Source organism: Haliaeetus leucocephalus, unplaced genomic scaffold (genome assembly GCF_000737465.1).
Source record: "Haliaeetus leucocephalus isolate CR32 unplaced genomic scaffold, Haliaeetus_leucocephalus-4.0 Scaffold160, whole genome shotgun sequence".
Classification (NCBI taxonomy): Eukaryota; Metazoa; Chordata; class Aves; order Accipitriformes; family Accipitridae; genus Haliaeetus; species Haliaeetus leucocephalus.
In genome coordinates this window covers 1908650-1980044 of record NW_010972596.1, presented here as the reverse complement: position 1 = coordinate 1980044, position 71395 = coordinate 1908650, and the positions used below count along the sequence as shown (strand labels likewise).

The window sequence follows — 71395 nt, the reverse complement described above, 5'->3', positions numbered from 1 at the left end:
GGCACAGGTCTTTAATAAATTCTTCTTCTGGATGAATATCTATTGGCTAGTGAGAGAATATAAAAACATTTTGTATTGCTTAATTTTATCTAATTAGGGATTTTTAGCCCTTCATTTTTCTGCATGCAATGCAGGAGCTCAGGAGCTTTTTCTTTTGTTGTTGGGTTTTTTTGTTGGTTTTTTTTTTTTGTAAACTTGTTGACAGACAAATATGGGACTTTTCAAGGCTATACTCAATTCTTAAGTCACTTTTTTCTTCTATTTCTCACCTGTGTGCTTTATTTCTACAGTTTCTCAGAACAGTCTCACGTAACTTAAAAAAAATATCTATCTTTGATACAGTAGCGGTACAAGCTAAGATTTTTGTGGTAGGTATTTGCATGCCAGCAAGCCTTTATTCCAAAATGTCCCTCTCTCTTTCTAGACTTAATTCAGTGCATGCTACTGCAGTTCTGGAGCCTTGCTGGCAAAAAGAATTTAACCTATATGTGTCTAATGCAGTTGAATTCAGTGAAGTACATCTAAGCACTGGCCTTCAATCCTACTCTGCAATTTGCAGAGCATAGTTATAGGAGGTTAGTAACAAAACGGTAGCAATTTACTTGGAAAAAACCCCACCACTTCAAGTATCTGCTTAAGCAGCAGGAGAAATGGGTACACATTTTAATGAGTTTATGAATTGCTTCTAAGGAACCTCTAGGTGCCCACAGAGAAATGAATCCCGAACGGTTTTGTTGCAGTGTGCTCTGCTGGGGGTTTGCATTCCAATTGAAAAGACAAGTAAAAGCTATAAATTTGAAAGCACTGTCAAATTTCTCATATTTAACACTTTAAAGATTTTCTTCAAAAGGACTTTTCTACATAATTGCGTGGTTTGTGCCATTTTATATTGTCCTGAAGGGAGGCTCTGCCTGAGTAGATCAATTTCATGTTCAAGAAATAGACACATGAAAGTATGAAATGTAGATTTCTTCAGAGCAGGAAAATAATTTTTGTCAGCATTTTTACACAGCAGCATGAATCAACCTTACAAATCTTAATGCAACTGTGGACAAAAAAAAAAGTGTTATTACGTGTAACCGTGTCAAGGTACCGCACAGAGGTCACAGCTAAGATGAGGAGTTTCTGTGTGGTTCAAGGGACGATGTAACATTTGTCCATGCCCCAAAGACTGTGAAAGTTAAATGCTCTGATATTTATCTTAAAGCAGTAGAGAGAGTTCATGGACTGAAATGGAATTAGTGTTATACTTAAGTATATTGAATGTCTTGCAGCATTCATGCTAACTAGATGAGACAGTCTACCAGACAGAGACTAATAGTAATTAATGTTAAAATTATTTCCTAAAGAAATAACCGTATGTTCCCTGTAAACAAATTCATGTGTGTAATGAAAATCATAAATTGTACTTTACATAAATTGTATCTTTAAGCCTCTGGGTGCTTTTATCTTTGATCACTTTTTCCTCATAATGGTCCCAGAGCTAGCTGATCCTGGCAACACAAGTGCTAAAAATTCCCTAAGGGCATATTTGTTTTCCTTCCTATGGCTGGCAGTCATTTTTAAAGTGAAAAGTTTGGAAGTCTGAAGAACAATGTTTCTCCCTGAAAGACAGGAAAATCAGAACTGTGTATTTGCCTCTCATGATACTCATTCTATTCCACGTCCCGATTAACTAACTATCCTGCGTAGCCCTGCTTTCTAGTTTAAAACTGTGAATGTCCTCTAAGAATGACAGTACTACGGATGTCTTCATCTGTCTCTCACCTGAGAATCCCATGTGACTTTTAACACTGGAGCTTTGGTTTTAATGTGTCTCTCTCCTTTTGCAATTAATCCTCCCCTTTTTCTTCTATCCAGCTATAATCATACCTCCTTCTTTCTCTGTCCTATCCTGTCTTGATTCTTACCCTGATAAAGCTCTGTCATGCTCTTTGGTTCTGCTCTTTGCCCTTTTACTTACCCAGGGAGCTCAGCCAGCTTCTTGCACTTCTAGCCTCTGAAAGGGTTTTTGAGGCATCTCCCTGTCCTAGCAATTCTTCTTATGGCCATTCCTGACAGACGTTCTGCATCCTCTGCTAGTTGTGTGCTGTAGCCATAATAGCTTGCCGTGGCTATGCATCCACCTGTAAAGTACGGTAGTGAGAGCTGTAGTTAGTTCAGATGTTGGGCAGCTCCTCCTTGAGGGCTGTGTCTTGCAGGCCTGTAGCACTGCTCTGCTTTACTGTGTGCAGATGATGTGCTCCACCTGTGATCCTCAGGCCAGTCGCATCTGCCATGTGAGGTTACAGAGCAGAGAGGCAGCACCTGGGCTCGTGCCATTTGGCTGGAGCTTATGATCGGAAGAAAATCATTAGAAGTCACAGCGTTAGCCCAGTGGCCCTCTCCCTGCCCCGGTGGAACCCGTCATCTCACAGTCAGATGGTCTGAGGTCTCCCATGGTGGGAGGCGGTGGTGAGGAGGTCTTGTGTTACCTGTGGTATGGTGTACAAGACTCGCCAAAACAGGGCATTGGTAGCTTGGTCAGCATTCTCGCTCCCTCTTTCTCCTCAGTAGCTACTTATGTGGTTACTAATACAGGTATGAATCTGGATAGAGAGTCAGTCTCACAGTGGGAAGGTGGGGATAAGGACCATACAGAGATGTTGCTTCACTGTACCAGCAGTGCTGTGGCATCACACCAAAGCACAGTCTTGCTGGAGAGGGCAGCATCTTCCCCAGCCTCATGTTTGGGGTTGGTGGCTTTACCAAGGAGTACTGACTGTTTTGTTCTGTGTTCACCTTTCCTCTAAGGGCAGAGCAAAACTAGTGGCTTGGGACTGATTTAGTGAAACTGGTCTATGAGAAGAAAATCCCTCTACTCGGGTAAGCACATCAGCACGCAGGTTGGTCAGTGTTGATACACATGATAAAATGGGAAGGATGAGGCAAGGGGAACCTTAGTTTTCTTGTCCAGCACCAGCTGCTAGTTCCTTCCATTGTGAGAAGTGCCTTCACATTCCCCACCTATCTTTGCAAGGAAAGTGCCTGGCCATACGTGCTTCTGAGGCTTCAAGGTTCACTCTAGTTAACGCTGGGGTTGTGCTGTCTCCTTACGGCCCTCTGGAGCTCACCATTGCCCTGCTATGGAAAGCAGGAGATTGAACTTCGCAAAGGGTCAGGAGAGTATTGGGGTACTTGAACCAGCCAGTGATAACCTGCGTATTTGACTGCATGATGGAAGTCTCAGCTGCTGTATTAATAAGATCACATGAAGATGAGGTCAAGTGAAAATGGTAGGGTTGTAATTTAGAATAGGATTCTTAAATATTTAACAAGAGTGCACAGAGCTGGAGATAATTGCTCTTTCATCCTTTTTAGACTAAAAGGAGGGAAAATATATGCATGGAAGGAGTTATTTGGTATATTGGATTTTAAGCAAATAAATGTCTGAAATCTAATGCAGTGCTTCTGTTTTACCCTTTTGAACCTGTACTGTTTTCAGCTTTATGACAGGATGTCACAGGATGAAATTCAGTTTGCTGAGGCTGAGAAAATTTGAGTAGTTTCATGCTACACATGAGAACCGAGAATAAAATACAGTGGGATTTGGAAAAGAAATATAAAAGAGGAAATCCTCTAAAATTAGGGCCAGTCTTATGAGGCATTGTAACTTTGCCAGTTTTACAACCATCAAGATAGAAAAAGGCAGAACATGCAAAACCACATACATCAAACCCTAAAACGTGTTTAAATTCTTGCTCTATTTTTTCTCCTGTGTTGTCTTATGTTCACAGGCCTGCAGGTATGAGTCCTACTGTGAAGCAGCACAAGTATAGTCTGAGTCTGCTCTCTGTCAGTGTTCTCCAGGGCACTAGTGGAAAGACAAGTCTGCTGATGCTGTTCTGATGTGCCTCACTGACTTGTGCAGTACAGTACAGAAACACGTGGAACTTCTGAGGTGCTTTGCTTAGGCCATGTGCTGCTTGAAGGCCAAGGATGTAGCACAAGCTTGGCAGAAGATTGCAGAGGGGTTGAATTATGTTCTATGCGGTGGTATTTAGAAATTTAGATATTGTTTAGTAGCTTGTTTTAGTGTAATCCTGGAATTGGGGTTTAGAAAGACGTTGGTCAGCCTTTGTTTCAGAAAGTGTTTCAAGGGTAAAATTAGATCTTTCTTATAATCAGAAAATACCTCTTGGGGTAATATATAAGTATGAGATCTGGGCAGGCTAGTTTTATCTGGTTTTATTTGTATCTCATAGAAATGCACAGTTGCAATGCCAAATTTTAGAAATGTAGTCTGCTGCGGTCATATTGTTGCTCTCTAAACTGGGCGTTTTGGCTGCTGCATTGTCTAAACCCGTCGTGTACGAGAAATGGTGAGAGGGGACTGACAAATCTGGATTCTCGTATCAGATGTCACACTGACCTTCTCCAAAACCTTGTGTGTATTAGTTGATTTGTTTGATTCTCTAGGACAGAGGTAATGCTGCTTAGCCACCTTTGAGATCCATGGATCAAAATCATATTATAATAGCTGACTAGGCTATCATCATTACACTTATGCATCCGTGGCATGGTTAAGTGTTGCAGGTGGATAACTGTAAAAGACTCAGTCATCTAGCAAGTGTTTGTATTGCACTGCAGCACTAAATCGCCTTTTCTTTTGTGCTGTCTCTCATTCCCTCTCTCTTTCACTTTGTAAAAAGAAGTAGAATGTCAGCAGTGAGGATCTTTCTGCAAATGTTCTTATCTGAAAGTGTAAAACAAATGCAAGAATGCGATGTGCGTGAAGTGATGCTGCCTCAAGTACCGTCTTACCATGATGATAAAGCTGTTACACGGAGTCTTCTGTTTTCCCTCTTCTGCTTGGCACATTTTACCTTTTCTGTGCTTGTAGGACTTAAACTCTCTAGATAATAAAAAGGGCTTCTAAAAGGCTGTTCTTGCTACTTACTTCTGTGCAACGTTTCTTGAACTTTTTGATTCTTTTTCACTTATTCCAGTATTGTGTTTATATTAGTGGCATGGGGTTAATGGCACGGTAAAGTGAAGGATCCACTGTTGGATCCCCAAGCAGACAAGAAAGTTCCCACTGCAAATAGTAGCATAAAATACTAGGAGTTTTGGTATTCTCTCCACACTCTGTCACGAAGTTTTCTTATGTAAGGCTGGCTGCTGAAAACCATCTCATTTTCATAGCTGAAAGCCAGGGCTTTTACAACAACCAAATAAGAATAATACAGCAGTAAAATTTATAAAGACAGGTTTACAGAAATAAGGAGAAAGTCATGGTTACATGTGTGTATCCTGTGGCCAGATACAATAGCTTCTCCCATTTAGTCTGTTGTCCACCTAACAGACTTTCAGATGCTTAGGGACGATGTAGTCAGGGATCCAGTTCTTGGTCAATTTTTATATCTTTGCATTTTTAGTCACTGAAGGAGAATCCAGGGAGTTTGGAGAAGGTGGTAGATTCCTCAAAATGCAAACTCAAGATTAGCCCTTAGTATAACACAGGAACTAGGGCTCTAGTGGTGCTTTTGGCAGAGAGAGATATAAAACTACACTCTGAAAACATTTTTGATATTCATGCAAGCATGAAGTGCCTATAGATAAATTGTTGGGTTTCCCAGTAAAAAGTGTTTGCACAAAATATTTTTGTAGCAGGCAGTGCAGTTCATTTTCATGTACTTTCTTGCTGAAAGGACTACTTTTGTTTGTTGGTCAGTGAAGTTGTTATTTGCTTTCCCAGGCCCTAAGGGACCAGATCCTGCCCAAACTATTTCTTCCTCTTTTGAGAACCATTCTTTCTGTTTTTTTTCTTTCCATTTGTACAGTCTGATTTCTGACTGGGTTTTGCTTTAATTTGTGAAATATCCTTCCTCTTTAGCCATCCAAATATATAAGTTGTCTTTCTTTAGTACCTGTGCCACGCTTTAAAGTTGTATTTAATAATTGCCTAATAATTAAAGTTACTTATTTATAAATTGTAAGTAAAGTATGGAAAGCATGATTAAAAACTATATGTGGTATGGATTTAAAAGGCTGTATGATTTATATTCTGTAAATATTTATAAATGGTGGCTGAAGGGAGCTGATGCTTTCAATGTTTGCCTCTTCAGTTAACAGGTTTTTCTGTGTTTATCTGTTTGTTCAGGTGTTCTCTTTTCACCAGTTTCCTCACCAAGAAATTGCCTTGCCACTTGGGTGGAGCTAAGGTGGTGCAGGTTTGTGGTTACGAAAAGGTTGCTCGTAATCATCTTAAACTTTTAAAATACTTGTGCAGTTTCCTTGGAATAATTGTTTTCATTGTGCTTTAGGTGAATTTAGTAGTAAGTTGTCATACTGATGTTGGCCCAGGCATTTTAGGTGCTTATCTAATTCCTCTTTCTATGTTTCATACTTCAATTAACATGTTCTTAACTCCACTGAGTAGATCACAGATAGGTCACTTTAGGAAATGCTGACAGATTTTTAGAGAATGATGTGGTGTGAATGTGTTTAATAGAGTATCTTCTGAAGGCATCAAATGCTTTATGTTCTTTCTCTGCTGGGTTGGTGCATGCTAAATTTTCATTAAAAAGTGATCAGAGATAGTTGTATTTAAACACAACCAGATTTTCCTTAGAGACAAGTAAAATGTATGTACGTTACAGAGTTAGAGGGGCAATTATGCCGGGAACAGAAGATTATCTTCTTCTCAAAGTACTTTAATAGGCAGATGGCAGCTATTAACTTATTATTGTGGGAGGAAGGAATCAAAGTCATAATCAAGGAGAATGATGTTTGCCATGTAATTAAACTATCTAACCAGTGCTGTACACTGTTATGTGCATATGAAGCCATGTGGTCTTGCAAGAGTAAATCCTTCATTTGTGTTGTGGGTCAGATGGTGCGGAAGCTTTGGTAGCAAAGAAGAGGTGATGGTGAAGACGGAACAATTACTTGAACAGCCTGACTAATAAAAAAAAAAAAAAGGCGGCTGCTGGATAATGTCATTCATATAAACTGAATCACAATGTGGTTTAGAGGATTTAAATAAGATCTTTCAGAGTTAAATAACAGATTTTGTCAGGAAACTGGAAGTCAAATACTACAGGTAGAGGAAAAAATATGTCTCCCCTTGTGGCTTTAAATTGCTTCAAAAAATAGAGAAGCATAGATAGTGAGCAATATAGCTGGTGTCTGCATTAAGCACAAGGAGTAAAGAAGAATATGTAAGGATAATAGTTTGTACCCATTTGAGAGATGTTCAAAGACAAGAACTAGATTTAGACCTAGATCCAGAATTAGAAAGCTGCTTGGTTGTGTCCAGGTCTGCACAGAAATGTGGAGCATGAACATGTCCTGAAAGGGGAGCAGCAGTATTCTAGTCATAGTTATGTGCTGCACATGGGAGTCAAAAACAGGGGAAGGGTAAGAGAGAATGAGATTTTTAACAAGTTGAAGAGGGATGAAGATGTGAATGGAAGTCGTTAGCAGAGATACATTGGAATACTGGTTTATTTCAGAAAAGTAGGTTGTGTTATGTGCATCCTGCAACAACATCCTCAGAAAAATCTTACGTAAGGTAGTAGAAGAGCTAAGAGAAGACAAGGACTGTCTTGTGTCCTCTTCGGAGACCCTCTTAAGGCACTGAAGTTACCATAGGCATGATGATGGGCTGGGTGATCTGTATGGAGTAGGGTGGAGGTTTGAGTGATGTTCTTGCCACTGAGTGTGATCTAATGGAACCTTTGAGGGTGTAACAACTCGTGCCACGTGCCTAAACCTCTTCCTTCTCCTACCAAACTTCCTTCTCCTGCCAGCCAGAGCAGGTGTCAGAGAAGCTGACCCTCTGTGGTTCAGGGCTTATCTTCAAGGAGGAAAAAACACACTCTGTGACGGCTGCCGTTTTGGCTGGTATATGAGGGTAAATTAGGGACCTTAAAGACTGAGACCGTACAGTGTGGCTGGAAGTGCCAGTCTCTGTCTCCTGGTCTGATAAATAGCTTCCCCTCCTGCGATACGGTCATTTGTGTAACTCGGGCCAACTGCAGCGGCATGCCTCCTGTCTTCAAACCCTACCCAACAGAAGGAAAGGCCAAGAAACCTGTTTCTATGGGAACTTCACAGATATCTAGGGCCCTAAACCCCAGATGTCTCCACCCACAGCCTCACTAAGCAAACACATTTCTTTGTAATGGCATGCTACAGACCACTGAGTGGGCAAAGCCGCGAAATTAACAGTGCCAAAAACTCTGAAGGCCTTAGCATGGAGCTTAACATTAAGAACAGAATAATAAACAACTCATTTCACAGTTCAGGGTGCTGGCAAAAAAACCTGGAGGAAGAACAAATGAAACCTTGGATTGAACGGGCCCAGCTTGATGGTGCTATTCTGATCGAGAAGTATTTTGTGTGGCCTGTGTCCAGAGAGTTAGTGTCACAGTAACTCCAAATTCCAGGTTTATTAGAGCAACCCACCGCACCAATGACTGCCTAGCTACAAGGAAGTGCATTTCCGAGAAATGAGGTGGCATAAATTAGAGCTGCTTTTCAATATATTTGGAGTATTTGTTTTAACAAATAAAAATTTGTTTTATCTTAAATGAAGGGCCTGTGCAAGGGAATACGTGGCCTTTGTTTCTGGTAAAATGGATTTGTTTTCAAATAATATTCATATAAATGAGCTTTATTTTTAGTGGCTTTAAATGGGGATGCAATTGTGTTGCAGGTGGATGACCAAGAGTAGGTCAAGTTTGTTCAGGGAAGCCTAGAGGAAGTCTACACTGTTAGATGACCCCCCCCTTAGGAAGGCAAAAGTGCACTGGTGCAAAGTAGCTAGTCTTAATTATGAAGGGGTGAAGGGGTATTGCAAACTGAAGCAGGTGGTGCTTAAAACATGGGGGGGGTGGGGGGGAGGACACAAGACATGTCTGCTCCGAAGACCATGTTGATTCACTGCTTCCTCTTGGTGGCTCTTCCATCGTCTAACATAAACACTTAAGAAAAACTCTGGGGACAGGAACTGTGCCTTTATCCCAATTTAGTGAGTGATTTATTGTTGCTAATTTATAATTATGATTCTGCCTACAACGCTTAGTCACAGATCATGGACATTTTGTGCTAAGCGGTATGCAAAAAGGCAGTCCTGGTCCTTAAAAACTGTAATCTTTACTCTCCCAATGTGAGAGATTGAGCACATATAGGGGCGGATAATTTGTCCCTTCTCTCTCAGCATTCCTAAATGTGTATTTTAGTATATATAACAATGCTGAGACATCTAATCTATTAAAGCAATGGGAATAATGAATTTGAGCTGGAAGAGAATAAAGAATCTGTCGTGTACCCAGTTACAATTGCTTCCTGTGTATTTTCCCTAGTAAGTTTATGGGATCAAAAGTGACACATCTGCCTTACATGTTGTAATAGCTGTATGGGGGTGTGGGGAAAGCAAGCAACCTGCTGGTGCTCATTTTTAAATTAGACTTATAAAGATCTTGTTAGTTATGTGTTTTGTGATGTAAAGGATACAAATTATAGCTACGTGAAGAATTTATTTTTTAATTAAAAAATATAATTTTAGCACTTCTTGCAGCACAGATACTTTGTTGGAAGTTAATTGAGGAGGCTTGTGAGTTCAATTATACTGCAGTTAAATTGCTATCTAGTGATACTTTTTTGCACCTGGCTTTAGAAAACTATGATAAACTGATCCTTTTTTAGGAGAGAAAGGTTATTAAATCCTGCCATTAAGTTTCAGTGATTTTGATTCAGTGAAGCAGATGTGTGAGCTTAATTATACAATTGAAGGGATCACAGTCACTTCTACCAGCTGAGGATGGGACCCAAGGTGCCTGTCTATTCTGAGATTAGAAAAATGTACCTTAGTGTATTTTTAGTATGAAAGGGTGGGTTTAAGAAATGTGACTGACAACTTCTACCTCTGACTGCCAGCATTTCCATGTCATAGCTCTTATCTTCCCCTACATTGCTTTTTCTTTAGTCTGATTACATATGCTTTATTCCTTCATTTGTTTTATGCAGTCCGTTAGTTTCTAGAGTACCTTATTTGTAGAGAACAAGTCTCTTTTGTGACTCAGTGTCATCCACTTTCTCATTCCCCATTATTCCATCGTGACTTCATCTCCCCCCCGCCCTGTTCTGCCTAAAGAAAGAAAAAGAGATGATAACCCTTCCACTTGTGGCATCTTTTTCTTGCCCTTGACCTCACAGAAGGTTGTGCAGAATGATCAATAGAGTGCACAGTAAGTGGTACAATACCATCATTACTTTCAGTATTGACATAATAGAAAGAAGCATCTGCTGTCTTTAAACTGTTACATTTCACAACAATTGCTTTGTATTTCCATAGCTACAGCTTAGAAAGCAATGTCACCCTTGTCTTCCCCAGGCAGGCAGGATTATTATTTTGTACAAAGAGAGCTAGCTGTTGGATAAAATGCGTAAGATCATGCCTTGCATTTCTGGACGTTTCAGATAATTATTTTGTTTGGAAGATCAGTTCTCAGGTTGAAGCTTGCTACCTACTTTTAGTAAGTGGTATATATTTTTTTACCACGATAGCTATTCTCACTTTTATCCATTGCAATTCTGTCTTTGGGATGGTTATCAAACTCCTTACCAATGTGTATGGCTTCTCCATGCAGTGGTTGAGCTGTGGAGTCTGTTTTCTGGCAGTAATTTGTGTATAGATTGTCCCTTTTCCCTGGCACAGATTGGCAGCTGTGTCAATGGCTTCTGGGGGAAAAACAACAGAGAGAGATCCTCAATGTATGATTAATTTCTTTTTACTTTACTAAAACAGAGAAAAGAATTATCACACTACGACTGGCTGTTTATCCAGGAGCTTCAAGTAAAAGTGTTCCTTTGTTTGGAAACCTGCCAGTCTATCTCATAGCTATGGATAGATTTATTAATGCCTGCTTTTGCAGGGGTGAAGAGATGGAGTGGAAAGCCTTAGTAAGGTCTGTAACGAGCTGCTCCAGGACGACTGGAGACATTTATTCTTAGATGGTAGACTCCGTCCTAGAGCTCTCGAACACCCAAAAGCTGTACTCCCTCCCTCTCCTTGACACCACCCCTAACCCAAAGCCCCGTGGAGAGAGGAAGCGAAGACACTTGCCCATCCATATCTCTCTTCCACAGAGCATACTCAGAGAAGAAGGAAGATTGAGCCCCCATGGTTGCAGGGCGTTTTGTTTAATGTTTACACTTTTGATCTACATGACCCATGCGTCTTGAGTTCTTCCCTCTCTGAACCAAGGTGAGCCCAGCTTCTGGGTTTATTTTCCAATCATAGCTTTAAAATCAACCTTCCTTCTATTCTGAGTTCTAAGTCCTCTTGGAGGGAGGCAGGCTGTATGGTAATGGTTAGGCTCAAGCAGTTCACGGTCAAGACTTGTCCACAGTTAGAGCCAAACACAGAAGGGAAGATCTTCCTTCAAGTAGTTTGTTTTCTAGGCGAATTAAATGAAAGCACATTTTCCTGTTTAGATCCTCCCATAATAACTTCAGAGTGGAAAAAATGGTACTGGAAATCCTTGCAATTTTAATAGTTTTTCTGATCAATTTAGTTATTTACTGTACATGCTTCTAGTCCCCCCTTTTCCCCCTTAATCTCTATATGTGGCATTAAGAATACACTATAAAGAAGATCAAAGACACTAATGCAATGTCTGGACAGTTCCTTTGTTCTACTTAATTTCATCCCTTTGAAGACTTAATTGCAATTTAAATTTGTAAACAAGTGTTTTCCAATTTTAAGTAAGAAACAGTTGTTCTGCATACCTTGCTGTGCTGTTAGCTACACTATAATGACATGGCAAAAGAAGCTGTAACATGTCATTTTGCTTACTAGGAGGGTTATATAATTAGAGGATGTTTTCTCACAATTTGATATGAATAGTAGATAACAAAGTAGGTATACTATTTTTGATTGGTTGGGAAACAAAAAAACAGAGCAGTAAAAGGGCTTCAATTCTTAACTGTTTTGTTAGAATAAAGGATCATCTATATATTTCCCTGAAATGAACATCAGAAAACGTACATGAGCAGAAGTTTGGTGTTCTTGCCTTTAATTTTGCTGTCATTATGGTTAATTCAACAGACATCACTGCCAATAGTGTGGGCTTTTTTTTTTTTTGTTGGTTTTGGTGTGGGGAGTTGTTGTTTTTTTTTTTTTTTTTTAACGTGGTCAACATACAAGAATTAGCCTGATATGTAATACTCTAGAACATGGGTCTGAGATGACTATGGAGAAAATCCTTAAAAAGCACTAATTAAAACACCTTCATCCAGTTAATTTTCAGATACCTGAATAAGTCTAAAAATCTGTCTTGGTTTTTATCATTGTATTGTTGGTTAATTTAAATTTCATGGAATAGTTACAGATTCTGTAGTTTCTAAGGGCCTTATTTAATTTGTCATACCTACAATTCTGGTAGCAAACATATGCACAGGTACAGATCAATGCTGAAACAGTTTCTAGTACTAATCAGATTTGACAGCTGTCGTGGTTTAAGTCCAGCCAGCAACTAGGCACCACGGAGCTGCTCGCTCACTCCCCCCCTCTCAGTGGGATGGGGAGGAGAATTGGGAAAAAAAAAAAAAAGTAAAACTCGTGGGTTGATATAAGAACAATTTAATAACTAAAGTAAAGTAAAATATAATACCACTACTAATAAGAAAATACAATAAGAATAGTAACGAAAAGGAATGTAATAAAATAATTTAAAAAAAAGAAATAAAACCCAAGAAAAGACAAGTGATGCACAGTGCAATTGCCCACCACCCTCTGACTGATGCCTGAGCAGTGATCCACGCCTCCCATCCAACTCCCCCCAGTTTATATACTGAGTGTGATATTTGATGGTATGGAATATCCCTTTGGCTAGTTCAGGTCAGCTGTCCTGGCCTTCCTCCCTCCCAACTTCTTGTGCACTTGCTTGCTGGCAGAGCATGGGAAACTGAAAAATCCTTAACTTATCCTAAGTGCTACTTAGCAACAACTAAAACATCAGTGTGTTATCAACTTTATTCCCACACTAAATCCAAAGCACACTGTACCAGCTACTAAGAAGAAAATTAACTCTATCCCAGCCAAAACCAGGACAACAGCAGGCTGCAGAATATGGATTACTAGTCTTAGCCACAACTACCATGAACTTTGGGAGAAAACTCAAAAATGCCCATGAAATGTTTCAGTATACTGTAACTCCTTGTACAGTTGTTGTATTATCTTGTCGTATGAATCTTTCAGAAGATCATATTACACATGTTCCCCCAGTTATCCAACTCCTACTTTTTCTGTATAAATATCCTAATACAAAGGGTTGTCTGCTCAATCGTTTTGAGTTGGATCCTTCTGTATGACTTGCAGTTCCTAATTAGTGATAATCCCATACTTTTAATGATTCCTGCATTTTTTATCTAATTATATGTGACAGTAAGTACTAAAGCTTTCTTTAAAGTAAAAGTCAAACAGCTCTTTGCACTGATTTATACCTACTATATGCTTTCCCATACTTTATGCAGGCTTTTTTTTTTTCTTTTGAAGTAACATTCATCCAGACAATCACTAGACTGCCTGTTTGTGGAGAATAAATGAGTTATACATGAGTATATTCTTAGTGTAATTTGTTGTAGGAATATAAGGTTGTAGGAGACCATAGGGACCTTCAGATCTTGTCCCCAACAATGTTAGGCCACAAGAAGAGGGGCTGTCTGGAAGAAATAATGAGGGAGGTAGGCTGGGTCTTGCATCTGTGTCTGGGCAGAGTCCTGTGATTGTATATCCCAGAACTAAGTCTTGATTAAGCTTCTGGACTGGGCTTGATTGCAACTGGAAGAAGTGGAGAGAAGGGAATAGGCAATGACGACTCCTTAGCTGACAGGGGAGAATGAGTGATGGGAAGTTCATGGAATAGCTTCTAAGATGCCTTCTGCTCCGTTGATGCCTCTTATGTGATTTTTCAGCGCAAGAGAATTGCTGGGCACCAGGCACAGCGACTGAAATGGAATTCAGGAGAAACACGATTGACTTAATCTGGATAAGATGGAGAAGGAAAAGAAACTAGATGCTAGTAAGTGGTGTGTGGGCTCTATCCTCATGTCCCTACCTGTTAGTGGCCTGCTTGAATGAAACTTGGAAAACTTGTACTTTAGACTTTGTGCTATTAGTAAGGACATAAGAGGTACAGGACAGCCCCAGTGCGATGGGTTCTTGTCATGGCTGGTAATGTGTTGCATGAAGCTCCTAATTCATTCTGGGAAGCTTGCAGCACCTATACGACGAAGTGAAGCAGAAGCTATTCACTCACCCAACAACTAAATTGCTATTCTGAATGAGTGGAAAGTTATTATCCGATTCCATGCCTGGATATTGGTATAATTCTGAAATCATAGCAGCTGTGCATCTGAACAATTCCAGTTTTTCCAGTTTTGACCACAGCTAGAAACAAGGCATGATCTTCAGTGTTTCTGGGAAGAGCAGGTAAGAGGAGCAGGGAATGCAGCTTGAATGTGACTCCTCCATGAAGAAGCACATACATACTAGTCAGGGAAAGGAGGAGCATTGGGAACCTCAGACCAACCTTTTCTTCTTTTTTTTTTTTCCCCCTTTTTTATTTTTTCTTTCTTCTGCTATCAAAGATTTTATGTTAATCTTGAAAACATCTCAGCTGCTTGTACAACTCCCTTTTCAAAGTGACCAAACCTTCCATGGCTCATAACCAATACCTATGCATCTTTAGGCAAAAATAGTGTCTCTCCCAGACCAACTACCTGTGTGTTGTCAGGTTACGTAGCTGGGCAGGAGAGGAAAATGCCTGCCCAGGATTTTGAGACTGTATGAGAGCAGTACTTACAGGTGGGTTTATATGACATCCCTTAAAGTGCACTGGATGGTGATAGGCTGCTCCTTGGAAACCTGCCCTTAAAGGACGGTTCTGTCATTGTTAAGGACTCGCAGTACTCCTCTTGGTCTAGAAAATCTAGTTGTAAGCATGTGAGGTGACAGTATCTAGAGAGAGAAAGCAGTAACTGCAAGAAATGTCTTTGCAGTGTAGCACAGTGCAGAGATACCCACAAGCTCTGAGCAACTGGTATACAGTGGTCCAAAGCAGAGGTCCTAGCTCAAGGCTCCAGAGCAGTATGTTATGTTATCAGTGTGCCTGAGCTGATAAGCTGTGTAAACTTGGCATGGCTACCTAGCAGAGAACAAGTTTGTACTGATGCAACTGTAGTCTGAGTTTGAGCTGGTGGACGCTGACCTGTGTTGTGCTCCATTTCAAATATAATAATGTCCTAATTATAACCCCTGTGCTTGTTGTTGCTGCTTTAGTAATGTCATTGACCATGTAGAACTTGACTTTCATTTAACAGGATTAAAGCATCATTATGTATTGGTCTGGGGAGTATCAGATATCTCGCAGTTCTAGAATTACTGTGAGTCTCAGTGTAGTGAAGTCAGTTAAATGTAATAATCAGGGTTATGAATCCTAGCAGACTAGGTTCTTTCGGTGTCTTTACTTTTGTGAGCATGTAGGTAAAACTGCTTTGATTCCCTGCACATAAAACCAGTTGGTAATTTGGCAGTAATGATTCTGACCAGGTATATATTTGTCACTTCTTATGGAAAACTAATTTAACCACTGGGAATTGTTTCACTTTGAAATTTTATGCTCCCTATATTTTGTCAGAAGGAGCCTTAACTAAGAGTTAGTAAGTAATAAATATTTTCCCTAATCCTGTAAGTTAGGAGAAAGAATGACTTAAAATAATTTTACAGCTTCCCCAAACTTTCAGTAAGCTATTGAGGAAATAGATCCTTGAAATGTTACCTGACCAGATTCACAACTTCCCAACAAGCTTATTTTAATAAGCCGCTAATGATAATTTGAATACTTTTATTTAAGATAGCCTAAATTTAAAGGAAAAGATGGGTTTTGCATGGAGATCAGCAAATGGAAATTGAGGTGCACTGTAAAAGCTATCATATTCCAATGCTGCAGTAAAGGTTTGCCTTGGACATCTGATCAAAATGCCATTCTGTATTTTAGTTTCTGAGAGAAGTGAAGAGATTATTTATATAACTATAGATACATTATGACTATGTATAGATATATACTATGTAGATATATTTAATTCCAGGTGAATTGAAACCAGTTAAGTTCCTTCTACACCCAAAGGAAGAAGTGTGAAACAAGAAGAGCTGTATTGCATGCTCAGCTGCAGCAACTGTATGTATAAACTGAACGTCCGTACATGCACACAGATGAATGTCTGCATTGCTAAAGTTCAGATTTCTTTCTTCTTGGGTGAAGTACACAATTCTTGGAATTGAGTGTACATGGTGAAGTATAAAAATGCAGTGTTATCTTAAAATTCTGGCTTTTGGATGCCTAAATCTGGCACTCTTCTACATAGTGTAGAAAAATACTTAGATTCTAGGACTCAGCTATAACCATTTAGCTGAATCAACTCATCCTTGTGTGTGTTTTCATGAATTGTTAGATAGTGTTTACCAAAATGTGTAGCTACATTAAGCACACTAAATAGGATCCTACCTTGTTCCTTGATTCTTAAAGAATTACTCATGTGGTTAATTCAAGACATATCAGCAACCCAATGAGCTCTTGTATTCTGTTATGCTTCTGTACTTGGTGCATCTGTAACCAATGTCTGAAAGGTATATTTTCCAGGCTGCCTAGTTGAAATGACCCTACAGGGAAAGTTGAGAGGAGGCTGTGTTTCCGCATGGAGTAGAAGGTGGGAGAATATTTGGGGTCAGCAATACTAGCAATAGGAGCTGTTTTGCTACCAAAATCATTACCAATTCTTACACATACTGGTGTGAATTCTGCTGCAGGTTCCCGTTCTCCTTGGAGACTGCAAAACTAACAAGTTGTCTTACGAGTAGGAAAATGTTGATAGCCTGATTTCCTATGGTTTTGCGTCTTGTGGTTGGCTTGCTTCCTTGAATCAAGTTAATACTGTAGTTCCTCCTGAGGCTGTGCTGAACAACTCCTGGGTAAGGTGCTATAGGAACCTCACAAAAGGTGTGCTTTGGTGGAATGGATGCTGCGGTACAAACTTAGGATGTTTTTTTCTGTTGTTGTGAAACAGATTTTATGAATGACCTTTCTTCCCTATTTGGTTTCTCTGATACCTCATATAAGGATGAGCTCATCTAGCATTCCCTCTGCCTGTGAAATCACTTAAATCTTCTCTGTCACTGACTGGTTTTATTAAACTTGTTTTAAGAGACCTCTAACTCTGTTTGAAATCTAATACAGAACTCAGTTATTAGAGGGGAAATAGGGACAGGCACATAAATTAAAAAAAAAAAAAAGACTAAGAACAACAAAATCTTGGGAACCTTGCCCACACACTTTGCTGTGCAATTGCTTGAAATTGTGGATGCTGAATTCTCTAGGGTATGAATCACACGGACAGAATTTTATGTTTGCATGCTCAATAGATGGAAAAAGTTGAGATATCTTCTGCCTCAGGAAGCCTGTTTTCTTCCTAAGGTTCAGTTTTTTATTCCTCCCTTTCCTAAGCTGAAAGACTAAGACAGGCAAATGGGAGAAGTGGTCTGTGAGGGTAGCCCCAGACACTGGTGAAGAGACATTTTCAGGTCAGATTCAAGAAATCAGTTTCTGTTGCTCAAGTGGAGAAAAGAGACTGAGAAGTTCGGATGACGGAGCACTAGAACTGAAGCATCCTGCCTGTGCTGATAGACCTGGTCCTGAAGTGGTCAGTCATAAATGGTGAGAGGATACCAGTGACGCTGTCTTCAACAGAGTAGAACGGCAGCAGAAGGTGAAGTCCAGGACTGAGAGCTACTAGGTGGGGCTGGAAAAAACAAGGATCATGAAGGAGAGACAGAGACTGAGAACAGCAAGGAAAGAGTGAGAATGTAGGTTGCTCGTGATAGTGCTCATGTGAGGAAGTTTCAGAACTGAGACTGGCTGAAAGAACACTGCAACCCACGGTATGGTGGAGAGATGTTCAGACTCGAACTGTGGGTTGACTGAAGCGAAGCCTTTGTGGAGGTACAAAGACCATTAGGGAGGACTCTGGTAGTGGCTTGAGCAAGAAAGTGGAGGCTGAAGGATCAGAGTAGATTTTAGAAGACTTAGACAAGAAGCAAGAGATAAGAATTGGGACTGGCACTGGATGGGGTTGCAGAGGATCATGCAGAAGATTGACATGCATATGCTATTTTGGAATGGATTGTAATTTCAGTTCAATCTTGAAGTTTGGACTTGGCCATTGGGTCTAGTTAAGTGTTACTCAGTCATCTTTGGTGATTTTGGCCCATGTTGGCTTCCATCTCTATCTAACCATTGTCCAGCAATTCTGGCCTCTTTACCTAGCCAATCCCAAAGCAATGCTGTCCCTTGAGCACAGATCTGCCTCCTTATTAGCTCAACTGTCAGTTGCTCCAAGATAGCCTCATCTCACATCTACCCCAAGAGTTTCCATAAGGGTTTTTGTCCTTAACTCAGTTTCCCCCGAGGTTTTTCCCAGCATTTCCAAGAGCTGCCCTGTACTGCTGCTCCTCCATCCATGAAAAAAGAGACTGCTTTCAAGACCGTGGGGACCAAGTTTAGCCTGATTCCCATAGCAACACTATTAATCGTCAAACAAAAACGAAACAATTGTGTTTAGAGATGGAGGGGTGTTAATAAAGGTGATTTGGGAGTATTCCCACTGAATAAATGCGCTTTTCTTTTGTTGTGGCTTCGGTAATCTAGGTTTTCCTGGCAAGCTGCTTTTTGGGTAATAGCTAGGGTAGTAACTACTTCTCTATGCTTTCATGTTTTTTAAAAGGTTTTGTGCTTAAGGGCGGTGCTCTATTCTTGGGTATGGTGCCAGGTGGGGTCCAGCACCTGTGTTCCTGCTCTTTATCTTCCCACTCAGGGGAGGTTGTAATTAACAAGGCCGAGTTCACCACATTGTGCTCTGCAGTGAAGTTGATGGTGTGAATCAAATCAGTTCTGTTCTGTTAAATAGGAGGAAATCCAGGTACACTGGGGGACTCTAGGTGGAAGAAATGACAGAAAGCTGGAGGGAGTTTTGCTTTCTGCATGAAAATATAAAGTACACAGTTTCAGGTTGTTGAATACTTCAGACTTGCTGCTTGTAGCCTCTACTCCCTACTGCCAAAACTTAACAAAGTTAAATTCTAATCTCTATGTAGTAGACTGTACAGGCCTCTGTGGACCTGGGAAAGAAATTGTTCTCTTTTGTATTAAGTAGAATACAGATGTCAGGAGTTAGCCGAGATGGCCAATTGCCCTGCTGAAGGACTGAAATACCAGGAAGAGTGCTGTCCTAGATGTGGCCTGGAGAAGAATTTTCTTCCACAACAGATCAAGAACTTCAAAACAAGTTCCAAAGGAGCAAGAATGTTTTCTGTTATCTCATGTTTTGCATTGTTTTCTTTGCAGACAATGAAGAATGAGAGGCTATTAATGGTTGGAACCCCAGCAATCATTCTTCTCTTTACTGAATGATTGGGAGATAGGATATATTTTGTTTCCTCTATATGTATTACACCAGGCAGGCCCAGGTCTTGCAAACATTAATGTATGTGCTTATCTTGGTTATCATATATACTGATCCTGATCTTGGATGTGTAGAAGAAGAAAGTAACCAGAGGTCCAGCATGATTGTTGAGCCTTTGCAGGTTTAGATTGAGTGATCAAGGTATGCTTCTCTCTAACATTTAGAAGATTCAAACAGGAGGTATGATGTTTGCTCCTGCAAACTGTGTACATCTGTAAGGTTCTCAAATTGCTGCAATCAGAGGTACTTTTAAAGCAAACTTGGCTCCATAATATACTTCCTATATTGCTCAGTGTACTATTGTCACTATTCACATCAGTGATCCACATTAACTAGCTTTCTTGTTTTGAAGAAAAAGCTTGCTTTCTTCTTTTTTTCCCCCCCTTTTTTTCTTCTGTATTATTAGAAGCAAGGAAATGCCTTGTCAAGGACTAGTGGGGTCCAAGGTGATTGCTTTCTGGGAACAAGTGGTGCTTTCACATATTAAATTGCTTCTGTGCAGACATTACCATCTGATACTTCCAGTAGCTTTTCAGAAGCAAAGAGTAGCAGAATCCAAATGACCTTTAGCAGGAAAAGTTTGTTTTGTTTTTCTTTGTTTTTTTCCTAGTGGGTGAATATTATATCATTCTTAGATTTTAGAGGTCTGTATAATAGCTGAAATAATAATGGTTGTCCTTGACCTTTTAACTCTTTACTTTAAGGCCTGTTGGAAACCCAGTCTTTGCATGAAGCAGATGAAGATGTGGTCACTGATGTTGATTTCACCAATATGATTTCTGAAGAAGAAAAAGAAGAGTTAAAGATTGAACTAGCCAAGGTAATGAATTTGAATTTCTGTGAGTGTTACTGTTTCTACTTCCTTAAACTGGAAGATATTAATTGTAGGATGAAGTACACATCATAAACGTATGCTCTTCCTTTTTAATAAAATTATTCTAGGCTACAATAATGTGAAGCAATTAATTTCCTTAGACATTTTTTGAAGATTCAATATCTACTACTTGATGATTGTAGAGAGAAAGTTAAATATATCTTACCATTTTAGTCAAGATGTGTCTTTATTTATAAACCTTCCTTTATAAAGAATGAAAGGTGGTGTTCTTATTAGATCTATGGTATTGTTACAGTGGTTATGACACCTGATGGAAAAGATTGTTTGTGTGCTGCTCAAAGGAAAAGATGATGGTGATGGTTGCAGAAGAGACTGATGGTGATGAGCCCAGTAATTTTACCACATTTTTTGTTTCCTTTGGCACTGATGTGTTTGGAGAGGGTTATATTTTTGGTTTGCATTTGTTGTTTGCTTAATTAAAGAACTTCCGGAGATGTCATGACACCGTGAAGAAGTTAAAAATTATACTTAGTAATAAGGAGATGGGAGGAAAAAGGTGTGAGTCATATGGTCTTTTTATTACAAAGGTTAAAGAGATTGTGTAGATTCGGTCTACAATGGGAGGGTGGATTCAGTTTTAATTACTGCTGCTGAACACTGCAGAAACAGAATTGAAATTCCAAAATGTAAAATGAGAGACTGGAAAAAAGTGAGGGTTTACTTATTTTAAATATGAGACAAATAACAGAAATCACAGCTGTATGAATGGGGGAGTTGTTTTTGTCTTAACTGAAATAATGAATTTTTAAGACGATAGGTTGGAACTTTCACATAGTGAGAATAATATAACAACCCATTTGAATAGCAGGAAATCCAAAATTTAGGACTCTGTGAGCATATACCCTCAAAGTGTAATCTGGCTAGGGAAAAAACATTCCTTCATAATTGTTCCGTAGTGCTCTGTGAAGCATTTGCTGCTATTACACACAGAATGGGCATATCCAGAGGACAGTTCTTTTGCAGAGATTGATCCCTGTCTTTCATACAACAGAAATACTTAGATTAATATTAAGTTATGATGTTAAATATTCAAAGAAGTCACATTCTTAATGACTCTCAAGTCATTTACCTTCAGTGCTGATCTAGAATTTTCTAGTGAAACAAAACCCAAAAGATTTTTTTTTTTAGCTTTAATGTTTTGTCAAGCCTTGTATTTCTGAGTTGCTAGTTAATTTTTACTTCTTTGCTGATCCTCTCACATCTATAAATAATAAGAAGGAGGGTGAAACTTTACGTGGTCAGCTCATCACATAGTGATGAGAGAGGAGTTTGGATGTTCATTATTTGCTTTTTGTCAGGACCAGAGGCAATGGGCACACACTGGAAGACAGAAGGTTCCCTCTGAATATTAGCAAACACATTTTTACTGTGAGTGTGACTGAGTACTGGTGCAGGTTGCCCAGAGTCTCCATCCTTGAAGATATTCAAAAGCTGTCTGGGCATAGTCCTGGGCAACTGGCTCTACATGGCCCTGCTTGGGTGGTTGGGTTGGACCAGATGACCTCCAGAGGTCACTTCTGACCTTACCCATTCTGTGATTCTCTTTTCTGGTGAAAGGGACTTAAGAGGCAGATGGAAGCAAGGAATAGTAAAAAAAAGAACTTCCTGCAGCCATCTGAGAATGATATGCCTCTCTCAAGAATTAATCTCAAGTGTTTCCGGGCATCCTTCCTGCTTGCTGATTCCCGTGGGAGCAGAGAGTTCTCAGTGGCTCATGGTAGAAATGCTTTAATTCATGTACTAACACACAAGTGAGAGATTCCCTTTCAAATATTATGATCTTGGCTGACCTAGAAATTATTTTGTGAATTGCTTGCAGCGGTTTACTGGCATACAGCTTATGCTTAAAAAGCAAATCAAACTGATAATTATGCTAAGAAAGGTTTGGAAAACTTGAATTTAGAGTGAACAAAGTCTAAACTTAAATGAGGCTTATGATTCTTAGAAAAGACTGTAAAAACTGTGTAAGACCTTGACTACTTCAGAAAGAAACCTCTGTGGGAATTGGTTAATGTTTCCTTTTGAAAAGCTGTTAGTCTTTAAAGTCCCCTCTGCTTCATCGGTGGTAGTTTTGTTTTCTTCCATGTCCCTATGTGTTAGGTGATACCTGTTTGAGCCTGTAGGAACAAGCACCTTTCTTCTTATTGTTCTGAAAGGTTCAAATCTTAATGCTGCAGTCACTTAAGAGTTGATATAATGGGGAGCTGTTGTGAGCACCCGTTGTGCATGTATTTAAACAGAAAAAATATGTTCCATCTCTGTGTTGTGTATCTGCTGTATATATTCTCTGTATTCTTCTTCTTCTTCCTCTTCCTCCTTCCCTCCCCGACATTAGGAGGGGAACTAGTACTACTGTTTTTCTGACAGGTTTTTTTGTATCCTCTTTTCCTATTCCCCTGCTAGTAGTCTCTTTGTACTGCAAGCTTTTCAGAGTGTGGACTAACTCTGTTCTTGTATTTGTAGTCTGGCTAACACAGCAGGGCTCTGACTCTAATCCAGCTCTGGAATTTCTACAATGCAAATAAAATGAGTAACTCTTACAGAAACTTCTAACAGTCATTTGAATTAACAGAAGACAGTCTGACACTTCGGAATAATAGCAGAAAATTGTAGGCCAAAACTTTACATAAGGCCAGAAGCTTGTTAGCGGGGCAGATTTTTTTCTTTTTTTTAATCCCCTTCTTCCCTTGGTGTGAGGAGCATGGTACAGTGACTCTTGAGTCATGATGGGGGCTGAGGTTTTGAGCTCTCTCTCTCACTGCTGTCAGTTGTCCTTCCATTATGCTCATCAAAGTAGTAATTTACTCCTTGCTGTCTTCCCCCTCCCATACTGTCACAAAAGCAGCTATCTGGTTTGATCTACAAGCTTTCTGGCTGATGCACAGGTTCTAAGTTTAGCTGTGTGAGTTACTGCACGTTTTTTCCCAGTTTGAGGAAAGATGTGAGTACCTTTTTCTGCAAACTTATGACTAATTATATTTATGAGCGTCCCTGCTGTCTCTGGGTGCTGTTCACCCAAGGAAAAACTTACAAATCAATAGGTACTCAGCCTGGAGGTTTAAAATTTGAGCTATATGATTTGGTGCAGAGATGAAGTGCCTATTATGTTTTGTGCTATGTTATTCTGTTCACAGTTTCAACTACTTTCTTTAAAAGGCTACCGTAGTAAGGTGCTCACATTTCCGTAGAAATATTTTATGCATTTTAGTATACATGTTATAATTCCCAGCAATTTTGAAAAGGGGTAACAATTCAGTAACAATCACTAGTTTACTAAATACAATAGCTAATCAGAATTTAAGGGTCCCATGGGCTGGCTTCATTGAGAGACAGTTTTTCTGTATGTTTGCTGTTACTTTCTTTTTGTCTTCTGACATAAAAAGGATCATGTGAAAGAACGGTATAGAGAAGATGCAGTCTTGTGGGGTTGGTTTTGAAAGCCAATGAAATGAAGGAAAAGATTATTTTCTCCCTCACAAAGTGAACTTCTTTGTGTTACCAAGTACCCACTTATAGTTCGCTCTTTCTACCAGTAATAAAGCTGGTCCTTCATGATTACATTTTTTGTCTGTTAGATGTTTTCCAGCTTTTCTTACAGGATATGCAGAGTTGATGTTCAGTTCTAGCACAGGTGGGCAGATGCATGCTGCGGTCTGGCTGCCACGGTGGTACCTGTGGTGGTGAAGTGTGTGAGCCTGCCCTGAGAATCCAGGGTATTTCCAAGCCGTGGTTCCATGATGTGAGAGTTTTTGTGGCAGTGCCCTTTCAAACTTTCTACCCCTGCTGTTTTCACCTGTGAGCCTCCTGGCTGGTTTTGGCAGCCTGACTGGGAGGTGCTGTGCTGTGAGCTAGTAGTGAGTGATGCAGCTGTGCAGGGGTGAATTGTGGTGGTGCAACCAAAGACGGGTGTACCAGCTCACAGGAGCTGGTGGGAATTCCTTGGGACAGCAGTGGCTCCAAGACCTCCCTCTCAGGGGACCATGGCCTCAGTTTCTCTGCTCTCTTTGCTGTACGTAGTTGCTCGCTCCATCTCAAGTTTTTGTCAGCATATTATCACGCTGCTAGTGTTGGTTGTGTAACTTGTGTTTTATTTCTTTAAACAATACCTGACAGAGCCTGTCCCACAGGTGGTTCTCACTCCTAAACAGCCATGTCTGCCTTCCTTTCGGTAGTGATGTATGCCTGTGGTGTGTATCACAGTACAGGACCTCGGCTGCATGTGCTGCTTTAATTGATCACTGCCTTCCTCTCTTCTCCATCTCCAGCCATTTGTTCCTGCCCTCTGTGCTGTACCCACACAGGTACTTGCACACCTCTCTGCACTGCTGGATCTAGGAACTGAGCTGGTTTAAAAATAGCCCTTGTTTTTGCTGTGATGGCTTTTACCTGGTTAAGCTCCCCCTGCTGCGGAGGGCTGCGCAAACAGCCGGGCTAGGACACTACACGTTTGGGTGATGTAGTGGTAGGGAAAAAGGATGCTTAATCTAACTTGTGCATTTAACTATGCTGGCTTCTGTTTTCTTTTGGGGCCCCTTAATTTAACCACTTATGGCCTTGATCCTTAAAACAAGCATAATAAATACTCAATTTACTATTCAGCTTACCATTCAATCCATTCATCCGTATTATTCCAACCAGTAGCTGAATCTTACCACCTCCATGTTTTACATAGTACTATGTGTATCTTGGAATATAGATAATACCAACTGACAGAATATTTTATTAATAGTAGTTTATCCAAAATGCTCAATTTTACTGAATAAATACTTTCTGGTTTGTTTGTTATGAGCTGTTTTGTTAGTGTCTACTGGAAAAAATGGAAAAGGTTATATGCTGGAGAATTACTGGGGTGTTTTTTTTTTCAGGCATGCCATGATCTTAAAAGGTTGTTCAACCCCATAAAACATACAATTTACCCTAAAATAATAATTAAAAAAAAGGCAAAACAAGGGAAAATACTTTTTTGTGTTTGTGTGCTGGACTTCACTGTCCTTCTTCCATATTATTAGTCAGTCCCAGATTTCAGAGAGATCTATCTGTAATTGTGGATTTTTTCCTGGGGTCTCACCTTTGTGTGATTTACATGTTACTCATGTCAGCTAATCATGGAAATTGTAATGTCTTAGGTGGTCAGCTCCTCTCCTTGCTTCTACATGTCCCACAAAATAACAGAGGAAAGAAAAAACAGCTAGTAACTCTGATTCCTAGGCCCACAAAAAGGGAGAAGAGAACTTTGTCCCTATATGATGCGTCTATATTCTTCTGACTGTTGCACTTAGAAAGAAGGGAAATGGGAGGACTAGAAACTTGTATTTCTGTTGACTTAAGCCCTAGTTTCACAATGGAGTCTGCACTTGTAAGAGTGGACTTTTTGAAAATGCCTAAGCAGGTGATGCCTGACTTCCATGGGAGTTAGGTTCATAACCTGCTTAAATGCTTTTCAAGACCCTACTATAAGTCCCTAATCCTTTCTACTACTTCAGAGTCTTCAATCACTGATACCTGAGCACTTGAGGGGGGCTTTGTATCTGCCATTATTTTAAAATGATGGAACTTGAGGAGGATTTTGTCAATTCAAAACTGATCTCTACAGAAAAATATTTTATTATTTTTAATACAGTCAAAAATGTTGTTCAGACGTACGCCATTGAGCACATGGTTAATGCTTGCTTAGGGCTTTACAGCTTTAGGTATCTATTCAATGGAACAGATGGAAAGTAATTTTAATAGAAGCCCTTGAATGTTTACATATCCAGGTACCTACTTGTCCGCCTAGTGCTAGCCCATATGGAAAGCATTAATGTTTTAAGTACATGTAAGCATACTGGTATTGGTTTAAGTTAAGTTCTTTAGCAGTGTTACTCAGGCAGACTTGTGCACTAAGGGGTTTGCTGTGAGTGGGAAACAACTAAAGGGAGCTCTGAACTGCCGCCTGAGGAATGCCGACATTTGTGATTTCTTCTTTCTGTAAGCATTTAACCAGTTATTCTCTCAGAAGAGAAACTCGTGCTGCCTCTTAACAGCGTTTCATTTGCAGGTTAGGAATATAATGGAGCATAAGGGACATGGGAAGGAATAAAGCAATTTTGGATTGTTACATATTCTACTAGTGAAGTGTTGGCATCGAAGGCATTGGTATATACACTGATACCTGCTTCACTGAGGTCATGATTTTGCTTTGTGCTCATAGTGTTGCTGCTTAATTCCTGAGCTGCTTGAATGATTTAGATAGCAGGTAGTGACAAAAGAAAAACTGATAGATGGGGGATTCAAGGGTGAGACTTTCCCAAGAAGAATGAGCTCGCAGCCAGTTTTACAGGGAACGGAATGCATGAGTGTGTAAAATAAAAATAATGCTGGTATTGACATCCTAAATATAGCCCTGGATGTCAGCAACTGATTCAGCTGGTGCTTGCCTTATTCACTGCAGCCTATGGAGTTAAATCACATGGAGACTGTGGTTCCAAGGAACTTAACATATGGTAATCTGATATGTTACCATATGTTATCCTATTAACATATGGAGAAGGATCACAGTCGGTAAGGGAATTTCTAAACCTGAAGTGAAAGGCAGCTGCTCTGGTGTCACTTGCCCTTCTTAGCTTCAGTACCTCTGAGTGCTGCTTGTATAATTAATTGGCTTGGGAGGCTTCCGGGTGAAGAATGCAAACCTGTGCTTGCAGGAGTGCTACCCAAGCGGGAGGATCCTGAGCCAGCGGCAGGCTGATTCAGCAGTTCATCCTCCAGTCAAGTGTTCTGGTCCTTGGCTTGCTCCAACACTGGCTTGGCTTAAATGTCTCAAATAATGTCCACCGCAGGGAGACTTGCATCCCTCTGTTTGGGCTGAATGGCGTCTTCACAACTTGAATTCGCACAGTTTGGTTTGACTAGGAGCTCTGAAAAGACTAATCTGCTGGGTCTTCTGAATGCTTCTATGCTTTGGGTAGAACCTGTTCATTCATGTTAACAGTCCATCTGCTATATATTTTTATGTTACTATTTTGAAATATGTAGGGCCTAAAATACATAGATAAAACTCGTGACAAGGACATAACTCTTTATGATACTCTCAAGTCATATGTTGTAACGAGATTTTTTTTTTTTTAACCTACTTCTAAGAATTTGCATCTGTTTTTTTAATGAGTGGAAAACTAAAAAGCTGCAGATACGAAGTTAAAAGCCTGTGCATTCAAAGAGTGATATTTGCCTGAATTATCTAGTCTTCTGTTGTTCCGCCCATTCCCATTTTACTAGTGAATGAAAAGCTGAAATTTGAGACTCCTCATGCCCTCAGGCAGATCTTAGTCAAGTTGCTCAATAGTCACTTCCTTACTGGAAAATTCTCTCTCATCACATGCATGTGTATGATGGTGCACATAGGCAACGCAGTTTGAGACATTAATTTAATGTAGTGTGGGCTCTGTTCTGGATATGTCTTTGTGATCTCGACAAGCGCTTGTATCTCTCCGTCTCTCTGGTTGTCTATGAAAAATGCAAGTTCATGTGAGGTGCATGTAATCTCTTAACATCATATGTGTTTATTGTTCTGTGGGACCAGGCTAACACCTTTCTCCTTTCTCCTCCCTCTTTGTTTCTCTCAGCTAGAGGATGAAATTTCAACTTTGCGGCAAGTGCTAGCAGCCAAAGAAAAGCACCTGGTTGAAATTAAACAAAAGCTTGGCATAAGTTTGATGAATGAACTGAAGCAGAACTTTAGCAAAAGCTGGCATGACATGCAGACAACTTCTGCGTGAGTATAGACCTTGCACAAATTCATCCTTGTATGTTGTGTAGCATGTTGGGGGTATTGTCTTGATGAGCCCTGGTATGAAATTTAGCAATTGAAATACCAGGAGGAGTAGCTGGCAGGGACAAAAATGTCAGGCTTCTCAGAGCAAGGAGTCCTGAAAAAACCCTTCCACAGCAGCAACATGCTTTGCTATTTATGTCGCACCCCAGTCGTGCAAATCACAGCAACTAAAACTTGAGGTCCTGAGAAAGTTATCTTCCTGTCCAATGACACATTCTCAGAGAGTCCTTACTGAGGAGAGAAGGAACCTTCTTTAATTTCAGTGTATTATATTTTTCAACTTCCAAGAGAGATAATATAAAAAAAAAAAAGGAAAAAAATTACCAAAATATTAGCAACTATTTAAAAAAATAGTACTGTCATCTGAATTGTAAGGAATACTGGCAGGATCAGTTGATGTTTGTTTAATTCCTGCTTTTGGTTGTCCAAAAGAAACAAACAAATGTTGGAGTAATTGTACCATCTTTGAGGTTATCATAAGTCCTACATATGTCGAGTTTTTTGTATTTTCCAGCAGTGTGGTGTTAGGCAAGTCCCTGAAGCCTCTCACAGCCTTGGTTTACCACTGCGCGGAATGTGTAACTAGTTCACAAGAGTTCAGCGAAACTTGCCTTGTGTAATATGTAAGCAGCTTTGGGTTCCCAGGGTGAAAGGTAATGCATAAATATGAAGAATTGTTACTCCACTGCTGTTGTTGAAATGGTTTTAACTTGAAATTATTTTTTTTTGAACCAGACCAATTATACTGTGGAAGTCTGTAGTCTAAGTCAGTTGCTGCCTTCCAGGAGGGTGCCTTTTAAAACTGCACCAGTTCTTGGATGAGGAAGCAGGGGAGGAAGGTAGGGAGGTTATTTGGGCTGCAGCTTCCTGCCAGGAAGTACTGGTCCAAGTCATTTGTCTCACATAAGCAAGGAGTTAAAAATACACATATGGACATAGTGATAAGACCTATCCTGACTCTGCTACAAAAAAAATGTTCAAACCCCGGATAGGTAGTGTTACTTGCAATCTTCAAACACTTTTTGCTCTGTATCTCTCATAAAGTGTCACTGAGAGAGATGGCAAATAAAACCATGAATTCCAAAGCTCTAGGAAGGCCATGATAATTACTGAGGGGCTGGTCTCAGCTTCATACTGATCTTTTATACTTACACATATGAACATGCCATGTTCCTCTAAAACTTTTTGGGCTGAATTAATAGCAACATTGGCAGAAAGAACCACCCACCTTTCATCAAGTGCTGTCTGAAAAGTTACTTGATTTTTTTTTTTTTCTTTCTTTTCAATTGACAACTGAATTTGACACCTAGGGAGAAGCAAGAGTGAGCTGCTCCACGACAGAACTCAGCTAGGAGTCGACAGCAAGGCAGGCAGGGCAGTGGCGTCACTCATGAAGAAGCAGTCCCACAGTACCTGAACAAAGAGGGCAGAGCAGGTCCAGTGGCAGTAAACAGGGTCAAGCCAAGAGTTCAGAACTCCAGATGAGTCTGTAGTGATGAGCCAGGTTCAAGGTCAAGCCAGGAAGTCAAATCTGTGAGTCAAGGTCAGTGAGGTACCTGAGCAGATACAGGCACACCAGTAACATAACTCAGGCAAGGACCAAGGGCTTAAGTGCAGTCTAAGCTTTAGTGTACCTCCCAAGTGAAGGGGAGATGTGCCTAACAAGGCTTTTCCCAACTCTTTCTTGCACAGCACTGTCACCACAGTCTTGCCCAAGGTTACACAGTTGTGCAGTGTCAGAGGTGGCCTAATGCCTGGGCGGCCAAACCCATGGGAGTGGGGGGAAGAGTTTGCAGTGCCTCTTGGTGCACTCAAGCCCCTGAGAGAGACTTGGAAAAAATATGTAAAAATGTACATTTTTATATTAAAATAATCACTCTTTGTATTTTAATGAGAAGTCAAATAAGGCATAAACCCCTTAATAGGAAATGCAGTTTGTATGTCTCCTATCTCTAACTTTTGGACAGTTTCTCAGCTTGGTCCTATTTCTCATGACATGTCATTAACATGGCTCAGTGAGGATGTCTGGCTTGTGCTAGGAGAGGGTAGTCTAGAGACACTGAGCTTTCGAAGAGAGGAGAGGCACAAGACATCTGAACTAGAGTTACCGTGAGACACTAGCAAAATTTTGAAACAAAAAGTTTCATTTTTACTTGAAATTTGGTAAAAAAAATTCCAAGACAGCTTTTCATTTTCCTTTCACAATGTTGACATTTTCCACAAGGATAGAGAGAATTAGGAGACTTTATCAGTATGGTAGCTGCTACTTTTTATTTAAGATGTATTTAAGTTTCAAAACCAACAAGCCATTATGTGATGAGTGTCCACAAGTAGTTATGTGGAACTGACCAGCAGGAGTCCGTTTGTGCCCTTGAAAATCCTGATGTTCGTGGTCCAACTGCTATGTAATTCTGGCTGACACTCATGCCAGTACACTGATGCCAGTACAAATCATGGTAATCCGGCATTCTTCAGAATGGATGTGTTAAATCATAGAGGTGATTCATTGTTGCTGCACCAAAATAGCAATGGGATAGCATTACTCACCAAGATTCTCTGATTTAGTAAGTATGAAAAGCCTGTTTTAAAAAATAGAAGTTCAAAATATTTACATGCCTGTACTTTAGGCTTCTAAATCCACAATTAGTCATTTTAAAATTTAAAGAGACCTGGTTTTAAGGAGGCAAATTTTGCTTTCACTCAGTCTTACTGGGTTTTGTAGCTGCTGTGCTTTTCTGGAAGTTAAAACCACTTTTCTTTAATAGGGTACTTTTGAAAGCCACAGAGAGCAATAAAGCATCAAATTTTTGTCCTCTTAATAATCTTTTTAAGCTCTCCATTTAGGGGTGCATTCTTAGGGTTAAAGTGGAATTAGAGACAGAGGGGTGGACTTCTCTCAGAAACAGTTCTGGAAAGGGTGTCTGAACAACTAGTTAAGACTCATGACCTAACTCACAGGATGGATGCCACCTGGAATGACTAAATTTAAACTTGAGATTCTGACTATTTTTAAGCATTTACATTTTTAATGGTTGGCCATGGGTAGCTCAGGAGTTAGCCTGAGCATGCTTGAGATGTACATGTCAGAAATTGTCATTAAAGGATTGCTATGATTAAACAGAAAAAAAAAATAAAGTAATAGTTTTCATACTGAGGAAAGCTAGAGCTGGAGGTCAATAGGCTGATGTCCTCCATAGATTGAAGATTATGTCAGGCTCAACACACAGTTCTGTACAAAGTCTGTTTCCTTGTCATTAATTCATGCTTTAAGGTATGCAAAAGCAATTCTAACTACCTCTAGTAAGACATTACATTTGCAGCAGTAATGTGCAGCTTTTTTTCTATCAAATCAGCTTTTTTTATCACCTTTGTTTTTCTCTAAAGAAAACCTGTAATGTTGTTTACATTTTTCACCCTTGTATGAAATACACCTGGAAGTCATTCACTTATTATGATGACCAGAATCATAATGCATTTTTCAAGTTCCGTGTTAATTTCCTCTGCTATTCTTCAGTGCACTGATTTTTTAGTATAATCTATGTGTTAGGGAAAGCAGCGGGTTCTACTATAGAGGATATCAGTAACTAGAGAGCAAATGATTGCCTCAACTTTAATTTGCTTTCATGGTGGTAAAGCATTCAACTGGAATGACTTCTCCCACACACCTTTTTAAAGATTGGGTTTCCAGTGAATAGAGGTGGGTGGATATTCAGATAGCTTCTAGAAATGCAGGTTTTATATTTATATTTTAAACATAGATAATTCATTCTTATTTAGATGCTAGAAGCAGGGTAATGTTGATGGATTTCAAGGTTATTTATTTTAGCTTAAGAAATCATTAAAAATGTCTTTACAGGGATATTTACAAAGATCATAATTGAGCTTTTCTAATTAACGTTTTGCTACAAAGGAAAGGTTTTATGTAACCTAAATGCAGTATGTTTACTTAGTTAAAGCTGTTTGATTGGTGGTGCTTCAGTAGAGTTCCCACAGCTCTCTCTAGCCTTCTGTACTTCAGATTTTCACTGTGTAGTGCATTAAGGTAAAAAGATAGCTTCTATAAAGATTGACCTAGTTTTATACAGAATCACAGAATAGTTGAGGTTGACAGTGATGTCAGGAGACTGTCTAGTCCAACTCCCCATTTCAGAGCAGGGTCAGCTAAAGCAGGGTGCTCAGGACTGTGTCCAGTGAGGTTTTGAATATCTCTGAGGATGGAGACTCTACAGGCTCTCTGGGCAACCTGTTCCAGCATTCTGTTACCCTTACTGTGAAACCCCTTTTCCTTTTGTTTAAATATTTCTTGCATTCAATTTGTGCCCATTGCCTCTTGCACTTTCACTAGATACCACTGAGCAGAGTTTGGCTCTATCTTGTTTACTCCCTTTCATCGGGTTATTTATACACATTGATGAGATCCTCCCATGAGCCTTCTCTTTTCTAGGTTGACCGGTCCCAGCTTTCTCAGCCTTTCCTCATATGAGAGATGCTCCAATCCCTTAGCAGTCTTTATTGCCCTTCGCTGGACGTGCTCCAGTATGTCCATGTCTGCCTTGTGCTGGGAATTGCAGAACAGGACCCAGCACTCCAGGTGTGGCCATAACCAGGGCTGAGTAGAGGGAAAGGGTCACCTCCCTTGACCTGTAAACACTCTTCCTAATTCAGCCCAGGATATTGTTAGCCACCTTTGCTGTGAGGGCGCATTGCTGAATCATGTTCAGCTTGTTTACCAGGACCCCAGGTCTTTTTCTGCAAGGCTGCTTTCCAGCTGGTTGATCCCCAGCCTCTACTGGTGCATGGGGTTATTAATCCCAAACTGCATTTCCCTTTGTTGAACTTCCCGAGACTCCTGTTGCCTCATTTTTTTCCAGACAGTCAAGGTCCCAAGTAATAGTATTCTTCAATGCCGTTACAGAATTACATTGCATTATATGTGGAGAAGGTTACAAGGGTTAATTTATCCTCCTCACCAGTCCCTCACATGAAGCACTAAGGACATAGATCCACAGGATACCTTGGCCTTTGCCAAGCATTTATGTTTGTAGCCATGCTCAGCTTTGTCCCTCAGCTTTTAATCTGGTGCTTTTCTGTACTTCTCTGGAAAAAAACATTATAGTAGGACATTATAGTGTTGTCCTCTTGGGAGAGATTTCAGTACTACTGAGTTTCTAAGGAGCAGTTGTATCTGTAAAATTGCCCACCAATAACCTCACTCTAGCCTAATAGTTCCCAGAAGCTCCTTTGTCATTCTTTCTTGAAATGTTAGCAACTGTTAGAAGGCATAAGCCTCCTCTGTTTTAAATTGATAACTTTTCAACCCGTGGAAGGAATAGTAATATAACTACAGAGGTAACTTCTAGGGAGATGAAAATGGTTGGTTTTGCTACTAAACCCTCCAAAAAACAATACTCCAGACATTCAGACCACTGTAAGCAGCAGTTCTGCCATGGCCAATAAATTATTAGAATAGCTAAAAACTTAAAGAAAAGGGCTGTAGTAGTGAAATGAAGTGAAAAGTCTCAAAGCCCATATGTACTTAGTGATTCCAGCCAGGGGATTGAGAAGCCTTTGATATGATGGAAGGTGGACCCATGCAAGACTGCCGTCTAGGACAGGAATCTCGCAAAGCTATGTTTTCAAAATGACTTTCCATCTTTTGCCCTCACAGACAAAAATTGTCACTTGGTGTAGAAAGGGAAAATCTCATAAATTAGAGGCCAGAATCAAGAGAACTGTAAGTGCTAGCTCTGAACAGTGTATCTTCTAGACAGTGCCTGGGGCTTTCTCAGGTGGAGGCTGTCTTTTGAAACCTTTTTAGGAAGGTTTTGATAATACATGAGATTTGGGACAAGAGCATTCAACACGGGCTTGGCCTTCCCCTCCAGAGAGAGAATAAAGATCTCTTTGTTGGCTACTGGTTGAAAACTATGTGAGCAAGCTTAGTTCTGCTGATAGGGAGCCTGAGGACAATTGTATGGGTTTCCACAAGTAGTGGGAACATAATATTTTGTAGTTCAAGTTTCTGCCAGGTGATGAGAGAATAGAAAGTAATAGTTGTGTTGTATGTGTTTTAGACTTACAATCTACGGTACCTGCAGTCTCCATTAGTATAATTTTAAATATATAGTAATGTGTTCCAGAGGTTCAGAATTTTCTCAGGAAGTCAGGTATAATTTGTGGACAACCACAGTCCTACTGTGACTTTTAGGAATTCAGTATACCATGTTCCCACACACATACTTGTTATGAGTGGTAGTAAAAGAAATGTGGGTGGTTTTGTTCATTGCAATGTGTAATCACCTTTTGACATTTTCTTCTCTGAATTTGCAAGTAAATGTAGCAGTTTTGTAAGTGAAGAAATTGCATGTTGGCTTTAGCAAGCACATTACCTATGTGTGAGCCCGTGCTGCATGGAAGTAAAGGGAGCCTGTCACTTCCACTGACTTTGTGTCCTTTGGGTCAGATCAGGCAATGTTTGTGCCTTCTTCAAAGATAATTTTTTTGCTGCTTTTCCACATGGATCTCTGGCCACTGGAAGGGTGGAGTAGTGAGGTTGGAGAAAGGACTTTGAGCAGTTAACTTCATTTATTCTCATTGTCCCTTTTCTAAAAGATATATGTCCGCTTGTTTACACCAGAACCTTCAGCTAATGGAAATTCCCCAGCAAGGTCAGGTGATCTGTTCCAGATCAATGAATATAGTGTTAGTTTCTCAGGAAAAAACCCACTGTGATTGTCATTGGGCACCAGAAAATACATCCACATATATTATAGTTATCTGTATGTATGTATATCTAACTGTAAGGAGGGGAGGGGAGGCCTGAGCGTAAACTGGAATCTCTGAAATGACCAGAATTAAAAATTTCTGGGAAAGTGTCAGTGGAAAGGGGGCAGGGGATAGGGAAGGAATGGAAAAGCAAAGGAAAGGTAAAAATGGAAGGAAAAGGAAAAACAGAAGTGAAGCAAAAGGAAAGAGAAAGAAGGAAAAGGAAAGGAAGGAAGAAAGGGAGAGGAATGGAGAGGAAGGAAAAGGAGGAAGAGGAGAAAGGAAGGGGAAGAAAGGAAAAGGGAGGCTGGGATATGTTTAATCTCCATAATTTTGTTGATCTAGTGCACAGTACAGAGCCCAAAGACAGCGTTACTGGCATAGTTTAAGGTGTGATGAACTGTGAAGTTTTGGCCTGGAATGTCTTAAGGTTAATGTGCTTAAGCCAACATATTGTGGCTTTTCTACCTGGAGATTAACTGTACCACAACTGCTTGTTTTTCCCCTGTTCTGTGCTGCGTTGCACAAATAGTGCCTTTCACACAATTGTATCCCTGATTTTTCCCAAGTTTTTGAAGATTACAATGCAGGGCAGCACGGGATATTTTTGACCTTTGTCTGGTACCTTTCCTAACCCGTGACTCCAGCCTATGGAACAGTCATCGTCCGTGTGCTGCGCACAGACTTCTGGCTGCAGGCAGGTCCCCTGCGACCTGCAGAGGTTTGGTTCCCTCAGGTCTGTCCTTCTCTCTGGGAGAGGAACTACCTGGGGTATACTTCCTTTGACTGCTGTAGGCAGCACAGTTTCAGTTAATTCTTAACATGCCTGGCAAAGGGAAGAATGTCTAAAAAAGTACATCTGTCGTCATTTGGTTTTGAGTTGGAATCAATTTCAGGTGAGCACTAAAAAAAACCACCAACCCCACAACACCTTAGAGTTCATTTGTGGGCAAAATGGCAATATGAATGCTCTTAGAGAATGTTTTATGTACACGTTATCTGCCATTCATATATGCTTTTATTTCCTTTGAGCACTAGCATAATTTAGTTAATGATGAGCCCCGTTTTCCCCAGAAAATCAACAGAAAAATAGTTTTCTAGCTGAGAGTTTCTCAGCGACCCAGATGCTTTACGTTGATTCCAGAAATGTCATCCTTACACTGACTAATGGTTTCAAAACTAAAAAGAAGCACGCTCCATAGGGCATGGCTTGTGCTACCAGGCTCTGCTCTACTGTATGGTTTTGTTGTTAATTGTTTGCATTTTGTTGCATCTTATGTAAGTTTTATCACAGAAGAGAGTTTCTCAAATGGATTAATTTTGCCAGCAAGCATTGATGGAGAGGCACAATGCTGAATGAAGATGTACTAATTAGCAGATGTACTAATTTTACAGAAGCTGAATTTAAATTCTTTATAATTTACCGTAGTAGGTTGCATGTGCAGCTTGCAGAGTTAGATTTAACTCTGCCATGTGATGGGCAATTCTGTACTGAGTTGAGATGAGATCAAATAGCATGTGGTATGATTATCCTGTCTTATCCTGCAGACAATGTTGGTCATTTAAATGTCTAGTCCTCTGACCTCTCTGTATGTCTGCTGCCTGGCTATATTCTAGCTGAAGCACTATTTCCTTTGCACATTGTGTTTTATGAAACAGTATCTTCTTTCATTTGCTTTCACTGGCTGTAAAAATCAGCTAGCGAGACCTGGTTGTCATTATAGTACAATCTAAATGCAGTATATGAAACTGTCAGGTGAAAACGCAGTCAAAATATGTTGCAAATCTACTTTGCCCAATTAGTATGTTACAGTACTGGAGATGTGAGTTATCTTTAAAGCTTCTTTTAAATGTGTTGGGCATATTATCAGAATATAACTGCAAATCAGCATATTTTATCATAGCCTCTATAATCAGTTTTATAAACAATTGCTTTTGTTAGAGAAATACCCTATTTCAAAAACCAAACTAGAATTGGAAGTTGATGGATGAAATTCTTAGGTCAATGTCATGTAAAAAGCTAATATTGAAAGTTACACAGGTGAGTTTCATTTACAAGTTTACAATTGTGACAGCAATTCACATACTATGTTTGTTTAACCCTTCTTGTCTATGAAATAGATTATAAATATTTACTGCTAAGTGAAAAATACGAGATGTGATCCTTGTTGGCCACTACCAGCAATTCTTCTGTGCTATGGAGTATGTTTAGATGCCACAAAAACAGAGAAGGCATTCCTACTCTAACTGCATAAATGAAGTAGCTTGTTTCTGCTTTTACTGATGCTACTGGGCATCTGGCATAATGCTGTTAAGCTCAGGGAGGTTATGGTGACTTTGTATTAGTGTAAGAAAGGCACAGAGCTATAGGTGGTGTTTCTTGAATCTCTGTGTCCTATATTCTCTGAGTTTGTTTCTGCTGGAGCTTTTCTACCTTAAGGTTGGGGGTTACCGACCTTATTTCAGCTGATGGCTGACAGCCTGTTGAGATGCTGTCACCTGTCCCGATGAGCTGGGTGGTCAGTACATGCCTAAAGATTGCCAGCAATGGCTGCTCAAAGGGTGAGTGTGCAGGTATTGTAGATGACTTAGCATGTTGGAGCAGTTGGTGGTGTTAGGAGGACTTACGCCGTATGTATGGCACTTTTTCCAAGGAAATGTAGGTAGGTCTTAACTGGAATATTCAACTTTATTTCTACTCTTGACGGTATCTGAAAATTATGTAAGCTGTTCAGTGCATTAAAATAAAACTGCAAACTGGCGTGTGTTACACACGGATATGCAAACTGCTGGCTCAGATTATTAATGTTACGCACAACTGAGGAGATTCCCCGAGGTCAGAGAGAATATGTTGAAGAGATCATTGTTACCAGAGTGTTTGGCAAGGTATCAAATGAATGCTGTAAATATGACATAACTATGATGATAAAAATATCTGAGCCAAAATACTGTGCTGTATATCAATACAGAGCATAACTAACTACAGGAAGGCAATGTGCTCTGTGGAAAGATACTTTATTTATGAAGAAGGCATAGTGATATGCATAATGGTGGAGAGGTAGGGATGGAGGGCCTTGATTTTTAAGCTAACTATCAGTGAGCTCTACTAAGATGCAAATTACTGTTTCTTGTCTCTGCTGCCAGGCATTGCACCTTGCGCTGCATTTTTACCTTTGTTATTTTGTTGTTCCTAAAAGCTCTTCTTCAGCATTGCTGAAAGGAGGAGGGGTTCATGTCAAAGGTCATTTTTGCTGAAGTTGGTGCTGAAAAAAGACCAGTTGTGTAACAGTCTTAGCTGGATTTACGCTGTTACATAATGACGAAAGCATTAGGAACGTAAATGCAGTCTCTGTGTCTTCCTTGCTAGTGGAAATACTGGGGGGGATGTTGGGTTTATGGGATTTACAGAGAAAACACAATATTAGTTGGAATGCCAAAATCAGTGTCATTTCAGCCAATTCCCAGAACCTGTGTTCTGACCAGTGTAATGTTCAGAAATACATAGGGGACTCTAATATTTCTCAATTAAAGTTGAGTCTGTCTGCTGCATGGGGCATTTGGGACTGTTCTCTTAACAGTTTTACACAGTGTGAAGAACCTGCAACAGAAAGGTAAGACATGGAGATCTTTTGTCAGAGAGCTAAATATGCCTGTGAATAAAATTAACTCCAAGGTGTCTTTTTCAAAAAATCAGTTCAGAAGGATATCTGCAAAGTATTTTACTATGTACAGTCAACCTGTACATAAATAGGTTCTGCTACCAAGGACATTTTAGACATGGAAGTCAAGTGTTGGCCTTCATTTAGTCATCAGCAAAATTCCACCTGTGCTGAATGGTTTAGGATGCTTCTCTGTTAGGAAAATGTCTAAAGGCTTGTATGCCACAGGCATTAGAATATTTGATTTCAATTTTCTTTTCATAGGCAATGCTTATCAAAAAGCTACATGCTCATAGTTTGACTGAAGCATCATTAATGTCTATTTTAGGGTCTCATCTCACTCTAGTTTATATGAGAGTATGTCCACTGACAGCAAGAGAATGACGGAGTTATTAAACTAGTTAAGCTAGAGAATGAGGCCTCAGTGAAGTAAGAACGTTGCAGTCTTGCTGCATCCAGGGACAGACTGGCTGAGGAGAAAGGAGACCCAGTGAAAACAATCTTTTCAGTCTTCTCTGTATTCCACCAGAATAAATAAAACAGGCATAATCCATGCTCCTTCCTTTCTAATTAAAATTTGTGCTGCTTCTGTCACTGTCCCAATGTTTTAGCCCTTGTTGTCATTCAACATTGTGCATGTGATTGATTCAGCTTGTCTAACTCTGGGTTTCTAGAGATTTGGTACCCTAGTCTTAAGTTGCTTGCAGTAGACTGCCTTGCTAATCAGTGAAAACAGAAACAAGCATCTTCATAGAAGGAGCCGTTTCACTTGGCAGTTTTAGAACTTGTTAGGTCAGTAGTCTGGGAAGTATTTTGTGGCTTAGGAACATAAATCAAAATACTTGTGTTGGGGAAAATTAATTGTTGATAGAATATTGTCTGAAAGAATAGAGCATCTGCCTTCTAACCTGTGGTTTGTAAAGCACAGTCCTCAACAGAGGACTTTCAGCAATAGGTACTGCTAGGGCTAGAAGTACCTGACGTAAAATGTGATGTGCCATATTGCAAATGTTAATCTTCTCTGATTTCCCCTCCTGCCTCCACAAAGTTATATTGCTTTCATATACCTAAAAGTAAGAAGAAAATACTCTGTTTCAGGAATTAGGCAGTGGGATTTTTTTTTTATTAATCTCCGGTGTATTTTGGTACACATTAGCAATATTACAGATTTTGTTTAAAGGAGAATTAGAACCAGTGGAATCGTATTTTTTTATTTTTCATGATCATTTCTTCAGTTCTTGCCTGCCAACGGACACCACAGGATACAAGACTGATTGTAATGTGCTCTCCTTTTGTTACTAGGTCTGTACTTCTAATTCTGAGCTTGTCTGTGTCACTGGGAGTATCAGATAATTTGCTTGGAAGGAAACCTCTGACATGCTGAGAGTTAGTTTACTCAGCAAAAAAGCATCTGTGCAGAAAAGCTTATTGATTACTCTGAGAATGCAACTTAACTGTACTGAAAGGTCTATGTGGGTCAGAGCATATATTCTGGATTAGTAAATTGAGATGATTCTGTGTTTGAATGTGTATGCTATATGTGAAATGAATGACGCCTAAAAGGATTCAGTCCCATTAAGAATATAAATTCACTGTCTAGATTGTTTCATCTTTCTTTGTCTCTCCCAAAACCTTCTTCCTTTAAAGAAATTTAAAAAAAGTAAAATTGTAACAGATGGAAACAGGTTTGATCAATTTTTGTCTAATTTGAAATATCAACACATCATTTTGAAGTGTATCTGTTAAAGGTACCTAATATGAGTATGTATGCAACAGCAGAGCTGTGTATGTCCTGATTCTCTTCTGTGCTTTAAGACAGCAGGTTTTGCTACCAAGTCAGTGTCTGCTGCAAGAATGCTTATTTAATGTAAACATTATCTTCTGTAAACAGAAATTGTATCAAACAGGTATTCAACAAATCACTGCACTCTACTTTTAAACAGCTTGCGCTGACCTGCTCAGGAGATGTTATCTGCAAGGGGGAGAGACACAGTGAAGGATTGCTCTGGAGAGTGTTTTGCTCACATTAGGATTAAACTGCACTTAGGAAGCTGTGCAGAAGCGGGCATCTTTGTAATTTGTTTTGTGCTACAGTTACTATGTTTCTTACCCTTTCAGTGGATGGGACCTTAAGATGTGGAAATAAGGGAAAAGGGGATTAATTGCAGGGGATTCTGGCCTCTCTTTTTTTAATACTATTTCTGTTCTATTTTTTGTTTCCAGTTACAAGAAAACACATGAGACCCTGAGCCATGCAGGACAAAAAGCAACAGCAGCTATCAGCAATGTAGGAACTGCTATCAGCAAGAAGTTTGGAGATATGAGGTACAGGGATCTCCTGCTTCTCTGGTCTTATTTTGAGGACAAAAAGTATAAGTCATCTGTCAGCTCTTCCTTTCCTTCTACATTAGTGTTTTAAAGGTTCAAGTAGTTTGTAGTCAGAGTATTTTATGACATTCATGATGTCAACCAAAAAGAAGGGATAAGAATGAATGAAGATATAATTCTTATTTGAGTCCTGGTTTAAAAAAAAAAAGTGCAATCTGAAATCCCTTTGGAATAATTTTGCAAGCTCAAGGAAAAGTACAAGTAAAATGGAACAAAAAATAGCTGTTAGATCTTTATTAACCCAATTTTATTCATACTTGAATTCTGGAGACCAACATCATCTGAAGAAAACAAGCCTGCCTTGGAGCTACTTGTAGAAAGATAAATCAAAAAAATATTTCAAGTTATTTTTTATCAGCTTTTTCAAGATGTAGAAAGGCAAAGTTTTGTTCTGCAGTTGTATGTATAAAAAAAGATACGATGAAAGTAACAGGAGTTGTAGTCAGGAGAAAAATGGTCACTTAAATGCAACTTAAATGTCAGGCTTTATATTGTTGATGTATCTTTGAAAGTGTTGATCTTAAAGTTCCTCAGAATGAGAGCATAAATGAAGAAATTGTACCCTGTAAACCAGCACTTCAGTTTTCAGCTTGGTAGCAGGATTACAGAACTTCTTCTCAGGTATATCAGGGAGTTCATTTTTTGTGACGAAATAAATGGACATGGGTAACTCTACAATATATTGTTTAAGCTGCAGAATTAGGGTCTCATTTATTAGAGATATTGGTATGTACTCACTTTTTTGTTCATTTTGTGATGTATGAGGTAACCATATCCTAAGATCTGTGTGAATCTATTTTACAGTATTTCAAATATGTATGGTTGGGGGTTTTTTGCTGCAAATAGCTGAAGCATAGTTCTTGGCAGCTAAAACTTATTTTTTCCACTTTTTTTTATATCTGTATCTTAAGAAATCTTTAGAGTCACTCCTTTATACCTACCTTTTACATACAGCTTAATAAACCCTCTACAGAAGTACTACTGTTTTTCTAGGTGAAACTAAAAAAGGAAAATCTTCATCACTGTATGATCTGCTTTACAGTGTCTTTTTCCACATTGCAGTTTAAAATGGAACTCTAGTGAGTGACTTGCAGCCAGGGTATGAACATAAACTAAGAATGGTTTGACTCGATACAGTTAAACATCCATAGGCAGTATATGCCTATAAAAGGATATAAGAATAAGGAGGCGTGCAGTTGCATTTTCCTAGTATATTTTTTTAGCATTCAGCAGTCTGAGAGCTGAAAACTTTCTAAAACAGAGGTTTGAGCTTTCATTTAAAAGTCTTTGAAGGGTTTTTCTTCATGAATTTTTTTTTTTTAATTTATTTTAACTTCTATGAACTTTTGGCATTCATAACACCTCATGTCTCCTCAGATGAACAGATAGTTATATATAAAGAAGTGTGTGGTTTATTTGTTCGTTCATTCATTCCCTATTCTGAGTTTCCCTGGTCTTTCCTTTGATGCCTTCTGGCTCTTCTATTACGATGAACAGTGAGTGTAGTCCTTCTGCTGTCCTTCATGTCACTCATGATTTCCTGTGGTTTTATCGTATTTCACTTCAGTTCCCTCTTTTCCGGGCTGAGGCTCCAGTTGCATGAGTTGCTTTCACAAGCCTTTTTCCTACCTTTGTTTAGTCTTCCTGCCTTCTCTGCATTTATAGTCCTATTCTGTATTTTTGAGAAATGCATGAGATGTGTGTGCTGCATGTGGCACCAACATATCCTCCATTTCATTTTCTGTTCTTTCCTAACACTTACTCCTGTAAAAAAGACAAGCCCACTGCTCAGTGAACAGGTCATGTTGCTGCTTCCATGCTTTAGATCCTACAGCAGCGACCAAAGAGCTGGTGTGCTGATACCTCGAACACTGGCTCTTGATCATAGAGAGAAGGATGACTGGCAGTTCAGTACTTCTCAGGTCCTGTTGCTTGTGCTTTGCATAGGGTGTGAGATTAACTGCAAAGGCAGAAACATCTTCACTGTAATCTAGCATGTTTTTCTTTAATATTTCCCTTTAATTAATCACTGTTACCAAATTCCTTTGTCTTACCTATCAGTATCAACCCCCACCCCCATGGTGATCATGCTTCTGACTAGGGCTTGGAAAGCAGATGGGTGGTATTTATCCCATTAGCCCTTTAGCCAAGGGCTCAAAGCAGAGGCTAAGTCCATAAGCATTTTGATTAATCAAGAAGCTTGTTTCTAGTAGCTTTCTTTGATTGAAATGATTACCTTGAACCTGGTTGGGAATTTTTCAGGAAGATGCGAACTACCAGCACTGCCATTTTTTGTGGACACCTACTGTTTTCAGTTAAGTTCTCAGTTAGGAGAGTTTTCTTGATACTTGATGATGAAGCAGCAAGTAGCGTACATAAAGCATGGCATGACTTGGGCCTTCTGCATCTGCTGAACATCCTCAGTCAGGAGTAATGGTCAGTACGCTTCCCTCAGCAACAAACCTGGCCTAAAATCTTGGCTCAGCTTGGGCAAGTGCAGTTCTGTGTGGGGTCACACTGTAAACCTTATCACTTAAATAACCTGGTTTTAAAAATCTTCCCCTCTCCCACTCCAATCCCAGCTGTGTTTGGGGGAGTAAGCTGTAAGGAGGCAAGCAGTCTTTGTTTTATTGTTTGCTTGGCTTTTTGCTAATCCAAATAATTTTATTTCAGTGATCTATTAACCGGTTTCTCCCCCCCCCCCCCCCCTAATGCTGATTTAAACACACATCAGACTCTAGCTTAATTCTTTTGGTTAGGCATTAAGGCTGATAGTCACCAATGGCATCCAGATGCAAATCCCTGTTCTGCTTTTATTCAGAACAGACACTTGAAACTGATTTCTAAAATCCAGATGATCATCATAATTCCCTGTATGTTCAGCGGTCTGGTGTGTTTGGCCTTCACCCCCTGTGTGTGGTGATAGTGATTTTGAAAGGGTTTGTAGTCAGCCTGACTCTAAATATTGAAGCCTGCTGCCTTTGTGAAACAAAATTCTGTTTTCCAGGTGGCCTGCTATGTCAACTGTACAGAGCACCACATGAAACAAATATGTTTCTGTTCTGAAGATGCAGAGTCTTAATTAATAACCTGAAAGCTATTTCACCCTGGATTATGTCATATTTCAGAAATGGGCCAGATTGACTCCCCCGAATGTGCTATTTAGCTGTGTTAGAGTTCAAGAAGATAAAATCTAGAAGAAAGAAAGAAAAATGACAAAATTCCATGTGTCCCAAAGAACAGAGAAGCCACACTTTTGAGACGAAGTGCTTTTGATGCAGCTGCTGTGCTTCTCTTTCATCCCCACCCCAGCTTCCCAGTGTTGCAACTGTCTAACTTACTTTGCGCATGAATAATCATTAGCATTTTACATCTTCTAAATGCTGTATTAATTATTAGTGCTTGTAAGGTCTCTTTACAGTTGTAATGCATTCTATTTAATATTATCGTGTTACTAGGAATGCAAGAAATGCATATAAAACCAGTATACACACACCTTTGCTTTGGGATACACATCAGGCACTAGTAATATAGTTAAGATAATAGATTCTTCGTGAATAGCTCTTGTGATTAATGATATGCCATCAGGATTTTTTGTTTCCCCTCCACTCCCAGCTCATATTGTCTCCTTTAACATTTTCTGACATGGAGAAGAAAGGCAAAGGGGAAGAGGAGAGTCCCAAGTCACTCACAGGGCAATAGCAGGGGCTCAAAAATAGAGGTTACACTCTGACATTTCAACATGGCTCTTGCCACGTAGAGCACAGATGTGATATGGAGTTGAGGGTCTTTATCCCTTGCTTCTTTGCATAGTGATAAAGTTTGGATCTTTTTATGCAATACTGCTGGACTGCTCTGCAGCTGTCTGTGTGGATCTAAGAGTTTCAGCCCTGTTGATGGCCTTTTTAGTAATAAGTTGTGATACCAAGTGGGAGAGTTTCTGATTTTTTTGTTTGCTTTAAAAAAAAAAAGGAAACTATGGACACTACACTACAACAGGCACACTACCACATACATTACTACTGCACAAGTAAATGCATTTAAAGATTAAGCTGACAAAGGCATGCATGCAAATCAGGATATCAGCAGTTACACTGCTTATACGTCCTTCAACTGTCTCATACATTTTCTTTAATGACATGATCACACAGACCCCTTTCAAATTGAGTGCCTGGGATGAGCCAGCTCTCAAGATGAATGAAGTTAATATAATGCCTCATTCCTGCCAGGAGTTGGAAGGCACGTATGGAAAGACCAAAGACTGCAGAGAGGGAGAGCTTGGGGGCATGACTGTGGCTGTTGAATGTGCCCCTCAGAGATGACAGGAATCAGCACAGAAGGCATAGGAGGTCCCAGAGGGGTGGAGGAAGGCAAAGTTCATCCCTCTGGAAAGGGCCGAGGGAAGTTCTGGGAAATACAAAGCAGATTCTGGGGGAAGGCATTAACCTGTTACTTTCTACGTGTCTAGAAGATAGCACGATGGCAAAAACATAAAAGGGTTTGTCAAGAACAGTTATCTTGAACTGTGACAGCACCTGTCATAGAGGACGGAGGGGAGGCAGGAGATGTGATAGAGCTTGACTTTGATAAGGCTGCCTATACTGTTTTCACGGAACTAGGGAAATACAGTTTAGGTGTTAGTGCTTTAGCAGGAAGAGGGCATAGGACAATTATATTCAAAGAGTAGGTCTTAGTAGCTCACCATAATGTGGGATTTTGCAGGCGTCTGTCCCGAGTCTGTTACTCTTCAGCATTTTCATGACTGGTTTAGATGATGACATCATGTGTGCACTTAAAATCACCAGATGACTGCAGTGGGAGGGAACGCAAGCACTTCAGACACCAGGATCAGAATTCAAAATTATTTAAAATGATAAAATAAAATTCAGTGTAGGAAAGTGTAAGGTGCTTTATTGACAGATGGGAAAAATATCAAAAGCAGAAATGGGGAGCGCTGACCAGCCAGCTTTGCAGATAAGGGCCTAGCAAGTGCTAGGCTAATGGCTCACAAATGCAGCTGAACAGGGGCACAGGTTATTTCTGTGAAATCTCCCTCATTGAAAGTTTTTAGAAGCAGGTTAGGCCAATATCTGTTGGAGATGGCTCAGGTGTAATTAATCTGCTTTAGTGCTGTGGGAGTTGATTTTTGCTGTGCCTTTACTGTTGTGCCTTTTGGGGTTTTCTGTTGGGGTAGTGGTGAAATTTTTTCTACAGCCTTTTGCTGTGCATTTCCAGGATTTCCGTGATCTAGAGATGTTCTGGGCACTTAAAACTGTTCCTGAACTCATTGGGAGCCGAATTCCTTGTAATATTGTAGCTGTCATACCCGTAACTACCATTCTTAAACCTCTGTGTCTCTGATACCCCCTATAAAGGAAATAGTAATACTGTCTTGCTTCAGGACGTAATTTCGTAAGCATTTCTTTTGCTGATGCGTGAAGCAGTTGTTTTCTCTCATTTCTACTGACATTCACCCCTTCGTTTGTGCTGGTTTTTGGAGCTCTGCAGTAACACAGATTTCCTTATTGTATGGCTGTACAAGTATCTGTATTAGCACAGAGAAGGGGGTGGCTGTTACTGGGAGTCAGCAGGTAGTAAAAAAGGAGGCTACCTATGGCAACTGTATTACTTAAGCTGGTCTAAGCAGAAATGTGTTGTGAAGATAAATCCATGAATGTTTGAGAAGCATCAATATACATGATGATGAGCCCTGTAAATAACCCTGAAGAAATCAATGCTTTTTTTCAGAGCAAGGTATGAATATTGTGCAGTAAGTAATGCATCACACCACGCATTGAAAAAGGACGTGAAAAATAAGTATTGAAGAGATGTTAATTAAGTGTGCACCATCTATCTGGCTCACTGCATGAGGCAGGTGTTCCCTTGAAGTGGTCTGTAATTAAAGACTACATCAATAACACACAGATGAAGGAGAGGCTGTCTGCCTCATCATTTGTCGACTTTCGAACCTTAATGACATCCTTTGAATATTGTATATCAGTGTGCCTCTCCCAGTTCTGCTGCCTTAATTAAGTTTCTTGTGAGCTGGAAAACAGTGTCAAAGTGTTTCAAGTATTGTTTTCAACAAGGAAGAAGTATGTTAGAAAATGTCATTTTATGAATTAAAAGCCCTTTATTTCTTCCATACTTCTCAACTGAGGGATGATTAAGAAATCCAGAGCGAAAAAAAGACTGCTGCTGATATACATGTACAATTCCAGTTCACCTGGAACTTAATGAGATTAAGGTAGGATTTTGGGAGGGAAACCAGTTAGCATTGTTTAAATCTAATCTAATGAAGAGAACACAAAGTTTAGCAGACAAAACTTCTGTTCTTTGTTGCACACAGAATAAGTGATTGCATAGTGAAGGAGTGTATGAAATTTTTTGCCTTGAAGGAATCTCAGCTGATCCACATTCTTGTGTGAATTCCAGCATCAAGATTTGAATGCAAATGATTTATTTTTCTCAGGCAGCTTGACATGCTACAGATATATATGTATATTTTTGTTACATTTCCGTAATACTTTTAACTCTTGCTTTTCTTTCCTTGTGCATCCACCACAGATCGCATTCAATTGGGTAAGACACATTAATCTCCTCGAATACTGCCTCTGTATTTGACAGGATTTATTTTATGGAATGTAATGCAGTAACCTCTTTCCTTTCAGCATCTTTATACATGATAAAAACATATGCTTTTTAAACTGTAATGCCTCATTTTTACAGCACGGTGAGTATAATGAGGAAAGGACTGGACTAAGTGGCTAGAGTGAGTTTACCTTGCTCTTGAGTAAATTAGTCTCAAATTCAAATGATGAACACATTCAAAAGATGTTGCTCTTGGGAAAAGCTATTTATATGTAATCTCATTCTCTCAACTATCTTTTCTGTTGGAGGTTGGAACATAAACAACAAATACTCAGGAAAAATTCTGTTCAGCCACCAGATTTTTATAAAGATGGTATGAAGTATTTAATTACGTCCTCTTCAAGAAAGCAAATGTATATTAGTCATGAAGCGTACACAGTGACTCTTTAAAAGTCTTGAGTCCAGGGGAAATTTCCAATAGTAGGCTAAGTTCTTAACATGATTAAAGGGGATCTTTATATTTAGAGCTTGAATTTATTGAGGCTGTAAAGCACTTCAGTGTATGATTGTGGCGGGCTGACCCTGGCTGGACACCAGGTGCCCACCAAAGCTGGTCTGTCGCTCTCCTCCTCAGCTGGACAGGGGAGAGAAAATATAACAAAGGGCTTGTGGGTCGAGATAAGGACAGGAGAGATCACTCACCAATTACCGTCACAGGCAAAACAGACTCAACTTGGGGAAAACTAATTCAATTTATTACCAATCAACAAGAGTAGGGTAACGAGAAATAAAACCAAACCTCAGAACACCTTCCCTCCACCCCTCCCTTCTTCCCAGGCACAACTTCACTCCCAGATTCTCTACCTCACCCCCCAGCGGCAGAGGGGGATGGGGAATGGGGTTTATGGTCAGTTCCTCACACGTTATCTCTGCTGCTTCATCCTCCTCAGGGCAGGACTCATCACACTCTTCCCCTGCTCCAGTGTGGGTTCCCTCCCATGGGAGACAGTCCTCCATGAACTTCTCCAACATGAGTCCTTCCCAGGGGCTGCAGTTCTTCACGAACTGCTCCAGCATGGGTCCCTCCCCCGGGCTGCAGTCCTTCAGGCACAGACTGCTCCAGCGTGGGTCCCCTGCGGGGTCACAAGTCCTGCCAGAAAACCTGCTCCAGCGTGGGCTCCTCTCTCCACGGGGCCACAGGTCCTGCCAGGAGCTTGCTCCAGTGCGGGCTTCCCATGGGGTCACAGCCTCCTTCGGGCATCCCCCTGCTCCAGCGTGGGGTCCTCCCTGGGCTGCAGGTGGAGATCTGCTCCACCGTGGACCTCCCTGGGCTGCAGGGGGACAGCCTGCCTCACCATGGTCTTCCTCACGGGCTGCAGGGGAACCTCTGCTCCGGCGCCTGGAGCACCTCCTCCCCTCCTTCTGCACTGACCTGGGGGTCTGCGGGGCTGTTTCTCTCACATGTTCTCACTCCTCTCTCCGGCTGCCGTTTCTGTGTGCCCTGCAACTTTTTTTCTTTCTTAAATCTCTTCTCCCAGAGGCACTACCACCGTCGCTGATGGGCTCGGCCTTGGCCAGCGGTGGGTCCATCTTGGAGCTGGCTGGTATTGGCTCTGTCGGACATGGGAGAAGCTTCTGGCATCTTCTCACAGAAGCCACCCCTGTAGGCCCCCCCCACTACCAAAACCTTGCCACGCAAACCCAATACAGTTTTATGCATGCTGGAAGATTCTATAAGCTGTCTGGCTTTATGTCAGTTCACCCACCAGAGGGGCTGAACAGCCCCAGATCCCCTGCAGTCCCTCTGGCCTCGTAGCATTGCCAGTGCACAGGACAGCTCAAGAACAATTTTTCTGTTCAGTTAAGTGATCCTAACATGGACTCTTACTTCACTGAGAAAACTTCAAAATGGGGCATAGATTGACCTTCCTATCTCACTCTGACATGACACCAAAATGTAATATTTAGCGATGTTTGTCACGAAGGATCTCTGTTCTCTGCCTGTGCACTGATCACCATCACAGGCATGTATATCTATAAAAAAGCTTAATGTTTTAGGCTTCTAGTAAAAGAAGATGTTGTGACTGTTCGTATAACTTGCATCCTTACCTCTTTAGAGAAATTAAAAGATGAACTCAATAAAATATACACTAGTATTCAGATTGTCTGTCACATGCCATCCCTCAGCTGTGTGAATTTAATTTGGCACAATGTAATCTTCTTACTTAAACCTTCATATTTGGAATGTTTTGCTATTAGAAGAGGAGCAGTTGATGCTGAAATACTTCCAAACTCTTATTTTTGCCTATTTGTCATGTGTTACAAGACTAAAATGGCAAGCATGCTTGTTTAATTTAACTAGGATTGTTAAAGATTTGCTGCACTTGTGAAATGTTTGGGCTAATCTTTTGTAAGTCTTAAAAATGATGTGAAAAATTGAACATGAAACATTTGCATTGTCTGCTGTCAGTTTTTGTCTGTCTGAGCTTAGCAGAACCCTTAAAAATATGCACAACAGCAAACAGTTCGTGTAAGATCTCTGTCCCACCTGCTTGCCAAATAGCTCTTTCTTCCCCCTGCCCCCATTTCTGATTTTGTGTGTGTACGGACACAGTGCTGCCCTGAATTTGTATAGTTTAGAACAAACACATGTGCTGTTTATATGAAAGCTTTCATTTTTTTTTAATGCTATAATCATACTTTGCTTGATTGCAGCCAAATGTTGGTGTCCCTTGAAGTAAAGCTCTCACTGTTCTCCATCAGACCAGGCTGCAGCTGTCAGTCAACACTGAAAGTAGCCATGCGTGAATTTTTGAAACAATACATACCCTTGCAGTGCACAGTTTACTTACAGTGTTCAGATCTAAATGTACTTATGGACAGTTCTTACACTTCAAATAAAGATTCATATTCAGAACAAGCCTGATGCTTCCCAGCAGCAGGGAACAGGTGCTGCTATGATGGCAGAGTTGGCTTTGGTGGCTCAGGTGGGAGAATGTAAGTCAAGCGGTTAAGAGTGGGTGTCCGTCTGCAGGGTTAAAGGTGTGCAAGATGAGTTGGGGATCTTTGAGTGATGGAGAGGCTCAGTCCTCCACTTGCCAACCTTCCGATGCTCTTGCGGCTGGGGAGTCTGAGGAGGGAAATGTTGCAAGGAGAGCTGGAGGAGAGCTGTGGAAAACAGCTTTCTACCCTTGGTAATGCTGAGGTGTGAAGGGAGAGGTGGAATGTCCTAAAGGGATGGGGACAGCAACTGCTGCAGCTGAGAGAGCTGCCTCTCTGGTTCCACAAACCTCTTGTTCAGGGAGCCTGTTACGCAGGAGCCTTTACAAATTGGGAGCCGGCTATTTGAGCTGTGTACGTTGTACATGCAACAAAGGTAATTGCCTGCTTACCTACTGCCTTGAACCAGCTCTGTTTATGTTCACAAACCCGAGGCGTTCTGTACTCACCCAACACAGAGCTGGTCGTCTGTCACTGCAGAACACAGAGGTGGCTCTCTGATCCTGTCACATGTCGCGTGTCTCTGTAGATAGCAGGGGTCTGCATCATTTAAATGGATATTGCCAGGAACTGTTCTGCATCGTTCTTTTGAGCCCTATTAAGTGGCTGATCAGTTGACATGAGAATGTGGTGCTAAGGTCTTCAGTGCTGAAAGTGAGCTGGAATTCACAGGTGAGTTTGACAAGCTGTTGCCATCAGGAGAGGAAGAGTACCAGCACTCTTGAAAATAGGTATATATATATTTTGAAAGTTAAGTTAAAAAAATAAAACTGATATGTTATAATCATGTTGCAAACTGGATTTTACAGCTTTTTTACCTTATCTTTTGCTTTCATCCCACAGTTACTCTATTCGCCATTCCATAAGCATGCCTGCGATGAGGTAATATGCTACCCATATTCTGTTTGCTATGATGATGTTCAACAGTATAATGAGGGGGGATTTGCACACTTTGATCCTGATCCTGCAGTTTTCAGTTGGATGAATAGTCCCACTTCAATCAATTAAGGTTATTCATGTAGATAAGGGCTGCAGGAGAGGCCATCTGTGGTTTTTTTCCTTTTAATTGTATTAACTGTTTAATCTCTTGTACAAGCCTTTGAGTAAATGAAGCAGTTCTGAGATGTATTTGGGTGGTTGATTGTTACCAGCTTTGTATTACTGAATCTGAAATTCACTTGTTTTGCTGTCTCTAGAACATCATCCAAAGCCCATTAATGTCAGAGATGCTTTCCACTCCAGCAGGCTTTGGATCGTGCTCCGATGGAGAGATTTTATATAAGTGCTTTCATATTTTAATGGTTATAATCATGCTTTACTTGACTGCAGCCAAATATTGATGTCTGTTCAAGTAAAGCTCTGCCTGTTTTCAATAAAATTAGGATTCAGCTTTCTTTTTACCCCCTTAGCCTCTAAATACATGAATATCCCCACTCCCTGCCAAGCATGTGGGAAAAACAAATCTCCTAACTGTATGATAGATGCTAAGTCATTCAGCTTCAGCAAGTGGATAGTTTAAGGCAGGCATTCACCAGTGTGACCTACGGGGCAAATGTCAGTCATAAAACTCAGTTTCTCTCTCATTTTGACCCTTGCCCTATGAAAAGTTTGTCACCTATTTAACAGAAACCAAAAGTAAATCTGTATTATTTTTCCAACTGGCTTCTGTTTGCCCTTTCCTTAAATTAGGGTCAGTTTAACTTAGTCTGATGAGGGATGTGATGTAAATGTATTTGCAGAAATAGAGGCCATGATCATGCTCCTGGTAAGTTCCAAGGATGTGCAAAGACGATGAACTGCAAAACTAAAGTTTTAGCAGCCATTGGCTTCATCGCTTTGCAAAATGAAGTGCAGGCTCCTGCATGTGTTTGCTTTTCCCCGTGGATGACACAGAGGCATGGGCACCTGCTGGGGTAAAGTGGTTCTGCCTCACTGTTCCACTGTTAGGGTACCTTCCATTATGGTTAAAGGTCACTGTTATGTTTTATTTCATGTAGGAACAAACAGATGTAGTGTTTTTAGTCTATTCTGTTGGCCATGTTGTTAGTAGTTACCACTGCGCTTTCAAAGCTAGTAGTTCCTGTAATCTCTTTCTGGATATACCACAATAGACAGGTGAAGAAAAGCTGAAGAACTAAACACTATTAAGTAACTGCTTCATTACACTGCACTGAGCTTAGAGAGATCCTGCCCCCGCTTTGTTTCTTATGGTAAAGAAAATACAAGAGGAACACTGCTGGACAACAGTTTCTGAGCTGCAGAGTCTTCACTAATAGTGAAGCACAAAGTATGCTATAATTGAGCTCTCAGTTGTCAAGCAAGGAGCAGAGAACCAGAGGAAGGTCCGTGCTGTAGATTTACCCAAGTCCTTTGTGCTGGCTGAACTGCTGAAGGAGGAGACAAGCTTTTGTACTCACTCCAGCTTGCCTGTTTCTAGCATGTAGAATCCCTCTCTACATGGGAGAGGGATTATCAGCAGTGGGGAGGCTGCTGCAAAAAGGGGAGAAGCGACATCCATCTAAGCAGCTGAGGGGCAACTTGAGTACAGATCTCAATGGGGAACCATACTCTCACATTAAAACAGCATATGCATTATATTCATAATACTACGTGGCAGATAATAGTTGTAGTCAGTATGTTCTGTTTGCAGGAAGAAATGTAAAAAACTGAATGCATTTAAAATGAGACAGAAGCTGTGTTTCAAGTTTCGAAGAAAGAAAAAGAAAGAATGAACGAACAAGGTTGTCAGGCAAGCCAGCAAACCAAATACGTAATTTGCTTTAAGAAGGAAAATCACAGCTGTTGCCTTTTTAAAAAATTCTATTAAGATATGTTTGTTTTCCCAAAATCAGTGTTGTGTTCTGTTCTCCGGGCAGTGAAAGGCAGAGAAAAGCTTAGCTTTGTCAGAGGGGCACCCATGGAACATAAGTTGTCCTAAAGTCTTTGTCTTTGAAAGCAGCAGGATATACCTGTGGTCACAAAATCCTGGAGTGGGGGGTCAGGATTCCTCAAAGGCATTTGGGACCCACTTCCTATGTAGTTGTAATCTTCTCCATCCTAGCCTCAGGACATTGAACTGTCATCTTTTTAATTATGTAGATTATGAACTTGCTCATCAGCTGAAAAAAATGTTAATTTCTTTACAGCAACACCACGTATGGATAACACTGTAGAAATGCAGCACTACAGCCAGTGTTCTCTGGTTGTTCCTCTGAGAACATGATAAATGAATCGGAGGGCAGGCAGGCCAGTCACTGGTTTCAATTACTAGGCAGGTTCTGCTTTTGCAAATTTGTAGCTAAAAAAAATACTCATCCAATTACTGTAATTGGATTTGACTGACAGAGCACAAGTGACTGTTCATACCCTATCAGTCCACAGCCCTGTGCTGCCAGCCAGCCTTCGTTCTGTCCTAATGTTGTTGCCTGGTAAGAACTGATCAAATTGTGGAGTTACCCCATTATGTTTGCAACTGACTCTTCTTTCCTTCAACTTTCTTTTTCTCCTAGGAATTCTCCAACATTCAAATCGTTTGAGGAGAAGGTTGAGACCACTGTCACAAGCCTTAAGGTAGAGATTAGAGGCCGAGTTACATGGGTGTGCTTGTTAAAGTGTAACAGCTTAGTTGTCCCTATCATTTGTACAGGAGATGGGTTGAATTCGCTGTTCCATCAAGAATTTCATGGAACTGCAAAAGCACTAATGGAAAATGAAAGCAGTATACAGAGAAATAGTCTTTCTCTGCTTCGTTCCTAAGAAATTACTTCTGTTGTCTGCCGGAGTAAACAAATGGTCTCAGAAATGCCGAAAATACAGCCATACAAAAAGGGAAAGCAGAGACATCTCTTAAGGTGTGGCCATGGTTGATGATGCTGTGCAAGGCAGAGCCATGTGGAGATGCAAGGTCAGATTTTGAAAGCAGTGTGGCCTCATGAGCTTTGTGCTGTGCCCTGCCAGACACAGCCACGTGCCTGCGGAGTGAACTCCATCCCTGAGCTTAGAGATGTACTCGCCAAGTGCCCCTTACTCAGCTCTGGGAGCTGTCGTGTAACTCGGGTGCGATTCATGCTACCCGTGTGGCTCTTAGCACTGAGCTCGTCTTTCTTTAATGCAGGTGTGTTTCATTTCAATGTTTTGTCTGGATTTAAAATTTCAAAACTGTATAGACCTATTTGCTGTGAGACAGGAAGATCTGATGGCAAAGTTACCGGTTATCACTAACAGCACTTGTTAAGGCTCTTATTCAGCAGGACAGAGCATGGCAAATTTGCAGTGAGCTAATCTTTGCTGCATGCTAAGGCACATTCAAGGGGGGGAACAAGAGGGTTTGTCTCCTAATGGTTCTTATTCATCAGATAAAGTCAAGATTGCTCATAAAAAGGCATTTTACTTTGCTGTGATAGAAAGAGTCCAACATATTCCAAGTATAGTCTGTCAGTGGACAACCCTCATTTTAGAGGGAACTGAAAATACTAGATTAACGTCAAAGGGCATTACAACTTGTCAAGGATTAAAAAGGCAAGAAAATGGCCTTCCGCTTGGGACAGAAGGACATTCCTTCTTACAGAAAATGCAAATTACAGCTAGAACTGAAGCAGCAGGTGCACAGGGAAGGTCTGTCCTCTCCATGCCACTGTGAAATCGTACAGCACATAAAATTTTCCAGTCAGTGTCTGAGGAAAGTAAGCAGTAGAGAGCTTGATGTATTTTTATGTTTCTAAATAAGTATGTCCATCAAAGAATGCAGAGTTGCTCTATCATTTTCAGATTTTGAGTGTTCACGTTTATTTAGTGGTAGGGTGTTCTGGCAACTTCAAGTCACAATATTGTAGGGTTAACATCATTACCATTGCACTGTGTCAGAGAAGGAAGCATCATCTCTGTTTCACAGGTGGGAGGCAGCATCCCAGGGAAGACTAGAAGCATCCCAAGGAGCCAGAACAGAACACAGACCTCCAGAGCCTCAGCTCGGTGCCTGTATGCACTTTGTTTTGCATTCGTTTCACCTTAGCTGCAAATGCTTTTTATACTCAACCTCACTGGAGGAGAAATCGTTCATGCAGTGGGGTGCATCAGCTTGGAAGGTCTGAATTCCTGTCTGTTGCAGTCAAGCATATCGCTTGCTTATTTCTTTATGTTCCTTCTACCCATTTAGGTAAGGGATGTAGCTCACTGGAACACGTGAGGCCTGAAATGGAATTTTTTTTTTTTCTTCATTTTTCACTACTCACAAGTTAGAAGAAACTACACTGGAGAAGTGCAGCACCTTTTGTACCCATTTAGTCATTCAGTTGCTAAACCTACTCTTAGGGCTTTTAGTAGTAGTTCTAGCTCCCAAGTTTGCTTCTAGACTACACTCCACAAATCCATTCCTCCTACGCTTACAGCCAGCCTGTGAAAGGGACACCTTAAAGCCTTTTGCTTTGCTTTGAGGACTAAAGGACAAATGTGAGTGATGTCTTTTCTGCATCAGGGGTGGGGTGTCTGTTTCACCTCAGTGTGCCATTCAGAAAGAGGAAAAGTCAATTCAAACTGCACAGCTCTGAAGACCACTTCTCACTGTGATCTGCTTGAGGAGCCTGATCTTGTTTTCCTGATTAAGCAAAGGCGTTCTTCTAGAGGAGACTATTTGTCATGCCAACTCTTAGCCTATCATGTGTTCAGGATGCCTTTACATCATCCTTTAAGGAATCTTTAGTTAAGCAGGACAAAACAAAAAGTCTTGAGTCTAAAGTCATCTTCCACATCCCGTGAAACCTTCATTGTCCATCTGCAGTGGCACACCCACTGACATTTTCTGAAATATTTTTTGTCTGTATTCTCTTTCTTTCTTTCATTTCTTTACTAGGCAGTGGCTGGTTTTTCACTGCAAGTTTGGGCCTACCAACTTTTAACAATATATGTATTTTATATTGCGGTTGGCAAAAATGAGTGATGGACCGATAACTTTCTGAAGGTGAGCACAGCCCACTAGACTGGATACAGATACCTCTCCAGATGGGAACTTCTAATAACTGTGACTCAAACTGTCAGAGCAACTATCAAGCCTACTGCTACCTTATTTTATTGAACTCTCAAGCTAGGCAAGCTCCTGTGCTAGCTGATGAAACAAAGGATTACATAGGATTAACCCTTTGGAAACTTAGGACACAAATTCATTTAATTAAAATAATCTTCCTTAAGCATTCAGTGGCTGACAGGCTAGAAAAAATGCCGGCTTGTCTTCAAGTCCTGCTGCTGTTCTAGGATGGAGTAAAACATTTTGCCCTATTTTCAGGCTTGAATCAACTTTGAGTGGGCATATCGGCAAGTCAAGCCATAGAAGAACGTTGTCTTACCAAGACAACCCAGTCAAAACAGCTTTGTCTCTTCATCACTTAGTCTTGACCATTTCCAAATCTTTAGATAAAGCTCTGTCTTTGTTATGAAAACTATTTCAACTATTTCTAGTCCTGTTGGGTTTTATTTTTAATACTTACTTATATTTACAAATACAGCAAACTGAAGCATTTTCAAAGTAGATGACCTGTGAGCATGTTGTCATAGGTTTCATTAATGCAATTTGATATCTCCCCCTGCCCCCTGCCCAGGAAAGTGCTGTGGGCAGTTTTATATATCAGTATCTGGATAGCTACAAGTACCTAAAGGGAGAGAAGCTGCTGGTTTTGTTCTTTGCTTATGATGTTCCTTCTACTGTCTGAAATCCCAGTATGGCTTATGTATTTTGAGAGCAGCTGTGTTATTGCTGGCCAGTGGGCCCCTTCACTCAGCAAATGAACCAGTTCATTTTAATACCCATCTCTTACTCAGCCTGTGTAGAACCAGAGAAAACAGTGAAACCAGTGGGAGCTACTCTACATGTAAAGAACTGCACTAAGTTTACCGGTAGGATTTAGGATCCTGCCTGGGATCTGCTTAGGGACTGGTTCCTTTAAGTGTATGAAAAATGCCACTGGCAGATGTTATGATTGCAGCCTGAAAGTTTAGATATAGGGGGAGGAAAGGGGCTGCTTTATTTGACCATTTTTATAGCTTTCGTTCTAAGAAAAACCCAACCCCACATGTTCTCTGCCTGCTTCGAACAGTTCCCAGCCCTCCATGGCCACGGGGTGGAATGCAAATGGGACTTGCTACACAGTGTGAGCAGAGGAACTTGCTGTTCTCTTTGTTTGCCTTCTTTCAGACCAAGGTTGGTGGGACAAGCCACACTGGGGGCAGTTTTGAAGAAGTTCTCAGCTCTACAGCCCATGCTAGCGCTCAGAGCTCTCTTGCTGGCACCCGCCTCCCTGAGAGTGAAGAAGAGCTGCAGTGTTAGACCGCCGGCCTTCCCGAGCCTCACACACCTCTCCTCAGAGACTTGCCCAGCCAGGGATTTTTAGACCTGCCTCGCCACCCAACTTGTGCAACAAGGTTTTGTCAGCTTTGGAAAATTGCCTCCCTGGCCTTGTGCTGGAGAAATGTTTCCTCTATGTGTGTTTTGGATGGGCCATTTTATCATCAGGTACTTTGTACATCATAGAAACCACTTATATGACTTACAATGCTCTAAATTCTATGTTAAGTGACCAAAACAGTTTTCATTTTCACGTACCTTCCCTCCAACAGTCTCCAAGTCTCTGTTCCTTATTTCTTTTAGTTTACTGTTTTCTATCTGTTGGGTTTCTAACTCCCCTCTCAGTGCCACGGCAGACAGATGGACCTAGAGCTGTGCAAAGATTGCTACTGCCAGCAATAGTCCATATACCAGCTGTCTACCAGCCATACCAGGTGCCCTTTGCTCAGGAGTGTCTGTACACAATCTATTTCCTAGCAGAATTAAAATCACTTATTGTCACAAAAAGGTTTTTCTCCTTCACTGGTACAGTCTGGCATTGCCCTCCACCCATTAGTCAGCAGAGTTAAGGAGGACAGGAAGAGACACCCAGTTATTCATATAGAAACTGAACTGATCACAGCTGCTGATTCAAGATGATCATTGTAGCTGGAAAAGCTTCAGTTTAAAAATATGTTCCATTGCTTGCTCTCTGTGGTTTGGTAAGCCTCAATGGTAGAAGTTAATTACAAAAGGAAGCTGTAATATTTTTGCCTCCGTAACTTCCCCTCAAAAAAAGAGACGGTATGTTTAATGAGCTTCAGGCATGATACAGCCTTAAGTGAAAGAATACAAACCCAACAATTGGCTCCAGACGTGCCACAGGTCAGAGAGCCCATGCCTTCAGTCTGCATTTCAGAGCTGTTCGCATAAACCCTGCTATCTTGCAATACACAGGATGAGTAGGTAGTTCACTTCTGTCAAATTTTGTCGTGCTTCACTCCAAGACATAATTCCCCCAACCACATTATATCTGCTTAATCACCAGGAGCCAGTCATCTCTCAGCTTTGATTCAGCATGTTCTCTTGCATCCTTTTAACATTTTTTCAAAGAAAAGAGCAGCACACTTGTGACACTATCTTGCTGTCTAGTGAGCACGTGTCAGTCTGCATGTTGCACTACTCAGTTCACCAGACTGAGGTGAGCACAACTTTTATCAGTCAAGTATAAACAAGATGGAAAACAGTCTGGCTACTTTCAAAATGGATGCATTTTTTGACCATAAGCCAAAGCTTTGAGTCAGCGTTAGTGAGTTTGACATTACAGACTGCTTAAAATCTTGTCAGAAAACTTGGCTTTAAGTGATTTTTTTTCCTGTGTGGCTTTTGTTATAGTTTTTACAAAGTTGGAAGTACTTTCGTAATGTTCTACTGGACATAAGTTAACTTTGGACATTTATATCAAATGCCTCTTTAGTGTGATTTTTAGCATGGAAGCAAATTTAATTAGCTTTTTTTAGTACAGTTTTCCTGTGCCAGTTTGCTAGCTTGTTTTATGTGGATTTGTGCATAAATGTGAATTTATTTAAATGAAGATATTAATGGTCAACTTAGTTTGTGTAAATGAAGTTATTGATATTCTTATTAAATTTCTCTCTTACTCTTTTGTACTTTGTGATGGGTATTACTGTGCATCTCTAAGCCTTGGTATGTCACAGCAGAGGATCAAAGTAAATGGCAAGAATATAACCTGCCATTCCTACAGTTTTTAAAACCTGTTCAGTTCCTTCTGGACCTGAAATTCCCCATGGAAATCTGTGGCCCAAGTTTTGAAAATTTTGAGATTCAAAGGAGAAACATAATTGAACCAAGTTCAGTAGAAGCAAAATGTGTGGCAGAAAAAATCTAGGTCCAACACTATTGACCTGCAGTTGCAGTGAGTGGAAAGGAATGCAGTTTTACACAAAGCACCTGCTGGCTTTCTTTAAACAAAACCAAACCCCACGCAACGCACACTCAAACCATGTCTCTGTTTCCCAGGCTAGTATTTATTTACCTTTCTTGCACCATTGCACTGCTGACAGGGGTCCCCCGGCCCTCCTGCAGAACAGCACATCGCCAGCCAGTACAGCCTCCTGCTGCATTAGAGGAACCGACTGTTCCTGCTGGGGTAGCGCTTGCGCTGTGTCTGTTTCTGTCAAACAGCTCTTGAAGGCCACTCTTCTTGTTTGTCAGGAACATTCTCAGGTCCGTCTTCCACTGCAGCTGTAGAGTAGCTCTTTCATGCTTGGCACTCAATGCAAACTAACGGAGACTGTGGTTTGTATGCATCTTGGTGGAATAAAAGTGCCGAAGCAAGCCGAGCAGTCCCCACTCCATCACCCTTGCAGTATGACAATCAGCTGCCAATAACCACTAATTAGAGTTTCCTGTTGCTCAGTAAAGCACAGCTTGTTCTTCCAGGGTCGCCACAGGGCACAACTGCTGCCTTGCGGCATTCCCTGAGCAGAGCAGGCATCCCACCCCTCAGCTGGACCAACGTGCTCTGCAGATTTTGTGTGCTCAGCCAGCCGCTAAGGCAAGAGCTCGCAGGAGCTGCACGCGGAGCTCTGTGCCTCTGCCAAAGGCACTGGCCGCAGAATGCAGGGCAAGCTTCAGTGGGCCCCCGAGGTTTGCATGAAAGAGACACTTCCCGAGTCACAGTGCGCTCCGCTGAATTACCTACCTCTAAAGGGGATGACAATTGAATTTAGTTTTATGCTGCCTCACTTGCCCTGAGGCCGAAGACAGAGGAGCTAGCTCCAGGTCTCTACCATGCAGTTTTTCCAGGTGCAAACTTTCATTATGCAGCAACTGTGACCTTGCCCTAATCTCCAGCTGCAGACAACACAAAAGTTAGCAGTGCAGACACTGGCCTCGCTATGGCATTTACCAGCACTACAGCTTTACTTGACAGCAACCATACTGTACTTTTACATTAGCATTATTACTTCTGCTAAAACCTGTCATTTACAGCAGAACCTGTAGCAGCCTGAACAAGGGACAACCAGCTTCATGTGGCTGTACAGGCTTTTGCATTGGACTGCACAAGCTCCAAAGGACCCTCCCAACCTCAGCTATTCTGTGATCACCAATTACCTGGGCAAGAGTCTGTAAAATTGCCAGTGAGGTTGGAGTCTGTAGAATTGGGGTGAGGGGGAGTCAGGAATACCGGCTTTACAGCAATATCAGCACCATCCCCCTATACAACACGTGAACAGTGGAGGATGTGTTTGTAACTGAGACTGCATCAATCAGAGGCTGATTAAAAAAAGGAAAACACAAACAAGCTAATTCTAAGTATGTGGTCCTTGACACAACCTTTGATCTGGGAGGTAACTATCCTACCTGCTCCTAGCCAAGTGGTCCTGGCATTCCCAGCAGTGAATGCACAGAAAAAAAATCTGCTGGCAGAATTAGTGATGTTATAGGAGGAAAAATAATGCACAGAATATAAACCAAAGTATTTATTATAGCTACAGCATTTAGGAACACCTCAGGAGTGTGGATGAGATGTAGCAGCTAATTTTTTATTCCTTTCTGTGTTAATCAAAGACACAAGCTGGAGTATTTCTGGGTGAACAAACTTTCCTGCAAAGCAAAAGAAAGGGAAAGTTAATTAAAAATGCTCTGATTTTCTTATGTGTGAAAGGTTGGCAGTGAAACCTGCTTAGCAGTGATGTCACTTTAGGCTCAGAATAAATGTCAAGTTATTCTTTTAAGAAGGAGAGTACTCCCAGTTTAATCCAACTGCAGAATAACTACAAGACTAGTTACAGCCATTCTTCCCCAAAAACTTATAAAAAATATTTTGTGCTCTTTTAAGACACTTTAGAGCAGAAAAAGGGATGTACTCTGATCAAGATAATCCCATACTATGTAACCTGCTACAGGAAACCACCCCAATTACAGGTGCACTTGGTGTATATGCTGTAGGCTCTACTGAGACACCAGCTCAGTTTAAGTCACTGAAGTCTGGTAGGACGGCAAAGATGTCAAATAGGACAACACCAACAAAGCTGGAACACTTCATTTTCTTTACCCCACCCCTCCCTGCTTCCTCCCCTAATCAAATTATTGCATTTTTCAGAGAACTTATTATTTCCCTGAGGTGTCATGGAGGTATAAATGAGAATTGTCAGGGACTGTGTCTGGTGATTGCTGGTCCTCTCCCCGAGTTTGTCTGTCCCTAGTTTTTTCCCAGGACAGGATGACTTGGAGTCACAGTCCCTTTCTGGTGTTCAACTCCCTTGCTAAAAATAATAAAAAGACTATTATTTTACCTATTTTTCCTTTTAACTATCAGTTTATTTTGGAAAGGATGAAAAGCAGTGGATAGAATAAAAAGTAACACAATTGCACCTAAAACATTTCACCAAGCTGGTTCTCACATGTACCTTGGGCAGGTCACACAAGACCACAGCTCATGTAGGAATAACAAATTCTACTTTATTGGTTCATTAAACCCTAACAAAGTAGAAACAAGCTGTTGTCAGAGCATCAGTGAAGACTGAAGTCTCCTTTATACCCCCTCTGATGTTACAGGGAGATCCTTAAACACATGCAAGTGTAACAAAAGCTGGGCCTCTCAAGGTAAAAAGTGATGTAAAAGGAATTTGGCATAAATGAAATTCAGGTTCAATACCTACAGATAAGTGTAAGGTATTTTCACACTGCAATAAGTTTCCCCAAAAGTATTTAGGGTACTTCAGCAATGAGTAAAATAACTAGTTCTCACTTGCTCTGGATGTCTATCAGAAAAAAGGCAATTTGTTTATTTCATTTCATTTATGGAAAAAGAAAAAAAAGAAAAAAAGCCCAAATGTCATACCAGCAGTTGAATCGTAAAAATCCTGCAGTCTGCCAGGTGTGTTTTCCAACTCTTCGTACTCAAATGCTTGCAGTATCATCTCGCACTGATCCAACTGTTTTACAAACTTGGCTTCTGCAGTACACTGGTTTTCATATTCCTGAACAGATTTGCATTTATAAGAAAAAAATTTTGTTGTTCTGAAACACAGTATTAGAAGCTCATTCTGTATCTAGAATTTTCTCCATTAGTACAAGCCACTCCATAAATATTCATGACAGTTACGTCTTTCACTCTCTTTTTCAGACTGATATTCAGCAAAACACTTGAAATAAGTGCGTGCCAAATTTCTATTAAATGTAATGGGACCTAAGAACACAATTCTTTTGCATACTCTAAACATATGAAGTGTTTTGGCTGAATCAGGGATGATATGGAGACAACCCTACATGACATACAAGTTAAATAATAGGTTCCATTTAACAACATTTTTTATATAAAGATCTTTTCAGGCCTGGCTAAGGCTATGAATTACCACAGTGTGTGCCTATGCACTACCATTACCTATTTTTTAAGACCTATTTTGTACTTGTCTCCATCACTTGCTGTTTTTATAAGGAGTTGTTCTTTACATTTCTCCTGTCACTCCTTCTTAATCTCTTTGGTCTAAGCTGTCTGAGCTGCTTATGTCTTTATGTCTCCCCTAGGAGATAGGGAGGGGAGTCGTTATGGGGTTTCCTCCCCTCCAGACTTTAAGTCCTTTAATCTCTCTTCTATCTTTTCCCTCTCTCCAGTCATCACTAGTATGTACTTGTGAGTTGTTCACATTTCTAGTCAACTTGAACAATTTTGCTGTCATTTGCTTCCAGTGATGGCTGCCGACGGCTTTGACATTTCATTTTCTCTTTTCTAAATCTACTGCACTGTATTTGATGTCTCACCAGCTGGTCTTCTTCTGACTTCCAAAACTAACCACAGAAAAAGGCTTCTTTCTGTGCAGGTTACCATCACCTTGATACCCTCAGCAGGTCTGACCTCATCCATCATCATCATCACCGATAATTAGTCCAGAGGCTTAAGTACACACCAGGCCATCTGTGCTTTCAGATCCACACAACCCACAACACACAGCAGTTCTGCAGATGAGAGCAGCTCAAGCGCAGGAAGAGTTTTTCCTGCTGAACAAAGAACATGGCATCTCTTTCTGCATCTTAAGACGACAACTGTGGGTGTGGGTGTCATTCACAGTGGCAAGATCCTGCATTGTAACTCCAGCACAGTGATGCTCAGATAAGCGTCACGGTCATTTCATTGTCTGACATAATATTAGGAGCCCGTTTGTTCTTATGCTTAATGCTTTACCTTTGAAAGTCAAAAACCCAGATTTTGATAGCCATGATTGATTCATATACTACTCTATTTGAACAATACTTTGAATTTTCAATTACATTTTGATCATTACTTTAGTAATCAATTTCAACATTTTTACCTTCCTTTCCTCATTTCAATTTGCGCTTTGCCTCATCTTTAAATTGTTTAAATACTACTTCTTACTTTCTTAAATCCATTTATTTGTACTCTTTTTTTTTTTTGGCCACTGAAGAGAACAAACTCTTGGCAGCATTACAAAGAATTTCAGGACAAGGAGAACTATGGCTGTTTGCTTGTAAAGGTTTGTCCCACCTCCAGCAAATAATTGGGATTATCAATCTGTTACCAATCTCTTTGTGCCATACAACCCACAAGACCTTATTCTTACCTCAGTTCACATTAACCTCAAGAAACATCAGCTATTGTATGTGCAACTGTGCACAGTGCTGAAATAATCACTTACTGTTTCCTCCCCGCAGGTGTTTAAGAGCGTGAAATAACAGTATACTTTGGAAAAACTGGTCTCTCAAACACCACAGTCTGGCTTTTAAAAACAACTCCTGTACTTTTGCTCTTGAAAATAAAAAAGCAGGACAGAGCTGAAGTGTGCTGAGTCATTTACTGTAATGTTTTTTCAAACATATTCTGGATTAAGTTATAAAGTGAAAATACATTGGAGTCATCCTTCTGCTACCTTTCTCCCCTACACTACACTTGCAGAGTGTCCACCAATACAGTCCAAAGCAACAGTCCTTGTGAGGCTGAGAGTGAAAGAGGGGCAGAAACAAGGGTAGAGCAGTGCAGGAAGAACTCACTAAGAGTGTCAACAGATTTTGTCCCAGCCACTGTTCACCTCTGGGCTGTAACTTCCTTCACTCACAAAAAGAAATCGGAGGGAAATGCCTCTGGCTAGCTGAGCGCAGAATATCACAACAAGTGATCAGAGGCTTCTTATATTCTGCTCCCCCCCCCCTTTTTTTTGTCTTTTTAAGAAGCACCTAGTTGTTCCACTTAAAATAAGACTAAAGGGACTACATGTGAATATTAGATTTTTAGGTTACACTTGCTGCTATTTGGGTTACACTCATATTGCTGCATTGGAGACTCAATGCCAATAAATTATCCTGAAGGTAGAAACAAAGAACAAATGATCAAAATTGTGCATATCTTAAATTATGGTTAATGAGAATGATAAAAAGCTAACATGCAGAAGAACTAACTGCATACTGAACCAGCTCCTATACAATCAGAGGAAAAGACTGAGGCAAAAAAAAAAAAAAGCAAAAAAAAAAAGTCCTACAGGACTTATTTTATCTATCAAAAACTCATTTTCCTCAACTGTAACAGTTTCCCAAGGGAGAAGGAACCAGTGTTCACTAAACAAATGCACGCACATTATTCCCCAGATCTGGTTATGCTGGTTTATCCCCTTTACTTTGAATTATAGCATTGAAAACCCGTTGCCAGTTTTACCACACAACTACAGCACAAAGAAAACCCCAAACAAACAGGGTGCTGTAACAGAAGACAGAAATTGGCTGCAAATACTGGAATTTAAATACAGTCCAAGTGGAAAAGTGAGAATATCACCATAAAATACAGTTTGAGGCCACAGAGTCCCAGAAACATATAATGCTTTGTTTGTAACAACATGTGAACAAGAGATTGTGGATGCACTTGTCCTCATGTGACTGTATGCCAGCAGAAGATAAAGCACTGTAATTATAAACTTGGATTGTTTGGAAATTAATCATCCCTAGTTTGCAAGTATAAAAGATCTTATCAATTAACAGCAAGAGTTCACATCAAAAAGTTACATCACCTTCAAATACAGAAGGTACTTTCCAATACAAACATTTAAGGTACCCAAGAGCAGCCAGCAGTCTGTGTTGTTTGTAGAAAAGCACTGTTCTGTGTCAGTACACCACTTTTCAGTTTAAACCAGAAGTTACTACTAAGTATTTTAGCCTAATGGGCTGTATAATAAAGAAATGGAAGCCACATAAATTATTACTTGCATAAAAAGCAGGAAATACTCCACAGCATCATCAGCTCCCATCATTTTTTCCTGTATTAAAGGATCATGAACTGCAAATGGCCAGAACAAAAGAGATAATGTAGTAAAAAAAAAAGATTTATATCCCAGAAAGCTAGATGTAGAGGACAAACCCTTCCATAAGTTGTACAAACTAAGCCCTGGACAGGTTCATCTGGAACTGTGAGAGGCCAAAGGCAGAAGCTGGTTATTTTACCAAAGTTCGGGGTTTCTATTTGAAAAGGATTCCAAAGCAACCTTGACTCATACCATTAAGCTTTATCTCCCAAGCAAATGAATCTACCCTGCTTGAGGTCAAAATAAGAGATGACACAGTTTTTACAGGTAAACATGAAGAGGACAATGAGTCACCCTGAATTTTAGCAAAGTATTAAAAGAATGCAAGCTTACTTCCCAGAGTTCATATATTTCTTTTCTGAGGTCCTCTGACAGAAGCTGGGTCAGTTGTTGCATAGCTGCCTGAAAAAAAGAAGCCATTTCCATTTATCCATTTTTTAAGCAAGCACATTTTTATCATTATTCTTTCTGAATAATTAACTACTTGTTACCACATTTGTAGAAACACACACTACACAGTATATTACTGTATTGGGTTTGTGTGGCAAGGTTTTGGTAGTGGGGGGGTCTACGGGGGTGGCTTCTGTGAGAAGATGCCAGAAGCTTCTCCCATGTCCGACAGAGCCAATACCAGTCAGCTCCAAGTCGGACCCACCGCTGGCCAAGGCTAAGCCCATCAGCGATGGTGGTAGTGCCTCTGGGAGAACAGATTTAAGAAGGGGAAAAGTTGCTGTGTGACAGCAACTGCAGCCAGAGAGAGGAATGAGAATATGTGAGAGAACCAACCCCGCAGACCCCCAGGTCAGTGCAGAAGGAGGGGAGGAGGTGCTCCAGGCACCGGAGCAGAGGTTCCCCTGCAGCCCGTGAGGAAGACCATGGTGAGGCAGGCTGTCCCCCTGCAGCCCAGGGAGGACCCCACGCTGGAGCAGGGGGATGCCCAAAGGAGGCTGTGACCCCATGGGAAGCCTGCGCTGGAGCAGGTTTTCTGGCAGGACTCGTGACCCCGCGGGGGACCCACGCTGGAGCAGTCTGTGCCTGAAGGACTGCAGCCCAGGGAAGGGACCCACGCTGGAGCAGTTTGTGAAGGACTGTCCCGTAGGAGGGACCCCATGCCAGAGCAGGGGAAGAGTGAGGAGTCCTCCTCCTGAGGAGGAAGGAGCAGCAGAGACGACATGTGAGGAACTGACGGCAACCCCCATTCCCCATCCCCCTGCACTGCTGGAGGGGAGGAGGTAAAGAAAATTGGGAGTGGAGTTGAGCCGGGAAGGAGGGAGGGGTGGGGGGAAGGTGTTTTAAGATGTGGTTTTATTTCTTATTATCCTACTCCGATTTGATTGGTAACAAATTAAACAGTCCAGTCTATTTTGCCTTTGATGATAATTGGCGAGTGATCTCTCCCTGTCCTTATCTCGACCCACGAGCCTTTTGTTCTATTTTCTCTCCCCTGTCCAGCTGAGGAGGGGAGCGATAGAGTGGCTTTGGTGGGCTCCTGGCCTCCAGCCAGGGCCACCACAACTATTCTAAAGTGCACGTGTACATAAATCTGCCAGAGGAACAGGACCACTCAGTGAAGAATCTTTTCTGGGAGCTGCTTAAGTAAATTGTTAGAGGACTAGTCTAAAAAAAGAAAAACAACCTGAAAGTGCATCCAATACCTTCAAGAGTCAAAAAAGAAGCCCAGAGCAAAACAAGCAAGTCAAATGACAGAGAACTACCATCAATTAGCAGCTCTGCCTTCCAGATTTAACTAGTGGAGGCAACATTTGAACTTAATAGGTTACAGGTGCAGTTCATGAAAGCAGCTTCAAAATACTAACTCCTAGCGTTGACAAGCAGTTGCCCCGTCCCAAACACTCAACAAGCACCTTTCTAGCAGGGCTGAGAACAGCTACTGACTGTCAGGCAGGCAACGCAACAGAAGCCTTTAAAAATCTCCAATTTTGAAAAACAGAGAAGAAAAAACCATTTAATACCCTGCAGCAATAAAACACGCTGCTCCCAGACTGAGATACCATTTGTTCAACAACAAAAATCTTGGTACAAGGTTTAACGCAGTATCAAACTGATGGTGTAACCAGCAAACAGAAATTGTTCTGCATGCTCTTCATGCTCTCCCAGCTGATCAGTCTCATTTCTGTGCTATTTCTACTGTTTTCCTAGTAACACTAAGAACTGCTTCCAAAACAATCAACATCACAGGCAAGACAAACATTTTGTGCCATGATTATTTCTCCACTTCAAATACAGGGTATCGTTTCACAATATGACTGAACTGAATCAGCTGCTCCCCACCACTGAAGCATCAAGGTCTCATTCCTTCCCAATTCCTTCCAGCTCTGGAGCTCATCAGATTTCAAGGTTAGCAGGCCAAAATGACTTACCTGACAAAAAAGAAACCCCAAAACACCAAAACCCAAACCACCCTGAAGAAAAACCCAAGCTTTTTTTTTTTTTTTTTTTTTTTTTAAATCGAGTTCATTTTCTGCTGCCTTAGCCTTGGTGAGACCAGCTGATTAAACTTACTGCTCAAGCAGCAAACTTCAGAACCAGCTCAACGTCAGCTGTAAAGCAAAGGGGAAAAAAGGAGAACTCTGTAGTGGAAGCAGCATATTGATAATTCATCATAAATAGCCCTTTGATCTTTACTTTCCACTTTTTTAGCAAAGAGCTTACTCCTAGAGTTAGTCATAGCTCCCCCTAACCCTAAGTTTTAAACAGGTAAGCAAAAAAAGTGGGTGGGGGAGAAATAATCACTGCAACGTTTTTCACACTCTTTGAAGATCTAATTGTAGCCTCTAAAGTTTCTGAGGCATCACGCTGCCCTCTAGCTGTGGTTGGAGGAGTGGTTTGCATTTTCTTCAAATGCAGCAAGCCAGAAATGACAAACCAACACTTAGTATATATACAAGGCCAAAAATAAAATAACTCTAGGCACACTGCACTCAAAGACTCATGACCTGTGCACCTGTGTCTGGAGTCCTGTGCAGATGGTTTAAATAAAGTCTCTGTCAGAACCACAGCATCTGGCACCACACAAATAATCCACCACAAACTGTCATCCACCCTTCTCGGTGCACCTGCTCCCCACCTCTTGGTAAGGCTGGTCAACACAACTAATTCAGGCTACCAAAAATCCAGCTAGTTCACAAATAAATGGCCAATGTGAAGATTACTTCAAAGAATTCTCCTTCCTAACTTTGTACTTGATGACATTACATGTACAAAAATCATGAGTTGAAAACTTTGGTTGTTTGTGGCATACTCGTCCAATGTCAGTGACAGTATTAGGTTGCTTAGAGGATCTCTTCGCTACCACCAGAACATTAAAAACAAGCAGAACACTTCACAGATGTGGCTTCACGCCTTATGTCCATACCTCTTCTCTCCTGTGTTTCTCCTCTTTTGAGATATTATCTGCAGGAGCAATATCTCCAACAATGCATTCAGCCATATCATGAACCAAAGCTAATCGCATGCATCTGACAAGAAGCAAGGACAGAATAATTAGGTTTTCAGCATTTTAAGCTATACCTTGTTATTCATAAAGCTAAGAGACCACATAACTTGTCCCCTTCATGTATTTTACAGGCTTTTTTGGTTTTTTAATGTTACATAACATTTTCCACTTCTTTGCTAAGGAAAGTAGTTTCTACCTAGATATTTTAATCACGGATTTCTAGCTATTGCTGCTTGTCAATGTAGATTCAAGCATAAATACAGTTTGTACAAGAGCATAGCATTCAAAAATAACGTGCTTTGTTTTTTTATACTTGGCTTTCAGAGATTTTGTGATAACTAACTACATTATACACTTCACATTAATGCTGCAACAGGTAGAAGGTAATCTGATTGGAGCCATACCAAATTCAGTATATAATCTACCAATCACTGCTCTGTAGCTATGTCAATCTGCAGCAGAGTACTGAAAAAAGCATTCACTATTTTCATCAGCTCCTGAAGGGACAAAGCAAGCATGACCCCATACTAGACTTGACAACTCATTCAACACTAATGATGCTCCCTCTTCCACACTATATGATTTCTGAGGCTCCCCAGTGCTGCCAAGCGCTAAGTAAGTCTGTCAAAATCCACATGGCGTATGGCTTTGCCTTTGCTGCCTGTTGCTTCAAACTGTGTTTTAACTGAGTGTCTTCAGCTTGCTTACTTATGGCTTGAGAGAAGGCCAGCTCAGAGCCCCTGTATGAACGACTTGCCTCAGCACCTGGAATTTAGCAATAAAGGTCTTTAGCCCCTGTCAGCTCTCCGGGTAAACAGCACCCTGTCCAAGGGACGGAGGGGAAAGGAGAGGGGAAAGGATTTCAAACTCCTTCAGTGTGTTTTAAAAGCTCTTCCTCAGGATGACAGCTACTTTAAGCATTTTGGTTGCAGCTCTCCCACGACATTAACATACAGCCAGGATAACCAGAGGCAGGCTCACCTGTCCTTGTTAAGGCTTTTGTCTTCGGTCACCAAAGCCATCATCGCCATCCTGTACATATGATCGGATACGCTCTCTGGCTTCGCCACGTTCCTGTACACCCATCCCGTCCGCGGTACTCTCTGCGCGGGGAGACCGTCACAGCAACGTAACTGCTAAAGCCCGAGGGTTTTTTGAAGGACCTCGCTCCACAGACGCCGGTAGACATTTTGCCCCACCGTGACCTCCATGCTCCGGTCAGCTTCGATACCGCCGCGAAACACCTGCCCCAGCCCCCGGGGCTGCCCCGAGGCTGTGAGGAGATGCCTTTACGTCCCCCTTCCCAGGCAAGGAGAACGCACCCGCGCTACCAGCAGCCGGCGGGCGCCCTCCTCAGCCTCACGCTACCCGCGCCGAAGCTCCGGGCCACCCCTGCCCAGCCCTGCCTTTCCCCCGGCCCGCCCGCCCGCCCCCGCCCGTGCCCCCCGGGCCGGCGGGCCCGCCCCCCCGCCATTCACACCCCGGAGGCTCTCCGCGGCCGCCCGGCCCCACCGAGGCGAGCCCGCCACCCGCCGCGTTCACCTTCAGCTGCCCCAGCAGCCGCAGGAAGGGCAGCAGGCCGCCGCGGCCGCCGCTCGCCCCCGCCGCCATCCACCGCC

General features: G+C 40.9%; 2 protein-coding genes across 4 annotated transcripts; one reads left to right on the top strand and one right to left on the bottom strand.

Moving 5' to 3' along the window:
- Window positions 1-19709: 19709 nt before the first annotated feature.
- TPD52L1 (tumor protein D52-like 1) lies at window positions 19710-57989 on the top strand. Of its 3 annotated transcripts, XM_010562514.1 has the most exons (8): window positions 19710-19746; window positions 20271-20386; window positions 28063-28211; window positions 40919-41020; window positions 47651-47665; window positions 51518-51556; window positions 54184-54244; window positions 57858-57989. In XM_010562514.1, exons 2-8 carry the CDS (start codon window positions 20339-20341, stop codon window positions 57987-57989), a joined length of 546 nt encoding a protein of 181 aa, XP_010560816.1. In that variant the 5' UTR covers window positions 19710-19746; window positions 20271-20338. The 3 variants fall into 3 exon arrangements, with proteins under 3 accessions (XP_010560816.1, XP_010560817.1, XP_010560818.1); XM_010562515.1 differs by lacking the exons at window positions 19710-19746; window positions 47651-47665 and having other exon boundaries at window positions 20339-20386; XM_010562516.1 differs by lacking the exons at window positions 19710-19746; window positions 47651-47665; window positions 51518-51556 and having other exon boundaries at window positions 20339-20386.
- A 3502-nt stretch (window positions 57990-61491) lies between these two features.
- HDDC2 (HD domain containing 2) lies at window positions 61492-71387 on the bottom strand. The gene is made up of 6 exons (XM_010562512.1): window positions 71319-71387; window positions 70758-70879; window positions 69696-69798; window positions 66653-66721; window positions 62857-62995; window positions 61492-61616 (listed from the first exon to the last, which is right to left on the bottom strand). Exons 1-6 carry the CDS (start codon window positions 71385-71387, stop codon window positions 61522-61524), a joined length of 597 nt encoding a protein of 198 aa, XP_010560814.1. The 3' UTR covers window positions 61492-61521.
- Between the last annotated feature and the right edge of the window lie 8 nt (window positions 71388-71395).

Bases quoted from the DNA above. Each gene is read 5' to 3' on its own strand.
- TPD52L1 (XM_010562514.1), top strand. From the start codon at position 20,339: ATGATTTCTGAAGAAGAAAAAGAAGAGTTAAAGATTGAACTAGCCAAG. The intron at 20,387-28,062 runs GTAATGAATTTG...TGTTTCTCTCAG, and splicing joins TAAAGATTGAACTAGCCAAG to CTAGAGGATGAAATTTCAAC. The intron at 28,212-40,918 runs GTGAGTATAGAC...TTTTGTTTCCAG, and splicing joins GACATGCAGACAACTTCTGC to TTACAAGAAAACACATGAGA.
- HDDC2 (XM_010562512.1), bottom strand. From the start codon at position 71,387: ATGGCGGCGGGGGCGAGCGGCGGCCGCGGCGGCCTGCTGCCCTTCCTG. The intron at 70,880-71,318 runs GTGAACGCGGCG...CTCCCCGCGCAG, and splicing joins GGCTGCTGGGGCAGCTGAAG to AGAGTACCGCGGACGGGATG. The intron at 61,617-62,856 runs GTATGACATTTG...TTTGCTTTGCAG, and splicing joins TTTTTACGATTCAACTGCTG to GAAAGTTTGTTCACCCAGAA.